This window comes from Protopterus annectens, chromosome 5.part0 (genome assembly GCF_019279795.1).
Source record: "Protopterus annectens isolate FY-2018-M chromosome 5.part0, PAN1.0, whole genome shotgun sequence".
NCBI lineage: Eukaryota > Metazoa > Chordata > Ceratodontiformes > Protopteridae > Protopterus > Protopterus annectens.
In genome coordinates this window covers 850307481-850379569 of record NC_056735.1, presented here as the reverse complement: position 1 = coordinate 850379569, position 72089 = coordinate 850307481, and the positions used below count along the sequence as shown (strand labels likewise).

The 72089-nt window shown below is 38.7% G+C and overlaps 1 protein-coding gene across 1 annotated transcript; it reads right to left on the bottom strand.

Annotated features, from left to right (window-relative positions):
• Window positions 1-15573: 15573 nt before the first annotated feature.
• Window positions 15574-52625, bottom strand: GPR83 (G protein-coupled receptor 83). Its single transcript, XM_044072646.1, has 4 exons — window positions 51980-52625; window positions 50517-50642; window positions 40564-40697; window positions 15574-19232 (listed from the first exon to the last, which is right to left on the bottom strand). Exons 1-4 carry the CDS (start codon window positions 52361-52363, stop codon window positions 18608-18610), a joined length of 1269 nt encoding a protein of 422 aa, XP_043928581.1. The 5' UTR covers window positions 52364-52625; the 3' UTR covers window positions 15574-18607.
• Window positions 52626-72089: the final 19464 nt, after the last annotated feature.

Genomic DNA, 72089 nt, shown 5'->3' with positions numbered 1-72089 from the left:
CAGCAGTCTGCTGGGATAGATATTTTGCATTCTTTGCACTGAACCTGTCAGGTTGTATGTTGGCAATATGTGTGTGTGTTTGGTATGTTGTTTGTAATATCTGTGTGATTCGGAGCATATCTGTGAATTCCCAACATGGTTCCTACCATCAGTTAAGTAAGCCTTGTGAATATCCTTAGTGTCCTGTACAATTTGTATCTTCATAGGTTCATGGGTTCATACTAGGCTATCCACCCTAGGGCATTAGTAAGCCAAGACAGAGTGTGTGTGTCTTTCGCCGCCCCTTGCTATGTGACTATTATGGCCATTTATGATTTTCTTTACTGTGCCTCTATCTGGACCTGACACAGTGAAGACCCCCAGTGTACATGTACGATCATCCATCCACTTGGCAATATTCCTGTTGAGGGGTGTCAGTGAGGGGCTATGCCTAACATGGATTGGGATCCTGTTTATGGGTGTGGGGAGCCTCTGGGTTATGTATCTGTCCCTCCAGCACATCCTATTTCATTATGTGTTGAGGCTGACATCTGTCACTCTCACAGCTCCAATGGCTTTGATTTCCTGTGGTGGAGCATGTCCATTACTCCTGTGTTGGACATGGCCTTGTACAACAGACATACAATGCCTCTGTGTAGGCAGTCTGTGACTGCATTCAGTTGGGGTGTCTACAGCCAGGCAGCATATGACATATATTTGACACCCTTTATCCTCTTGGTGGGGTACCTTTGAGGTCTACCGAACTGCTGCAGGTGTCAGGTACAGTACATCCCATATGAGTCATTGTACTAGATTATGGGTCTGATAAGGGAACAGTACAGGGGCACAGTGACCTCTGTTGATGTAGATGTGAATCCTTTCATGATACAGTGTCCAATATAGACAGTCTTCCTAGCCACATTGGCATTGTGAGTGTCACATGACAGGTTACTGTCGACTTGTGTCCCTAGGTCCCTGATTACTCCTTGCATACATAATGGTTTACCACCTATGTGGTAATTTGTGAGTACCTTGTCTGGTATTTGGTGGGACATTCATACTGTCCAGTGTCTTCAGGATGTCTGGGTGTGGTTCTTGTGTGTGAGAGTGTGGTCTGTCGCATGCTACAGACTGTACAGCAGTTTTGACTACACTTAGATGCACATGGGTGGTCTCCGCTGCTTCATGCATTGTCAGTTACCTGGCCATATGGGTGTCTGTGCTGCATATGGATACTCCCCCTCCTTTGATGTTTTGGTCCAGGTGTTGGGGCCATAACGCATGATATGTGGTATAACCTGGTAGTGCTGGTGTGCTATCAGTAGGCTTGCAGCAGGCTTCTGTCACTGCACAGACATCGATGTTCTCCATACTGGGAAGTGTGTCAGGGGCATGCATATTGCAGTTTACACATCTGGCATTGGTCAGCATTACCCTTATGTTTCTTACCACTTATGTTTTCTAGGGTAGTGGGTTAGTCATTTTGGCCTTTCCTACGAACGGCTCTATGGAGGTGGCAAAGGCCTTATCCAGTATCCAGATGCCCAAGGGTAACAGGTGCAAGCCATCCCTGGAACAGCAGCATGGCTTGTCATGCATGACATCTCAAGCAGACAGACATTAGACCCTCTTGGACTGACAGCTGTAACTGTGCCACCTGTTAAAGCTGATCATTTTGTGTTTGTACTGTGGCATCATTCTTGGTGAGGGTTGGATGCTGCAACCGGCCAGTGTCATACCGGCCTGGGGTACATACTCAGAGAGTTCATCCATGTCTCTTTTCATGTAGTCCAGGGAGGTACATCTCAGGTCATTCACACCAGCATGGACAATGAGAGCATCATATTTCTGCTTGCTTTGGGATGACCTGCGTACTTGTGTTATGTGGCATATTGTGGCAACCTACAGGCAGCATACTGTACCCTTTCCCTTGTTCAGTCTGGTGAGTGGGACAGGAGTGTGTCTGCCTATACAGACACCTATTACAACTGTATCAGGCATGTTGTTTCTCCTTCTGGCCTGTAACTGTTTGGCACACCAGCTTTGTGTACTATGTGTTGCATGTGCTATGTTTGGAGGTTGCGGTTGCTTGGGATCTGCTTTGGAGGCTTCTGTTGGTGTGGTGTGTTTGTAATTAGGGCCTCCGGGAATGTTTCTCTGTGTTTATGTGTTTGGTTTACAGTTGTGATAGGTCTATGTGGGACTGGGTTTGTGGTGTATGTGGTTACCTTCTCCTCCTGACTACTTTTGACAGTACTGAGTTGGGGGAGCTCAGCCTCCAGTTTGGATAAATGGTTGCATCTCTCACATATATTTGTATTTATTGAGGGGAGTTTTGGGTTGTCTGTGTACTTGGGGCAGGTGTCACATTGCCTCTGGATTCACAGATTCTACTGGTTGTGGCTGGCCTTAGTGGATTGTATGTGTGGACATATTTTATTGCCATACTACTGATCAGTGATTACTTCCATTTTTATGTTTGCTATATCATGTAGTAGCTTCCTCATTCTCTTAAATGGTTTGGTAATGGCTGGAGTCCAGCATGCCAGATGCCTGCGTGTATGGCATTGTGTCTTGCTGTTATTTGTGATTGCATACTCCAAGCATTCCTGGATGTGTTCATGGAATGCCTGTATAACATGTTCTGCGGTGTGTCCCATATTCTGCACTTGCACTGGGCCTTTCGTGGATTCCACATCAGTTTGGAGGGGTGCAACCTATGCTTTACACATGTTTTTCACTGTGGTTTTCTGGCCAGGGACTGTGGTCAGGATGCGTATATTCAGTGTGATTACTCTATGGTATGGTCTTACACTTCTCATCTTGCCATCCAGTACACATGTTGCTGATTATCACATCCAGTATGCTTACCCCTCTTGTGGGAGTGGTCCGTTGTTCCTGGGCATTTTGGTTTATGGATTCTAGGAACTTTTCTCCTACTGTGTTGGTGCTAGTATAATGCTCCCAGTATATGTCTGGGTATTTTCAGTCAAGCAATATAATGTGGTTTGGGGGACTTGATATATTCATGTATTCCAACATAGGCCAGGTGCAGTTCCTGGTATTAGGACAGTAGTCTGCAGCAGGCTATATACTGGGAGGTGGTTTTAGCCATTGGTATTTGACCATGGCTAATCCATGCTGCTTCTTGTTGTGGTACCAACATGGGGGTGTGGTTATCCTTGACATTTATTGATAGTCACCCTCCTTTTGTAGCTTGTTCCATGTTTTGCGGCTGTACAGCACAGTATGAGGTGTAACCTGGTAGTGTTAGGGTGCTGATGTGAGCCTTGACCCAGTTTTCTATTACAGGACTGATATCAACATTCTCCATACTGTGTGCGTTTACACTGCATGCATCTTGCTGTTTAGACTTCTGGCATTGGGTAGCACTACATCTAGGTTCCTATCCCTTGTGGTACTTATGAAGGTGGGTTTGTGTTTTGAGACTTACCTATTCAGGGCATGCTGTGGGTACTGACAGCCTTTACCAGTATCCATGGGGCCCGGACTGATAGGTGCATGCCCCCCCTAGCAGGTGGTGCATCATGTCATGCTCCACATGTCTTCCCAGGCTGAAACACATTGGCTCCCCTTTGACTAACTGCATTACTTCAGCCAGTTATTTCAGTTGATCATCCCATCGTCATTTTGTGGCTTCATGCTTGGTGAGGGTGGATGTTAGTCAGGGTCCTCAGGTGTGCATATAGTACAATGCTGTTACATTACATAACACATGGCATTCCTGCCTCAGGTGGTGCTGCAGGGTTGCCTCTGTCGGATGCACATATTACACTTCCTGTACATGTTTGTGAGCAGGTCATGTCATTTTAGGCATCCCTGTTATTATTTGAGTGAGTCGGAGGGGGTATCATTCCCAGGGTTCCTACTGAGCCAGTGTATGTGCTATGTGTTGCCTCTTTGCCAAGGCCAGGGCATACTGGGCATGCCTCCTTCTGCCTACTGGGGCAGGCTCAGGTTGTTCCTCCTCCGAGTCACGCTCTGCCTGTGATGGCCTTGGCAATGGTGGGGGGCTGTTTGGCCCAGCCCTATGCTGGTCCTGCTGCAGCTGTTTTCGCAAGATCATATTATATAGCATAGCACATACCATGGCAATTTGGGTACATGTAGTTGGTGTGTACTGCAAGGCTCCACCAGATGTGTCCAGGCACCGGAACCATGACTTGAGCAGCCCAAACACACGCTCTATTACATTACGTGTTTGTGCGTGTGCCTCATTATGGCGTTCATGTTCAGGTGTGTGTGCGTTTCTGATGGGTGTCATCAGCCATGGCTCCAATGCTGAATCCCCCACTAGGTGTCCGTGTGGGATGTCCCCATTGGCAAATGTCTGGTACAGCTGCGTCAAATGCCAAATGTGGGAATCATGATAGCTCCCAGGGCAGCCAGCACACACTTTCATTATTATGCCCTGGGCATCACACATGACCTGGCAGTTGATGGAGGGGAAGCCCTTGCGGTTAATGTAGGCCCTAGCCCGCTCACCGGCTGGTGCTTTGATGCATATGTGCGTGCAGTCTATTGCACCCACTACCTCAGGGTATACCGCTATTTGCTGGAAGAGACGCATATTGCTGGCCAATACCTCACGGGCATTGGGGAAATATACATGATCACCGACATGTGCTGACATGGTATCCAGGAACTGGTGCAGTACCCTGGAGGCTGATGCTTGTGATATCCTCATCATATCACCAGTTGGTCTTTGGAAGGTACCTGTTGCTAGTATTCTTAGGCCAACACATACCTTGGTTTCCACTGGGATGGGTTCCCCTCTGTTGGTTCTGTGTGTGAGGCGTGGCCTGCACAGCTCAACTATTTGCTGCAGGAGCTCTCTGTCCACTCTATAGTGCTCTACTATCCCCAGCTCATGTAACCCGTGGTAGGTGACCCTGGGCCTGTACACTCTTCTCCGTCTCCTCACTGTGGGTTGTCTGCCACCATCTGCATTGTCACCACCCTCAGCAAGTTGCCTATGTCTCATTATGACAGCTATGGCAGCCCCTAACATTTCTGCTCTGAGTTCAGCTTTTTCAGTTTTCACTTCTAATAGCTTACTCCTGTCTTGCAGTGTTTCTTGAGAGAAACATCCTGCACTGCTGTTTGCAGAGTTTTAAGTGCTGGGCTGGGCTACTATTCTGCCTGTGTAATTGCCTGCTTCTAGTTGTTTTCACCTGCTAGCTCCAGCAGTATTCCCTGCTAGCTTCCTACTAATTCTGTTGCTTCCTTTTTCCTTTCTGTTTCCTTAGGGGGGAGCAGCGTGCATACCAGCAGAAACATGCTCACAGTGGCTTACATGCGTGCACACATGCTTACACGGTTCAGGATCTGCCTATTCGGGTTAACACGTGCGCACACCAGCGCAAACAGTGTTAAAAATCTACCACCACACTCCCACATGCTAAGTCTGCCTTACACGCGCACACACTGCCCTACTCGCACTTCATGGCGCACACACGCGCACATGCACGACCAGCAAGAAACTTTGGTGTAAGTAACAGTGTACACCTTCCATTTCTTGACTTTTCCAGACTTATCTTGTGGCACTCCTCTTTCCCTGATCTGTGTCTGTCATCTGTCATGTTACACTGACCTCCAATGAACTGCATTTCTTTCTACCATTCCCCCTGTGATGTCACCTATCTCCTACTCTATTCCTCCCCCTTATGTATCTCTTACACTACTCAGACTGTGCTCATTAGCTATGTGACTGTGGGATTCAGTATCCTAACCCTCATTTACATGAGATTGCCTACTAATGCTTAGTTACATGTCTTAGACTCAGCTTCCCCCCTTAGCAACCACTACACGGTGGCCATGTTGTTTTTGGTCTGCTGGTCCCTGCATTGTCATTCCATGTATTGCATAAAACCCACATTTATGGGTTTATAACCTTCATTTTCATGTTTTATACAGCGCAGTCCGTTTGCGCGGGGCTGCGCTGCGTTTAAACATCGTCGAAAAAAAAATTATATTTTTTTTAATTTTTTGCATCGGGTTACCTTGCCAATGGCCACATATTTGTCCATTAGCATGCTGCCTGACACATATGCACCCATTATTTGGAGCTGACATGGCTCCGTTGTGATTTTTGCAGAAGCGTACTCAGTTGTCAACTGAGTACATTTCTGCAGCTAAAACATCTGTTACATGGGATGGTTTCTGCTTTGTGGATTGCTAATATACCTCATTTGCATACCTTTCGGCTGCAAGTGAGGTATTTAGCATATCCACGCCCAGTCCGTGTAAGAGACGTTTTAGCTGGTCTCTTACACAGAGTTACGGGCTGTTCCTGGATCGCGAGGCTTGCATGGAGTGTTACACATCTCTTACACTCCGTGCAAGCCTTCGTAAATCCTGCCCATTATATGTAACTTTAGCAAAAATTGGAAGACAAACCACTGTAGATTTAAATTGGAAAGAACGAGTATATAGAACTGTAACATTATATGCTTATACTAATTGTATTTGTTAGATTTTAGACTATGTAGTGATAAATATGAATGTTGTAATAACAGGGGACTTTAATTGTGATTTAAGAGGCAAGCGTAAAAAGAAAGGAAAAGATACAAGAAAAATGTTAGAAGTTATAAGATGTGGGAAGTTAAAACTTTGGGACAACAATTCATGGACTTATAAAAGGGGTATGTGTGGAACTGAGATTATTTTATGTTATCAGAAGGTTTAGTTATAGGAGAAGGGAGTAGTTGAAACTGATCATCTTGCAATATGGATAGACATAAATGAAAGCAAGGCGTGTATAAAACTAGGCAAAAAAGGATAAATGAGAAAGTATGCAATTACAAAGAAGAAAACCAGTCCAGCAATCAAAGGACACACTACAGCCAAAAATATTACAAATCCAAAGTAACTTAGTGTGTCCATCAAAGTTCCAGGCATAAAAATCTCAAACTCAATGTAAAAACAGAATTCTAGTTTAATAGAACAACAGGATAAGAACAGGATAAGTGCTTCTTCAGATCCTAACATAAAAAAATAAATGAACAATCCAGTCATTAAAAAAACATTCAACCAATCAAAGACCTTCCCATTAATGGTGCAATGGTATGCAATGAAGAAGGAAAAATATTACTGACACAGTTATGGAAAGATCATATTACAATGAAAACATTTTAGAAAAATTGTTCTGAATGGTGCATGATATTAAAGGAAAAAATATAAAAAATATTTTTTACAGTGGCAATATGATGTGAGAAAAGTAGAGGAAGAAAAATATAGAACGTATAATGCACTGGAAGATTTAGAACATAATGATAGAAAGTACTTTGACAAAGAAAGAGAATTATATGAAAGAAATCAATAAAAATACAAGAACTATTCTATAAGCAAAGATATTTTCACAAGGAAAAAGAGAAGTAGTGAGTTACTTATGCAGATTAGTAAAGGAAGATGGTAATGTAATGAGAGAAATAAAAATGTAAAAGGTGAAATAGAAAGAACTCATGAAAAGATTATGAATAGTGTAATACAATGGCTACAAGAAATATTTAAACAAAAAAGTATGTAGTGAAAAACATGGAAAGTAAAAAAGTTAACAAAAAAAAAGAGAAAAAAGAGTTGGAAAAAAAGATTTCTTTGAATGAGCTAGCTAATTATTAGGACAAGTAAATATAAATTCAGCTGCAGGCCCAGATGGAATAGGGTATGAAATGTTTACAAAATGTATGTCTTCATAATTCCACATTTAGACTAAGATGTAGGGTGGTAAAAAGACAGAAAAGATGGGATAGTACTGAGGCAATAAGAAGAAGCAGAAAATGGACATAAAACATATTAGAGAAACCAACAACGGTGATTCAAAGCATAGCTAGTTAGCATTACTGTGCATTGCAAAGATGCCTGGAAAGGGAGATATGGAAAATGTAAGTAGTGATGTAAGAGGTGAGAGTGAATATTGCTGGTATCACAGGATTGGGGACGAGGCAGGGCTAGGACATGTAGTTACTACTGTAAATGTTGTTAAGAAATGTTAGCAATGGAGAGATGAGAGGGAAGTGGGAGAGGTGACATCATTAAGGAATGGCAAACAATTCAAAGTCACAGATACAGAGGATCACTGTAACATGTTTAAGCTGAGGGACCAGCAGGGTCCAGACAGTAATGCAAACACCTCAGTAGTTAGAGCAGGAGAAGAGGGGGGAAAATGTTGTTGAATTTTTATAATAAATGTTTTCTGAAAAATCAAAGGCTGATAATGAAACAGTGAGAGACAATAAGTAACTGGGGTACAGGAGGTTTGTATTTATATCCATAATAAATCTGAATGTATCTGGAATAAGCTGGAAGATCCTGAGCAGCAGGACAGAAAGAGTAAAGGGGTGATTCAGTTTCTTGGATGAAGAAATGTTAACTAGCTGATGTTCAACTGTATCAGAAAGTATAGAATTGTAGACATTATAATGACAAACCTGCAGGCACTAACAGCCAACAATTATCAGAAAACAAAGGTAATAGTGTGAAGCTACTAACTGCCCATACTCACCAAAAAGCAAAGGACATTCTATAGCTTTCATGGAAGTAAATTATGTTGTGCTAGAAGAAAGACTCAAAGAAGAGTTGCATGCCTGAAAGCAAAATAACTGATGAATAGAATATGGGGATGGATTGAGAAGACATGCTCTGTTCTAAGAGCAAAGCTTTTAGAAACATTTAACTAGAAAAATAGGAAAAGGACAGTAAGGTTCTGTAGTATGGGAGGCCTTCAACTGGAGCATGCGATAGGGTGCAAAAGACCTGGATGGGAGGAGATGGGGAGGTGGCAACAGGAGACAATGGTATAAGAAGTCAAGGAGAAAGTGTGACAAGGAAGTAGGAAAGTAGGGAAAGATCTAACTAGGCTAAATAGAAATCCAAATGAAATCAGAGAAAACAAGGAATAAGCTGTGGTGCTTACAATTTTATGAAGAAAGTGGAGGTTTGACTGCCATGCAATGATGCAGCTAGGAAGATTTAGAAGAGCAAAAGAGGGACAATGCATAGAATCACAAGAGGTAGACAGGAAACCTGTCTGCCTTAGTGGAGGATAAGCAGAGGAGCCATATAGGCTGCCTCTCTGTGTCCTAAGAAATATGTTCAGCTTTTTAGTGAATCCCCTGACAGAGATATTCAACAGACTATCTGCTAACATCAAATTGTCTGAGGACTGAAAGACTGCAAAAGTAGTATCCTTGTATAAGAGAGAAGCAAGGTATCTGGGGAACTACAATTCTCTCTCTTGGCCTAACAGAAGTTGCAGGGAAACTCTGGAAAACTCTGAGGGGAAAGTTTGTTGTGCCCCAAGAGAAGAGAAATCTATATGGCAATAACCAACATTAGTCTGTGGTCAGAAGACACTGTCAGTGAAACTTGATCTACTTATATGACTGAGTACCAAAGAATATAATAAGAAAATGCAATTAAGTGGATTTGTATCTTGGCTTGTCTTTGATTCGGTCCTATACAGATGGCTACTACAAAAAAGAGCAGGCCTGTGGCTGAGAACCAGGAAATAGAAGTTTGTGGTGAAAAGGACAGTGAAAGGAATAAAAGAAATTATTAGAGAATGCACTTCGGAAGTCAATACTCTTTAGGTTGTTCACTTCAGACATGTCTAAGGGAAAAGAAACAGGATCCATCTCTTCAAGTAAGACACAAGCACAAATGGAAAACTGAAGTGTAGAGGGAGCAGAAACAATGACTTAGAAAGGCTGAACACTTTGGCAAAAAGTGATATCTGAGTTTCAGTATAGGCAAATGCCAAGTGCTGTACTTGAACCATAATAATCTTGATGTCAGTTTTCAGCCAACAGGAGTGAAATCAACAATAACTGAAGCTGACAAAATAGGAAAAGGATATGACATTGTTTGTCACACTACAAATGCAGCACTAGGTGCATGGTAAAAGAGTCAGAGCAGCAGAAAACTGAATGCTGGGTTGTGTCTTCAAGGGGATGGACCCCAGAGGCAAAAAAATAATGTTTCTGTTCAAACCATTCCTTCACTAATCAAGCAGTTGTGGAGGTCATGTAGTGAATGGGTGGAAATGGGGTCTGGGGTTAGCAGGAAAGGGTATGACTAGAGATCAGAGAAGCTGCATCTCTTCTCACTGCACACCAGACAGTACCTACCAGAATGTATGTTAGAAAGGGAATCCAAAGAGGCATGCAAGAGGTAAGAAAAACAGGATTGCATATTTGGTTTACTATGGTAAGGTTGAAGTGGGTTTGGTCGAACCCACTTCAGTTGAAGTCCAGAGGCCAAATGGTGACAATGTCGAACCCAACATTGTTGAAGTACAAATCTTGCCCCTATTTTTACCAATGTTAAAGCCCGTTCCAAGGTCATAGTTGAGTTATATTTTGATAATGTCAGGATTCGACATTGCTTTAGCGGATGTGGGTTGATGATCCCATCATTTGATGGGGTCCGGTTTGACCTTACCATAGTAAACAGCATATTTAATGGACTTAAAGAACAGGCTAGATAGGTATCTTCCTATATCATTAAGCAAATGTAATATATCACATTACTGATCAGAAGGTTTCGAAAATAGTACTATGTAAAACAATTGTTATAAATAAGAAATATAATACAAATATAATAGATCTTTATTACCCAACATAAGTACTCACTGTCCTCTTGAGTAGAAAAAGCAATATTTTCCAGATAATGAAGTCTTAGTTAATTTAGTCAAAAGTCCCACTAAAGTGAAAAACTTCTCTGAGGAGGCACAATGTTTATCGACCCTAATTTATTTGAAACATAAACTTTGATGTCAGGTAAGTTCCACTCAGTATACATTAGCTCACTGTCCTGTCTAATGGATAATCTTCATATCTTACTTAAGGAGCAGCTTATTTTCCCATGTCTCACCAAACTGACTTCGCTATCCATGTGCTTCTTGAATTTTGTCATTCTTTTCATATACAGTACAGAGTTGATTATGCAGACTAGTTGGACCTAGGGTAGTTTGGATAATCAAAGTGTTCAGATAATCAAACATACATTGAAGCAGATAAAAAAAATTAAAATCTTGCTTTTCCTGCATGCAGGGAATACACTTTTCAAACATTCAATGATTCCAGTGGACAATAAAGAATAATTTTCAGACACGTGTGGGCTACAAACTAAAAAAACATGTACAAGTGAATACATATAACGTTTAGATATTCAGACTTTATGATTTTTCCTACCCGAAAACTTTGGATGGCTGCTTTACGTCAATTGACATTTCTGATAATCGAAGGTCGGATAATTGACTCTCTACTGTAGCTTCCTCGACAATACACTACTCCAGTTATCCAACACTCTTCCTCTAAAACACTAGTGCCTGTGCTCCCTTGTACTTACATATCTGAATCAAAATAGTTTACCCACTTGGACTGAGGAGGAAGCCATATAGAACCTTTGTCATCCTTGTTTTGAAATGTGTTTTTATGAGTGTAACCTAGTGCAGATAATATGTAACTTCCTATTGATGTCTCTTTTTATACATCCTAGGATCCAAACCACCTTGTTGTTTTCCTATAACATTTACTTATTTCTACTTCATCTGACATGAGTAACCTTGATGTTCCTCCTCCCTTGTCATTTCTATTGTCTCTAAAACAGTGATGTCTTCTGCCCCTGTATTTTTCTTCCCAGATACATTAGTTTGCATTTGCACATAAGCTAACATGTTTTAGATAGTTGTTCTGATTTTAAACAAGTCCAACTACATCCCTTATGTACTATCTTATGTATCTTTTCTATTGCATGTCTTTATGTCAAAAGCAAGACATTCTACATTATCAGTTCTACAGACTCTAAAACAAACCTGTACAAGCTCTAACTTTGGGGTGCCTCAGTGTTAACTATACTTCATCTAAGAGAACTGCATTTATCGATGACCTCTGTGTCTTTTCTATGGCCAGTTTTACTACCCTACGGCACACCCTAATTCTATATAATGTTTTGGCAATCATCCATTTGGTATCCTGTTAAATTTCTCCAAAGTCCTAAATGATCCAAGTATAGAGAACCTCTCTTCTCTACTGCCTTACTTTGTTAGCTTCCGGACAGACAGCTTTATTTGTTTTGTGTAGTATTATCTTCCCACATTCCCACATTGGTCTAGGACTACACTGTCATTCAAAGATTTTTAAATTCTTTCTCTTGGCAACCATTCCATGATTTCCCCACAACTAAGGTCAACATGACAATTATACCATGACCCCCCCAAAACGTGCACGCTGATTGGCCAGTGTGCCCGTTGTAAATCGAGTTATACTAATGGAAAGGTCCGTCGCCCGGACTTTTCCATTAGTATAACTTTTTAAAACACTGTTCGCTATGTTAAATGGGTTTAACATGGCGAGACAGTTTAAAAAGCAACGGAGATCTCCGCTGCTTATTTTAAACTGCCTCGCCATGTTAAACCCATTTAACATAGCGAGACAGTGTTTTAAAAAACAACGGAGAAAGCAAGATCTCCGTTTTTGAGTCTCGCTATGTTAAATGAGTTTAACATAGCGAGACAGTTTAAAAAAGCAACGGAGATGTCCGCTGCTTATTTTAAAACTGTCTCGCTATGAACTCATTTAACATAGCGAGACTAAAAAGCAACGGAGATCTTGCTTTCTCCGCTGCTTTGCTCACAGCTCTGATGTACTGCGCAGGCGCAGTACATCAGAACTGCCGGATGCCAGACATCTGTGGAAGGGCAGTAAACAGGCATTATATTATGCCATTATTTAAGAAAAGTAATAGTTTCTTTTCTTAAATAATGTCATATAATAGCAATAACATGCCTGGGTGGTAATGCTAATTTACCCACGGTTGGCTGTTTGGTCCTCGGGCTTCACGGACCAAACCACGCCAACCGTGGGTAATTTAGCATTACCCACACCCAGGCGTGGGTTATTGCTATAGTCACCACTTTTCAGTCTCTCTCCTGCTTCATTTATTGCAAAGAGAATCAAACCTGCAAGTCCCTGTTTTCAGAACCATATCCTGCTTTGTTTAGTATAACAAGTTATTTCAGATTATTCATTATGTAATATAGCAATAACCCATGCCTGGGTGTGGGTAATGCTAATTACCGGTTGGCGTGGTTTGGTCCCGAGGCGGCCCGAGGATCAAACAAAGCCAACCGTAAATAGCATTACCCACACCCAGAAGTGGGTTATTGCTATTATCATGACATTATTTAAGAAAAGAAACTATTACTTTTCTTAAATAATGGCATAGTATAATGCCTGTTTACTGCCCTTCCGCAGATGTCTGGCATCCGGCAGTTCTGATGTACTGCGCCTGCGCGGTACATCAGAGTTGAGCAGCAACGGAGAAAGCAAGATCTCCGTTTTTTAGTGTCTCGCTATGTTAAATGAGTTTAACATAGCGAGACAGTTTAAAATAAGCAACGGAGATGTCCGTTGCTTATTTTAAAACTCTCGCTATGTTAAACTCATTTAACATAGCGATAAAAAGCAACGGAGATCTTGCTTTCTCCGTTAAAACACTGTCTCGCTATGTTAAATGGGTTTAACATAGCGAGACAGCTTAAAATAAGCAACGGCTCCGTTGCTTATTTTAAAGCTGTCTCGCCATGTTAAACCCATTTAACATAGTGAGACAGTGTTTTAAACAGTTATACTAATGGAAAAAGTCCGGCGACCGGACCTTTTCCATTAGTATAACTCGATGACAACGGCACGCTGGCCAATCAGCGTGCACGCTTTTGGGGTCATGGTATAATATAATAACACGCCTGGTGTGGGTAATGCTAAATTTACCGGTTGGCGTGGTTTGGTCCCGAGCAAAGCCCGAGGGACCAAACAAAGCCAACCATGGGTAATTTAGCATTATCCACACCCAGGCGTGGTTATTGCTATTATATGACATTATTAAGAAAAGAAACTGTTACTTTTCTTAAATAATGGCATAGTATAATGCCTGTTTACTGCCCTTCCGCAGATGTCTGGCATCGCGGCAGTTCTGATGTACTGCGCCTGCGCAGTACATCAGAGTCAGAGCTGTGGGCAAAGCAACGGAGAAAGCAAGATCTCCGTTGCTTTTTGTCTCGCTATGTTAAATGAGTTTAACATAGCGAGACAGTTTTAAAATAAGCAACGGACATCTCTGTTGCTTATTTTAAAACTGTCTCGCCATGTTAAACTCATTTAACATAACGAGACACTAAAAAAAGAAACGGAGAACTTGCTTTCTCCGTTGTTTAAAACACTGTCTGCTATGTTAAATGGGTTTAACATAGCGAAACAGCTTTAAATAAGCAACGGAGATCTCCGTTGCTTATTTTAAAGCTGTCTCGCTATGTTAAACCCATTTAACATAGCCAGACAGTGTTTTAAAGCAGTTATACTAATGGAAAAAAGTCCGGGCGACCGGACCTTTTTCCATTAGTATAACTCGATTTACAATGGGCAAGCTGGCCAATCAGCGTGCACGTTTTGGGGGGGGTCATGGTATAATACTTGTTTTACCCAGTTCATTTCATAAAGAAGCCACAGTCTATCACAGCACTCAGGAATTACAAGACAGTGAAACTATTCCTGGACAGAGTAGCAGTCCATTGTAGGGTATGTACACATCCATGTATCACTATGAGCAATTTGTTGGATCACAAATTTAAATACAGCATATCTTTGGGATATGGAAGGAAGCTAATCCGGCTTCCTGTTGTAATGCCGGGACTTGCAATGCTCAACCTCGAAATATGTATGAATATTGAACATTGTTTTTTTTTTGTTTGTTTTGTTTTTTTGCTTTGTTTTTGTCTTTAAACTCATCTCTTCAACCTCTTGATGTGGGAGGAAAGCCTCATACACCCACCCACCAAACGTACATGCACCAAATCCATGGCTGCCATACCCCACAAAAAAGGAAATATTTTGAAAAACGGCAATCTTGGACTTGGCACATGCAAGTCCAGATTTTTGGTCATTCACTTTCCACTGTCGGGAATTCAGCATTGCAAATTTTGGAAATTCAGACTGTTACCTCCTGGTAAAAAACACATGGAAGGCATGCAGAGTCCATATAGAACACCTTGGCCAGGAACTGAAGTGCAAAACCAAGACTGTAGGGTAACAATTTCAATTATTGCAAGACTATGCTGCCCTTAGTTGCATTGATGTTCTTCCCTCAGTTCTCTAGCAATGTACATAAAAATAAAGCAAGGTGGAGATTATTGGATATTCCAAGTGAAATAATTATAATGTTTCATTTGGGTTGAATGGAGTGTTGTAGTATTCTTAATCATGACCTTGGTACATGCCACTGTTTACCAAATGACAGCAGAAATACAATTCCAGTAAAATTAGATATAATTTATTTAACGTGAATTCATCTCTAACCACTTTCATTTGCATGATATGTGTGCAAATCACACAAAATGGAATACCCTGATTAATATGTCCATTACCAGTATTTCCAGAAAGTTTTCCAGAAAGCACGTAGCATAATTATCATAATTCCATTTCTTTCTTTCTTTCTTTCTTTCTTTTTTCGCAATCATTTGTACGGATTAGCTTTGACTACTACAGGAAAAATAAACACCACAGACACTCACTGAAATATTGTTAATCCTTTTAATATAAAAATGTATATTGGTTGCATTTTCAGAATTCATTAAAAACTCTGGATGAAACAGTTAACAGAAGAAAAGCAGAAAAAAAGACAGATTATATGGCCTCCATTAGTCCTGAGATTTAGTCCTCTTTTTGCACAGAAATCAAACTGAAATGTTATTTTTCCTAAAAGAAGTATTTTACATAGGGCAGTGATGACATAGCACTTCTTAGTTTCACTTTGTTCTGTTTTCTGCATTATTCCGAAGATCTGAGGTATGCAATACAGCTTTAATACGTGTCACCAGAATATACTTACATCTGGAGACTATGGGGTTTTAATTTTTACTATACCTTGTATCTTTCACCTTGATCAATAATACAGTACCTACCACCGCATGTGAGGTACTGGAAGTCTCAAGCTGCAATGCATTTACACAAGTTTAACAACTTTAGAATTAGACTCAAGTGGCATGCTTACATAAATGATTCAGCGGGGAAGAATTGGGTTGCCCTTTGACAATACCAGTTACCTAAGTGTAGGAAAATATCTCTGTTGCCTGACACTCAGCTTGGAGACTGGGCTGAAATATCAAGGATGCTGCATAATGCAGGGAGGAACTCTGAAGATAAAACAGTACACTTAGCTTATTTTTCCCATAAAGGATATTTAAAGGAACAGCCATGCAGCCTAACATATGATTCTGACATCTGTTAGGTGACACACACAAACATGCAGTGATTTTGTTGCATGCACAAGATAGCATAAAATAAAGGACAAAATAGAATCCTTAAGTAGTAAGAGGACAAACTGCAGAAGAGACTTCAGGACAGGTATCAACAACAGCAGCCCATTAGATGGCAATATTAACATATATTTCACAAGATCACCCATTCACTTATAGGTTCCCTAAACGCCAGAGTATCCTGCATAGAATGAGGAGAGACAACAGTTTGCCATGCTGAACAAGCCTAACTAAAGACACAGATTATATTGTTTACCCTTTTAGGGTAGCCTGGAAACTAGAACAGGGATAACTGACTAGAAAAGTTGAAGGCGTATTAAAAAGGCGCCCTTCTTTAACCACCCAGTGAATCTTTTCTAGTTGTCCATTTCCTCACTTCATGAAATAATAGTAGCTGTTTCTCAAGATAGTTTGACCATTTTCCATCACTTTCAACTTAATTGCATTTTACACAATAAAGATTTTAGTGTTCCTTTTCAGAATGGACAGAATGGTAGATGAGGTAAGAGAAAAGCACAATATATGGATTGCATAGGGCAGTGAATGAGAAGTGTTTATGACTGATGCATTTAAAATAGTGGGCTATGCATCTAAAAATGATGACTTTTCTAATGTAGTAAATATTCCTTGGTCAAGCTACAACAGTTTTATGGTCAGCTACCATTGCAAATCCTGAAGAATATGACTTCTTTCAATAATGTTCTGGCAAACTAAGTGTCACTATGAAATATCTGAACTAAGCTGTTATAGGTTCAGTTGCAGTCTTAATTAAATATAATTAAATCTTACAACATGAATATTAAAGATATTTGAGAAAACATACATATTATATTATCAGGCTATATATAATGCACAAGTCTGTAAGTGAAAGACACAACACGTGGATCAACCAAATACATAACCTTACACAGATTTCCATACTGATTGTCTCATAATTATGGTAGGTGCAAAAAAAGGGAAAGAAAAAAATGCTGCTGGCCGCAAACACGGACAATAACAGTTCATTTCAGCTGTGCCATAATAGACTTTTTCTGTCACATTACAGAATGGCTAGTTAATAATACCCTCTATGATTTCACAAAGTGATAACTAATGAATGTGAAGATTAACAGCTACAAAACATTGCACTCAGATGTATTCTTATCATTGTGGAAGTCTCTGCCAAGAAAGGATCTTCAGTTAGGAAAATTATGAACTCAGCAGTCATGAAGTCCACAGCAGAGTAATTACTTATGCACACTTTTCTGATTGTTTTGATCTGGCAGATTATTGTCATTCTGGGAAGATAGACTCTGCCTTAAGTTGTTATATAGCTTTACCATCTTACTGTGATATGTTCATTCACCATCTCTGTTATGGTACCATTTGTGCTATTTCAGAGTCTGTTCGCTTAGGATACAGGTGATCCTTAAGCTGTACTTTTTGAATATGTCAAAGATGAGAACTGTGATATATACCTGATCACCGCTAGGCAGAAGGCCTAAAACGCCATAGAAGGAAAAGGCTGTGTTATTCTTATCCTTATATTCCTCAAGGAAACAAGAACATATATTTCCAAAATAATAATAAAAAAATACATCTGGGAAACAGCAACCCAGGCAGAAGAAGTCACTAGGACAGCAGCATCCTGAGCCTGACAGATCATTGTGAGAAAAACATATTTTTTCTATTTTTCTTTTTTCTTTCTTTTTTTTAACTTTGGACAGATTTAAAGAGTGTGTTTCTTTCTTTTGAGATTAGGGTTACTGCCTGACATTAGTACTGTCCCAAAGCTTCTTTAATTTTGTCACTTCAAAAGCTAAAAGAGTCACATTTCAGAAGAGTCTGAAAGTCATAAGGTCAAAGTCAGATATCAACTGTCAGAATCCATGAATATGAACAATTATCTACTCTGCATCTTCATTGACCTTGAGCAAATAAAAAGTTAATTATAGTGTCTGTAAAGCCATTCTTACATTCTCCACCTCACCAACACCTCTGTACCACAACTAACTACATACACAGCATTTGCTCCCACATTCAGAATAAGGGGAGTTTTGCTATCATTACAATCAGTAGTCTGATAAAATAAAGTGCTTTTCAAACACTGCAGGATTGACTTGAAAAATAAAAGATGTAGTTAAGTGTACCCCACTTCATTGTAAGGCAATACTAATAAAATATAACATAACCACATTCAATAACCTTCATCCTTTTTTTAGTTTTGCATACATTGATGTTTTCAGTTTCAATTGTTTGACAATACCGGCACAGTTCTACCATGAAAGGCATTAAAATGTTCAGTAGCCCATCAAATTAACTAACAGCTACTATAGGTTCAACTGACGAAATATCTGTCTTTCCTGACTGTATGTTAGTGATTGACTGCAGGTTCTGAGACACATGAGTCCTCTTGTAGTTACTGTTTTCTTGCCATGCAAGTCTGTATGAAGGGCCTGTAGAAGGGTGTCTGTGCTCCTGGATACCCTGCTGTTTTCTGCACATGTTTGGCAAGGACATGAGTTCGGATTTGAAGTTTTCGTTTAACCAGCAATAAATGAAAGGGTTGTAGCAGGTGCTGCTCATAGCAATCCAATGAAAAGCAAAATACAGTGCGTTGTTAGTACGAATAGTCTGACTAGAAAGTAGAACAACATAGCAGTTGAGTGGAAACCAACACACGGCAAACACAACCACAACCAGCATTAGCATCTTGATTGTCTTCTTCTTCTTCCTACGATGTGCAAAGTACTGCTCCGTTGTTATGTCTCCTATTGCATTTCGTAACCACAACTTTTTGGCCACTGTTGTGTAGGCCACAGAGATGATAAAGAGCGGTAATATATAAAGCAAAACAAATGTTGCTAAATCCAGATATTGCCAGAAGATATAGTGAGGCTCAGGGAAATCAGGGACACAGAGGCTTCTTGTCATCTCTTTGCTGCAAATAAGACAGAAATGATTGCATTAGTTGAAGCCTGTCAAACACAATGCATTGCACTGCACACATTTAACTGCAAATCAATATATTAATGATGGTCATTTAGTGCTTTTTTCCATTTTAAGCATTAATGAATGGGATAGTTAAAAAAATATATATGTTTTGCTAGCCTACCATATTATTTTTGAAGCACCGTGATATATTTGTATTATAAACCATAATAAAATGTACAGATGTGCACAAAATAGGTTACACAGATAACTCCTAGAAATGCACCCTTATACAGTCCTGTTTTCTTCACAAACAGATAGCCATCTACCTAACTCAAAACACTTGATAAGACAATAAGCAAAAAAGTTGAAAAGGTGAAACTTGTTGTTGTAGTATTCTATTGTTGTTGATGTTTGCTGTTCAAATGTATGCATTGTATAAATCATTGTCGTTGATGTTTGCTATTTTATAAACCACTGTGGAGCTTTTCTCTCCAGGCATCCACTGAAAATGGGTACTTGGCCCAGCAGACCTCCCCGGTAAACAAATGCAAATAAATAAATAAAAGTGCATTGTCCTAAAAATACTAATAAGCATATTAAACTGCTGGACCTAAGAGCTACTTGTTACTGAATTATTTAACCTAGCATTTTTAATCAAATTATTCTGCAATTTATTGCACCCTTCAATCTCCATAAGATTCATCAAGACACTTTTCATTGAACAAGGATACTGCAAGCCCATTCAAACCAGCACATTTTATAAGTCATCCTGACGTTACTGATGTCATTCCAGCTCAAAACTGATTATATTATATAAGACAGTGCAGGACAGTGAAGTTCCTTGCCTGGAAGCGTTTTGAAAAGTTATTACTATTCACTTTAAGGCATTATGGAGGTTCACGTCTATTCAACAGAATGGCTCTTACTATTTGGTGCACTGAAAAGTGGGCCACTGAAATGTGCCTTATCAAACTAATTGTTGCTTAGCTTAACAATGAAGTAGGACATACCCCTCCGATATCAGCCCATGGAGTCAGGAATATGCACAGGGAGCAGTAAGGCTGAGTAATGCAGTATAGGTGTTGTATACAGAGGGCTGGAGATTCTCTGATACTTGGATGATATCTGAAGGACACACAAATCATTCCATGTTACACTGTGTATGTTACTTATGGGAAAACAACAGGGAAATGAATAAATGTATGTTATGATTTGTCCACATAAAAGCTACAATCATTCAGCAGCATGTGAGAGACACAACTAAGCTGCCTAAACCATGATGGGATTGCTGGGCTCACACATACCGCTCATGTAATGGTTCTCAGTTCTCATGTGAAATGATGCCAAAACATTGTGTTCCTGAGGAAGAAGCTGCCCACTCACTAGGGTGACACAGCAAGATATCTGGATAAGACAGTACAAAAAAGATATGATAGAAGAAAGGCTGTGACACCAGCTGCACATTGGGTACCACAGAGGTAAAAAAGAAAAGAGGGTGGCAAGGAATCGGGGCAGCAAAAAATGGTATTCTTCCAAAATGGCATCCTTAACTGCAGAAAGTCTGACAATGAACACATAGCAACACTCCCTTCACTGATCCTGCTGATTCTACTGTAAGCACATGCAAACTAGGCATGATCCCCATACATGCACACTGCCATTTATGTTACATCCAAATATGGGTCAGTTCACACTTCTCAGTTTTTTCTTTCAATCATTCTCCAAGAAGGAAGGCATATATAACCTGTACTTGCAATTCGTTGTCATGGTAGAAATCCATGCAGTTACTGCTCTGCTTATCCTTCATACATTTTGTTCCATCTACTACATCCATGATTACCACTGTCCGTTTTCCATAAATAGCCTGTTACATGCTTGGCACCTGTTAAAGTGCCCACCAGTACATGTAATTATTGTTGTTTTTTATGCTTCCATGCATGTCAGTCTAAACACCCTCTGGCAGATGCTCCTACCCATTACAACAAAATAATGTATTCATGTTTATTGAGAGTTTTCAGAGTTATTTGTTTATTCCTGTTAATAGGTGTCTGGAGCATTAATGGCATATATTGTTATAAGCAGACCTAAAATGTTCCTGCCTGTACTTACTACTGACACAGAGTTGTGTTTTCTGTTTTGTTCTTCATAGGTTACATATAGTAGGCTAGAAATCAGGTCAGTTGCCACTTCTCCATATTCATAGCATGTCTACTAAGTCCTGCAGCCTTGTGGTTGACCTTCATGTTCTTCAAATGCTGTCTATTAGAGCCACTGTAGGCAACTATGGCAGCATATGACTTTTCTAGTCTTCTTCCAAACACATGTTGTTTCAGTTTCTGTTGTAGAAGCATTTTCAGCATTAAATATTGCATACCTATAAATTAAACTACACTTCTGGTTAAGTAAATATACCAGTAATATCAACTCAGCACTATTCATCCTTAAATGTCTTGATTTTGTACAGCCTTTATAACATTCCTACTTGCTATTTGCACCTTTTCTATATATTGTATAACTTCTATCTTGTTCTTTGTAGCTTATACCTGGTTCATAGTTCAAAAGGCTTTTTGTTCCAGTCCACTTCCATAATAATAAAATTAAAAAATGCCCTCTGCTATCTACTGTATTTCCCACAGACTACCAGGGATACTAATGGGACTGAGTATAACCTGGCTAGCCTACATTTCCCCACAGCATGGAAGGTAAGTTGCGTCACCTTTCAGTTCCTAACTCTCCTGGTTGGCATTCAGAATTGCAAGCCATTATTCATACCTAGTCATTTACAGCACAGACAGATGACATATATCTGTGCCGTTTGTCTGGCCTGCCTGACACCTGTATTAAGACAAGAGTATATTAGTCAGGAAGGCAGAATTCTTGTGTATCCTGTCAGAGTATACTTGTCCTTACACTTCCCTGTATTCCTGAAATGAGTATACTCATCACTGTTTTCAAACTCTAATTCCTGAAGTCTAGGTAAAGGTACAAACATAAAACTGAGGCAGACTTAGTCATCCTGCAGGAAAGTTTTTCTCAAATAAATAACCGGTGTCAAAATCATGGTCTGAACTAAATGCCAAAAATGCATTATTGTATTATTTTTGAAGTCATCTACCCCAGAGATCTACCACATTGACAATACACTCCTAAGACTTGACCCAGTTGTTCAGGATGGGAACTTTTGTCTAGGAATCTACACCTTTTATGCAACATCAACAGAATAGTTTGGAGGGACAAGTAGATTTTGTAAAGGATACTGCTACTGTAGAATGGCTCCCCATCTACATAAAACAAAGTTTATCCCTATACATTTTCAAGCAATACTTATATCTATGAATGGAAAGCAAAAAATTTCCCCAGGACGCCCCTATAGTATTAATTGACAGAGTCAGCTCCTAAATGCTTTATCCCATGTATGGGTCCCCTCAAATTATATATGGAATGATCCCAGTTATTCTCATTGGGGGTAATATATAATTATCAAACATGGGATGGGTAAGGCCAATTTGTAACAAAATGGGAAAGGTTATTTTGAGCACATACAAAAAAGGAAATTGGCTAGGCTTAAAATGGCCTGCAAGGGCAGCTAGCCTTGTTCTTAGCAATGAACCTATGAACCTATAAGGTCACCTACAAACCTGCATGACTTTCCAAGCATGTCAGTCAGACAGTCAGCATGGGATGTGCAGAGAAGGAGTAATTAAGGAATGCTTGAAAAAAAGATATTAAAAACATGATATATTTCTAACCTTATAATAATAATAATAATGCAAAAATAGACCGCGGTTCTGTCTTGTTGGGCTGGGGGTGGTGTATTCAAGCAGTAGCTGTTAGTAAAATTATAATAAAAATTTAGAGTAATGTGAAGACATTCTGAGATATAAATGCTGTTTTAGTAAAGCAGTTATGACTTTTACATTTATTTTCATATCTGCATTAATTTCATAAAAAAATGTGTGCCCTACAGGTGAACAAATGGTGCCATCTTATACAAAATATTAAGGTACACAATGTTGCCACTGATACCTGCCATCATACTTAAAGTGCTTTGAAAAGTAATATTGTTTTGAAATATTGTGAAATTATGATATGCATAATTTGCATAGATTTAGCAAAATCACAAATAGCACTATGCTATCTCCTCTTGCCATACATCATTGGAAAGCTCTTAAATATGTGAACATTTCCCTCACTGTTATCTTGGAGCTATCTTGTACATTTACAGAGATGTAACCCTTTTTGGCAATAACATTAGTATTTTTGGAGAAGAAAATATGAGGCCAGATTCATAAAGGTTACCACAAAGTGTGCACTATGTATACATTTTAGTGTGACCTTTCTGAGTGAATAGACAGCATAAGCATTGGGTAGGATGTTCTTGAATTTAGAAAGTATACTCAAAGTATAGAATTTGTGGTAATCTTTATGAATCCAGCCTATAGTTTTTCTTTCTTAAATCTTCAATATAAAGTCAGCATCTACAGACAGACCTTTCTACTAACACTGGGCTATACCGCATTGTCTACCAAATAGCTATCATATTTCACATTTTTTGTAATTTATATCATTCATCAGACATTATAATTCTAATAAAAGTATGTTTTCAGAATATGATTTTGAAGAAAAGTTCTCAAGAATTAAGTGGTTTACCAAACAGAGGTGTTAATTAGGCTCTTGCTGTTCAGGATTAAATGATTTAATGGCCCTTGGATGTGCAGGGCCAGATCTGTTGCACTCAGGTACAGAACTACTATGGTTTTGGTGCCAATAGCCATTAAATTTCCATCAAATGTACATTAGCTGAAATGAGCAGTACTTCCAAAGAAATCATCTCACATCATAGCTGTTTATATTTCTTTATTTTTTTTTTCGTTATAAGGTAAACAGCAGTTCAGAATGCAGACATTATTTTCTGATGCCCTAGCAAATAAATAAGAATTTTCTAGCCAGAAATGTCAAATGTGGCTATCTATCACTCAGCTCATAAAGTTATTTATGAGACAGTAGACATCCAGTATTCCTGGTGGGATCGTGCATATGTCATTCCCTTATCACAGGCTTATAAGAAGAAAAGCATGAGAAAGGAAGATATTGCCTGAATACAAGGCGTGGATTACTGGAATACCATCATAATCCCTCTGTATCTGAAACTTGATTTTGAAAGTAATTGAAGAAACTAATAAAGAGCAAGCAATTTATCCATGATTACCTCAAATGTATACTTTTACTCCTGTATCACTGTAATGGAGTGCAGTAGCACTGATAGTGCTTTCCAGAGGTTGGTGGCTTTATGGTTAAGGTTTCTACCTTATCTGTTCAGTGCTGAAATGTTGCCTTGGTTACTGTTTGTAATGAGTTTGCATGTTCTCACCAGTCTGTGTACACTTCCTCTTTCACACCATGGTCTCACCCCCAAAGCATTTCAGTTGGATGACTACTCCATACCTCTTGACCTCTTAGCACAATAAATCTGGACAAAGCCATAATACGGGAAAAGGCCTCAAAATAGAGTCAGATTTTAAATATTGCTCTTAATAAATGTAGAAAGTTGCTAGAATAACATCTGTTTTGTTTTGTATGCATTTTCTGAAGAATATAAAGTCTGAAACTCAAATGGATGTCATTAATTATTGGCTTTAATCCCCAATGATTTGCTAAAAAAAAAAACACAAATTTTAGGAGAACAGACCAAAAATTTGAGGGAAAAATCTGGACATTATGTGAAAATCTGGACAGTTGAGAGGTATAGGCTACTCTCATTTGACAAAATAAATTCCATTGTTTATTATCCTTGTGGCACAGTTCTTAATTGAAAATGATCTGAAAAGATTAGTTTATTTATACTAATAATCAAATAAGTAAATAAAATATAATCACTGAGTTTATAGAGTTGCAGAGGTCAAATCTGTATTTGCTGAATTACCATCTTGGTAAATTCAGATACTATATGTGCTCAAAGGTCTTATTCACCCTTTATACTTAGATGTAAAGTTTAGTATAGTAATGAAGATAACTGACAAATCCTTGTATATAGGAAATCAGTTTATGATTCTTTCCTATCAGGACAGCATGGTCATTTAATAAATGCAAACTGACCTATGTTATAAAATATGTGTAGCATTGGAATATGGAGGTACGCCACATTATTTATTGTACCTCCTCCCAAATATATATGCAAGTGTGTGTATCTATATAGACAGATAAATATAGATATATATTCTGATCACACAGCCTGTGTGTTAGTATTTCCAGCATGGACTGTCTATTGGGATTGGAGGCACAGGTTACTAACTAAACCATTGCCCAACAGATCATCAACTACAAGACTGTTAAAAGTAATTCCGGCTTAATAAACAAGGAATTTTATAGTACTGGTCATCTCAGTACTATGCAAGAAAAATGATCATTTTTTTCTGATTTCTGCTAAATGTACCATCTCAAGAAAGCTAGGTGTTGTACAACCCTCATAATGACTCATCTGGAACCTGACATATCTCCTCAGGCACATGTAAATCCTGTTTGCCTTAACTTAGACAGCTTTGGTGGTTTCATTGATACAAAATGCTTACTAACTACCTCATCATCAATATATTACTAGACAGAAGGAAGAAACATCTGGAATATCTGTTCAGTTATCAAGATACTTTTTCCATCTCTGTGTAATTCATGTTTTATAGTTATTCAGTTTTGTGAATCATAGGTTCATAGGTGTTTACTAGGTTAACAGCCACAAGGGTCTTTTTAAGCCTAGCCACACATCCCAAATCCCTGATAAGTTCTGATACCCTTGATAAGTGTAAGCATGGACCTGGGAAATGAACCATTTACAGGTTACCTGTGTCCATTAGAGACATAGATGCCAAACCAGAGATGAATTTCTGGTCTCCCATCCAATTGTCCAAGTTGCACTTGAATTGGGTTAGGGAGGAACTCTGCTTCACATGGATGGGGAGCCTGTTCCATAAACGGGATAGTCTCTGGGATACATATCTATATCTCCAGCGCATCCTATTTATATCACAGGCAAGGTTTACATCTTTAGAATGGAAAATTCTGGTGCTGTTTGCTTTGTGGATATGCAGGAGGTCCATCAGAGTGGGGTCTGATAATGCCCTGTATGCCAGGCATAGATCTCCCCAAAAAAGCCTGTAGGAGACAGAATAGAGGGATAAGGCCTTGAGGCGGTCTGCATAGGACATATTACTCACACCCTGTATTCTTTTAGTGAGGAACCTCTGTGGACATTTGAATTGTTAGATATGCCTGGTTAGGTACATACCAAAGGGGGCATTGTACTCAATGATAGGTCTGATGAATGTTGAATACAGTGGAACAATTACTTCTTTGGACTTAGATGCCATACCTTTGTCTATAATTTACACAACATAAAATGATTTCCTCAGCACTGCAGACACATGATGATCAAAGGCTAGATTACTATCTATGTGTGTCCCTAAGTCCCTGACTACTGGGTCAGCTCTAAGGATGTGTTGTCAATATGACAGTTACGAGAGATGGATGACTTCCCAAAGGATACTATTACCTTATTATCTTACTTCTTCTACTGTTTGAAGCCCAGTGACAGCCTGAGATTAAATATTTATTTTATCTGCCTTTCATCAATCTGTCCTTAATTTGATAATCAGAAAAATCACATACTGCAAATGTCTGCTTATAGAAAAAATGCAGAAGTCATGTGTCTACCTGGTTTCCAAAGGCCCATGCTATAGTTAGAACCCCCTGCCATAATACTAAAATTTGTTGCTAACAAAAATTCCAAGTTGCATACATAATATGTATGCTAGCAGTTATAAAGGTATTCACTTGAGAGACTTGGCTGTTTTATTTAACATGTATCAATCCAAAGAATGGACTGGCTGACCAATAAGTTTTCTGAATAGCAAAACACTGCTATATACCTGCCAAGTACACACCTCCCCAAATAGGAAAGTGTGTGAATAATGAGTACCAGATGGGGTTTTGTACCCAGCTGTATATTAGCTAAACTACAGTAAACTGTCAATTAACCAGAACTCAAGCAACCGGCAAAAATATTGAAGAAATACAGTACAATTTTCATGGGTTGCACTTTCTGCACCCCCCCCCCCACACACACACACACAGAAACATACCTTAGGTTTTTAGAGATTTAGACTTTTAAAAAGGAAGATAGGAATAAATTCCCTCTCTCCCCAACCTGAGAACAAGTAAAAAAAAAAAATAGTATAGAGTACAGTGTTAGTCAGGCCTATTTTTAATACTAATTCTCAAGCAACCAGAAACTACAGTTATCTGGCATCTACCAATCACCATGGGTGCAGGATAACTGAGAGTTTACTGTATAGTTTTTTATAAAGCCAGTAACTATAAATAGTTACTGACATTGGAATGGTCATCTCCTGCTTGAGAAAGCTCTAATTTTACTTAATCTGTTGAAGCCGATTTATGACAGCTTGTCTTGAATCCTCTCATCTTTTCCTGGAGTTGCAGATTTAATCAACTCTTTGAACACCTTATTAATTATTTTGGTTATCTGTGTGCCTGTTTGTTTGTGTTTAAACTCAGCTTTAGATATTGTTAAACTTATTGTCCATTATAAATAGTTCGAGTTCATCCAAGATAAAGTAAATATGCCTTGTGTCTTTTATCTTTTCAATAACATATTTCACATTCATAGGTTCATAGATGTATACTAGGCTAATAACCACTAGGGCCTTTATAAGCTTAGTCAGGCAAACCAACTGTGTCCCTTTATATCTTGAGCATTTATAGTAGGTTGAGGTATGTTAGTTAGGAAGTTGCTAGAAATTATATGGAGGGAGGTACATTAGATTGGACATAGTTTACTATCTCCCTCTGTCCAACAGAGATGTAGGGTACAGACTCGGGGTGAGTTTGCAATTTCCCATCCATTGGTCCAGATTACTCTTGAAAAGAGTTAGGGAGGGACTCTGCTTCACATGGATGGGGAGCTTATTCCAGAGAATGGGGATCCAATGCGACACATATCTATTTCACCAGCATGTCCTATTTATGTCGCAAGCAAAATGAAGATCCTTAGATTGAGTAGCTCTAATGCATTTCATTTGCATAAGTGCAAAGGGTCCATAACAGCTGGATCCAAGAATTCCTTGAATGCCACGAATAGATCACCTCTCAGCAATCTGTACAAGACTGAATACAGAGACAGGGCTTTAAGGTGATTCATACAGGGAAATGTGTTTATGTCCTAGATTCCCTTGATAAGGAATATTTGAGGGTATTCCAACTGATGCATATGTTTGGTCAGGTACATGCCGAACAGGGCATTATGCTCAATTATGAGTCTAAAGACAGCCAAATGAAGTGGCACTATGACATTCTTGGCTCTGGATGCCATGCCCTTACTTATAAGTTGGAAGACACAGAATGATTTTCTTACTAATTTGGCCACATGTTGATCAAAAGGTGAATTACTATCTACATATGTTCCCAGACCCCTGCCTACTGATTGTTAGGGGTGTCTTATCAATGGCATAATTTACCTTTGTGGCTGATTTTGCTAAGGTTACTAGAATGGCTTTCTTTTCATTGAGTTTTAAGCCATGACATTTGTCTATGTTAGATCCTCTTGTAAGATGTTTGTGTCTTGGAAAAAATCTATGATAGCTGCAAATTTGCAGTCATCTGTGAACTTGGTCAGCCAAAGGCCCCTGACATTAGCCTTGACCTTTGAAAAGTATATTTCAAAAAGGAGCAGATCAAGCATGGATCGCTGAGGTGAATTTCTCAACAATACCCAAGAGTGGTATCATATCAAATGCCTTAACCAGGTCCAGGTAGGTTGTATGCAACATTTTACCCTCACCCACTGCTTTTGTGACTTTCTCAAAGAAGTCCACCAGGATTAGTAGGCATGATCTTTCCTTGACAAAGCAAAACTAGGTTGAGTCCAGTGTCTGAAAATTACCTGTGTCTTTGTTGATCATTTCAATGATAACTTGTTCCATGGCTTTGAATATAAGACTTTTCAAACTAATGACTCTGTAGTCTCTGGGGCCAGTTGATGGACCACCCTTGTGGAGAGGAATAACTAACTGTTCTGATACTCTATGCACATAGTACAAAGCCTGTTTTGAGATTATAGTTAAAAAGTGACTCAAGTGGTCCTGATAGGTCATGTTTGAGGCTGTTTAAGAGGCATCCTGGGATTCTATCGAGGCCCACTGAGGCTGTTGTTGGCTTTAACGAGAGCCACCAGTACCTGCAGCCTTCTCATTGCTGTGTGTGTGGGGGGGGTATGCTAGTTGGTATTTTATGGAGGGGGAGGAAGGTGAATGGGGTAGTAAAGCCTGAACTGAATTTGTTGGCCAGCAGGTTCATGACATAATTCTGCTCATTGAAAGTCGCACCGTTGACCACCAGTGTGACAAACTGCTATGTGCTTCCTTTGAGATTTTGACCACAGCTGTAGAAGGTCTTATGGTTCTCTTTTGACTGGGAGACCTCATAATTGGCTTTAATGGACTTAATTAGTCCTCTTAGTTTCCTGTTCAATTAAACGGTAGAGCTCTTATCTTTATGAGAGTTGCTCCTTCTGATTTTAGCCATGACTTTTCCCTTTTGTTTTTTTAACCTGCGAAGGTTAGGATTCCACAGTGTGGCTTATTTTTAGGTTTGTTTTTGGGCTTACATCTGGCAGATACAACAGCCTCTATATAGCCATTTACATGGTTGTATTTGGTCCTGTGAACAATTCCAAATAAGTTACTGTGAGATCAGGGTTAGGAGGGACATTGAATTCTGACAAACTATCACTTAAAAGGTGATAATTTACTTTGGAATAGTTCCTAACTGTTATTTTATTTTTCACTTCAAGGATTACTGAAAAGCTAGATTCATAATTCATTATGTTAGCATTTCAGTGTATACCATGATCATAGGAAGTTCATAGGTTATTACTAGGTTAGCAACCACAGGGGCTGTTTAAGCCTAGCCATGCTTCCCAAAAGCTAAAAGAAGCCGTTGCACCTTACGTCTCTAAGATAAGCAATTTAACTGTTAAATCAATCCCCAACCCTTGATATTAATGCAACTGCATATTCTGTTAATTGTCTCACTCTTTCCATATGACTGGACCGGGTTTTTAGAACAGACCGCCTACCTGATTAGCAAACAATATTGAATAAATAAAATATGTATATTTTCTCACTGTGCTGGTCTAATCTGGTATTGAGGGCAATGGAATAGTAAAACCACATTTCCTTTGGTTTTTTTTTTTTATTATTATTAATTTAATTACTGTTCTCTGGTTCAGAATGAAACAGAAGATGATCAGCTTTAATAATTGGCTTAGTTTCTGGTGTCATTCAAAGGGGTGCAATATTTGTTAGCGTAAGAGGACATGGTCAACAGACCACATTGATTTAACAAGGATGGTCTCCAACTGTCCCCACTAGACTTCCGCATATTGACTAAAACATTGTCCTCTCCCATAGTGCCTTTTTTAGGCAATGCCAAATTGACAAGCCTTCCAACTTAGCAATATCAACCCAAGGGAATCTAAAGGTATTACTGCTCAATGCTAGGAACCTAAACAATAAACTCTACCCCCTCCAAGCTTTTCTCACCTTGGAGAATGCAGACATAGGTGCAGTTATGGAGACATGGCAGTCCAGGGATACAATGCCTTCCACAGATTTAGCCCAGCTACTGCATAGGCAGGGACTATAGGTGGGAATGTCTCAATCTACATCAAATATAAGCATATCTTTAGGTTAGTCAAACAGGATGAGACACTTGAGCTTCTCATGTCCAAATTACCAAGTCCCATATCATATCTTTGCAAACTATAGGTCATCCTCTATGAACCACGAAACCCATATCTCATACTTCAGCCTACTGAAGACACTTACCATTCCACCCAATGCCATATTCATGGGGACTGTAAATACCCCTCTATAAACTGAGAATCCTACATCACCCCAAACTTGCAGGCCCAGAGATTCCATGACTTTGTAAACACAAACACCCTAGAACATTTAGTCCATTTGTCCACTAGGAGTGCAGGCATACTGGTTCTGATATTAACAAATATGGGAGAATGCCCCCGCCCCAGAGTAATGCTCTCTCTGGTAAAGTCAGACCATAAAGCTGTTTCTTTGAGTTAGAAACTGGTCTAAGGCAAACTACCTATTATTATGCAATTAGATAACAGATATTGAAGCCCCTCCATACCTGTAGAGCACAGTTGCCTTTGCAAATTTGTATACAGAAGCCCTGTAAAATCATGTTAATAGATGCATATAGACTGCTAGAAATAAGCCCAAAACAAACTCAAAAAACAAAACAAACCACCTACATATAATCTAAACATTAACAGAATGTACAACATAAAGAAAAATGCCATAGCTAAAATTACACAGTGCAATGCCCAGCAGGCTAAAAACTCTCATCAGGCTGAACAGATAGCTGCCAAGGATATTCACAAGGTTTCCTTTAGCTATGTCCAAAGCCTCAAAGGCAGTATACAATAGTGCACAGAACTGATTGTTAATGGATCCATTTACAAGGCGCTGAAAGATATAGCAAATCTGTTTGCTAACAAATACAGCTCCAATTTTATTCCCACTCCCCTGCCTCCCAACATGTAATACCATAAAACATACCCCCAACTATCACTAGGGAGCAGGTCCTAAATGTACTTTCTGATGCTAAGAACACAGCATCAGTGGTCCCTGATAATATCTCAGAATACTTCCTAAATTGTTTGAAATGTGCCCTATCTGGAACTTCAGCATTGTCCACAAACTCATGGAATGAGGTATTAATCCCTATGTTTCTCACTAGATAGCCAGATGGCTCTCAGAGAAGACCCAGGAAGTTAGGATAGGGGAGACCACCTCCACAAAAATGCCTGTCAATAGTGGAGTCCCTCAAAGCTCTCTGCTGTGCTTGATCCTTTTTGGCATTTACTTCTTGAAATTCAAAGCCAATGTCAAAGGTCTCTGGATGACCAGGTTTGCAGATGTCTACAAACTTGGACCAGTCATAGAATCCCATAAAATAAACTCACATCCTACAAAAAGGACTGACACAGACAAATGACTGGTGCCAAAACGACAACTTAAAACTGAATGACAAGAAATGCATAATAATAACTTTTGGGAAGTCACCCACTCTAGGAAACTACCTCATTGATAGGTTGACCTAATAGTCAGGAACTTGGGGACATTCAACCAACATGTGTCTAGTGTAGTAAGGAAATCATTCTATGTTTCTCAGCTTATAAGCATGGACATGACATCTAGGTCAAAGGAGGTCATCTTTCCTCTGTTTTTGACCCTCATCAGACCCATCACTGAGTACAACGCCCCTTCAGCATGTACCTGACCAGGCAAATGCAGAAATTGGAACATCCACAGAGGCTCCTCATAAAAAGAATACAGGGTGTAAACATGTCCTATGCAGCTTTCCTTCTAGCATCATCTCTGTACTCAGTTTCCTTCAGACTCTTGACAGGCAGTCTGTGCTTCTGGCATACAAGGCATCCTCAGATACTGCTCTGATAGACCGTTTGCACATCCACAAAGCCAATGGCATTAGAACTACGTGATCTAGGGACTAGAACTTTGTTTCTGACATAAACAGGACATGCTGGAGGGGCAGGCATGTGTCTCAGAGAAGAGGATTCCATCCATGTGAAGCAGAATTTTTCCTTAACCCTATTCAAGTATAACCTGGACCAGCTGATGAGAAATCAAAAATTCATCCCTGGTCAAGCACTTATGGCTCTAAAGGACAGAAACATTTGGTAAATTATGCCCTGGCTTACATATCCCCCTTAGAATAACCGCTAAGGCTCAAAACACATGTAGGATGCATTTGAAATGCATGTCTATGCTTGTAAAGGCTCAAATGGTTGTTGGCCTAGTATACACCTATGAAACCCTCTATCTGTGAACATAGAGGCCTACAGATAAAAAATATAATAATTAAGAGTACCCAGCTCTGTGGAATAGAGGAATAAAGCCCTGACTATTAGCCAGCCAGCCTGGGACTGACTAGTGCCCCAGATGATGGATAAGTCAGTGGGTGAGTTGAGGGAAGTGGCCAATGGTGTTTCACCCATCATAGGAGAAATGAGATGAACCAGTCCTCTGCTGCTTTAACTACAAGCAAAGGCTGATGATGGACCATGATGGTGCACTGATTCACCAAAAAGTGCAATACAACTAAAGCCACATTGATTGCACAAGTGGGAGGAACCAAGTGTCACTGGGCTGCCATTAGGGTTGCACTTTACTGATATGCTAATTGGGTACCTAAGAGAATGGAGCTAGGGTAACAACAGAAAGTCCTTGTTAAATGCCTAGGTAACAGCTATTCTATGATCAGAAGCAGAGGAAAACAGAAGATCAGAATTGGAGACAATCTGAAGATTGTGAAGCATGAGAGATAAAAGTACAAAGGAAAAGTATAGTTTAAGTTACAAGATAAGCAAAAAATTGTGCAACAGGATTGTTATTCTGTTTTCCTACTTGGATAAAAACAGATACTTTACATAGCTGCACACTTCTCTTTCATAGTTACCAAAGATCTAACATATTCCAGATAAACTAAACTAAAATAATAATTAATGGGTAACAATGGTGGTACATTTGGACACTCTATTGGCTGTAAGTGAGAAATTGTGTACGAGTAAGTAGTGCAAATGAACTACTGAGGCAGGGCTAGCCACTGGCTGGTGTAAACCTTGGCTCAAGATGATTGTCACTGCTGAAGTGACAACACAACCCCACATGAAAAAATGGGAAAAGGGGTTAAGGATTGATGGAATGGTGGTACATTGCTGCAACTTTGAAGCACTTATATGAGCTAAAACAAAAGGCAGCTCTTTCAGGGTAGAGGTAGCCAACACTCAGATAATTCCTTCTCTGATCAAGGAACCCATAAGGTTACCACTCCTTCATCAATGAGTACACAAAACAATGCTCAGCTATACCAGAGCAAGCTCTAGAAGGGTGAGAATAGTAAAGTACATACTTAATATTTCAAAATGTACCCCTTTACAATCTTTCTGTTGTGATGGCACATTTGGTTAAACTTGAGGTTGCTTTATGTGCTGTCATTAATTCCACCTACAACAGCATTACGTCCTGCCAAAGCTGACATGACCTACAGCAGCATTATATCCTGGCATAGCTGATACCACCAAAGGTGGCATCACTAGTGAAAGCTAAATACAGAACTAAGAAACTTCTCAGAGGAAAAAAAAAACACAAGACAGTAGCAAAAGCATCTTAAACAGGAAAAGGAGGAGGAGGAGGATTTTTTTCTCTTGGGATGTTTAGGGATAAGAATGACAGAATTAAGGGAGCTAAGGACAGTTTCATAGTTAGGAATGACAGAGTTTGAATCCTTAGTATTACAGCAGCAATTGCAGGGCTAGGAAGCTTAATGTCATTACCCATTTACAGACAACTTACCTGTCTAGAAAAGGGAACACAGCAGTGAAGGAATATAAGAAATGGGGACAGTCATTAGGAAGGTAGCACAACAACATTCTCAGAATTATCTGCTCATAGCATGGGGATAATGATATTGCATTTTGCATCATGGGGTTCAACAAATGACTAAATATGTAGTATAATCCTCTAGGCATTGGCATCATTAAGGATTAGGGCTTTACAATTTGCAAATATGTCCTGAAAACAAGATCCCTTATGACAGTTTCTGGAGTAAGCATTTAAAGTAAGCCAGGGAGGAAGCAAAGTAATCACCCATGGATCATGCCTTTCCCCATCAAAACATAACATAGTTAGTTTGGGACAATCACATGAATGGACAGAAGGTTGCAAGAAATAAAAAAGGCAAAGACAATATGCATATGCATAAAAGAAAAGTAATAAGTCATTATAAAGCAACAAAGATATGCCCAGAGTTACAGTGAAAGCATTACTTGAATTGTAGTATGGAAGGAGAACTGATACCTTGAGATTCTAGTACTCACCAAAATATAGTATAGAGGTCTATGATTGTGCTCTAAACATTCCAGGGTATGTAATTGAGATAATGGCTATGGATGGTACCATAAAGTATGCACCCTTCGACATAATGAAAAAGATAAATGTAAAAGAAAGTGAAGCAGTTGCTCTGTGGTTCAGACTGGGAAGACTAAATTCTGGTAAGTCTGTGCATGAATTGTATACAATCTGCCTCTTCTGTGAGAGAAAAAGATAAGAATATAGTAGATGGTACTCTTAGAATAGTAATAAAATTAACACAACTTTGAAAGGGAATTTGAAAATATTGAATGCAAAATGCAACACTCTGACTTTAATCATACCGAGGAACAATATCATGTATGTGCTAAAAGAATATATTAGACATCTAGCAGATACCTTGCATAAGAAAGAGCCATCTTTAAATTGGTGTTCTCAACACGTGTTATTTGGCATCTATAAGGAAGTGTGTGCTTACCAAACAATGTGAGTCATCATCAAATTAAATATATGCCTGATCAAATCAAAATTGTAGAGTAAGAACATCAATAAAAAGGCCAGTGCTTCAGAAAAGCTCTAACAGGCATGAAAGTGGGGTGGGAGAGTAATGGTGATACAGTAAATATGTTATCACAAAGGCAGATGACAGATATGTGAAATGGTATGAAAATCTAAAAGGAAGCTATATATCCCTGTGGTTCTCAAAGAAGTGAAAGGTTTGTAACATTTAGTGGTATAAGGAAACACAGAAGGAGAAAAGCAGATAAAAAAAGAAACTAAAAAGATAAATACACAGGAAGTACAGTGCAGTCAGAAATGCAAAGATCTAAGCAAAAGGTTTGACAGTTGGTTCAATCAAAAAAGAAACAAATCGTGTATTTAAATATATGTGTATGAATGGAATTCATTTATTTATTTATTTTAGAGTTAGGTGAACTGAAACATGGAAGTGGTTTAGTGGGAAAAGATGATGAAAAACAGAGCAAGCAGGAGTTGCTGGAGAAACCCACACACAACTCACAGAGAACTTGCAAACTCCACAAAAATGGCATTCTGAAATCCTAAAATCAAAAATGAAAGCTAGACCTCTCAAGCAGTAGCACTAATCATTCGCTCATTATGCTACCTATGGCCAAAACCACTACAGTTAGCTATTTAAAGAAATTATTAGCTAAAGTCTTTAGCTAACACTGCGGTATATAAAGGCACACTGGAGGACAGTAACACATGAAATGAAAAACAAGTGACAAATATGACAGGAATAGGACTCAGTCATTGTCCATGCTGGTGTGAATGACCTGAGATGTACCTCCCTGGACTACATGAAAAGAGACATAGAGGAGCTCTCTGAGCATGTAGCCCAGGCCGGTATGACCCTGACCTTGAGTAGCATCTTACCCTCACCAAGGATGATGCCACAATATGAAGATAAGATGATCAATTTCAACAATTGGCTTAAGTATTGGTGTCATTCAAAGGGGATCCAATGCCTGTCAGCCTGGGATGACATGCGCGACAAGCCACGATAATTCGCTAGGGACAGCTTGCACCTGTCACCCCTGAGCTTTCGGATATTGGCAAAGGCTCTTGCCACCCCCATAGTGCCTTTTTTAGGCAAGGCTCAAAAGACAAACCCACCTCCATAGGTATCACAAGGGATAAGAAACTAAGAGTAATGCTACTCAATGCCAGAAGTCTAAACCTCAGGATGCACACACTCGAAACTCTTCTTAGCATGGAGAACATTGATATCTGTACAGTAACAGAAACCTGGTTCAAGGCTCCCGAGAGCACCCCAGCACTACCAGGTTATACCTCATACCATGTGTTTCGGCCCCAAAACTTGGACCGAACCACAAAAGGAGGGGGAGTATCAATATTCGTCAAAGATACCCACACCTCCAGGTTGGTGGCACAGCACGAAGCATCAGAGACTATCCATGTGCAACTAACAGTGGGTAAAACTGCCTTCCAGTTTATAGCCTGCTACAGACCACCCTCCCAAACCAAGGAACCTCACTCGGCCTTCCTGAGAACAAAATATGAAGGTGTCTCCAAACACCATTATATTGGGCGACTTCAACTGCCCAAACATAGACTGGGAGCATTACTCTAGCTCCAACACCCTAGCCCAAAGGTTCCTAGAATTTATAAACCCAAATGCTATGGAACAACTTGTTACCACTCCCACAAGAGGGGAAAACATACTGGACCTGATCATCACCAACATGGGGACTCTATGCTCCAGACCAGAAGTGTATCCCTCACTGGTAAGATCAGACCATAAACTAATCTCATTAGATATTCACATCCCGACCCCAGCCCCTGCCCAGAAAACCACAGTGAAAAACTTCTCTAAAGCAAATTTCACACTCCTCAAAACCGAGGTGGAATCCTTCAAAGCCCCCGGGCCTGTGGAAAATACGGCCCAGACCGCAGAATCCTTTATAAATGCATTCTATGAACACCTTCAGGAATGCATGGATCATACAATCCCAAATAAAACCAAGACCCAATCCTCCAAAGGCAGGCGTCCTGTCTGGTGGACCCCAGCCATAAACAAATTATACAATAGAAGGAGGAAGCTACTACATGATAGAGCAAAATCCCAAAAAGGGAAGGCATCTCTGATCAGTATTAGCAAAAAACTATGGGCACTCATAAAATCGTCTAAGGCCAGCGAGAGAAAAATTGCACAGGACACTAAGGATAATCACAAGTCTTTCTTTAGTTATGTTAGGAACCTGGTGGGAATTCCCAGATATGCTCAGAATTAGTCCAAAATGACAAAAAATACACCGAACCCACAGACATTGCCAACATCCTAGCTGACAGGTTCAGCGCAAACTTCTCCCCTCCCCACCAAAAGGGCAAATATCTATCCGAGCAGAGTGCTGCCCCCCTGACATCTCAGATGCTCAGGTAAGAGCCGCCCTCTCCAAAGCAAAAAACACAGCATCAATGGGACCAGACAGTGTCCCAGGCTGTGTCCTACATGAACTCCAAGAAGAACTAAACCCAAACATAAAACTACTGTTCAATCTCAGCCTTACTAACGGATATGTAACCAAAGAGTGGCGTACAGCAACAGTGGTCCCTCTCCACAAAGGTGGTGCCTCCAAGGATCCTGGAAACTATTGCCCCATAAGCCTGACTAGCTTGGTCTGCAAAGCTATGGAAAGGATCATCATGGACCTCATAAATAAAGATATTAGGGACCTACGGACACTGGATCCTACCCAGTTTGGCTTTGTTAAGGGCAGATCCTGCCTCTTAAACCTGGTCGATTTCTTTGAAACAGTCACTAAGGCCATTGACGAGGGGAAGGTGGTCCACACAGCCTACCTGGACCTCGCAAAAGCCTTTGATACAATACCCCACTCAGGCATTATAGATAAGCTCACCAGCTTAAATATAAACCCCTATGTCACTAGATGGGTTGCAAACTGGCTCAAGGACAGGACCCACATGGTTAGAATTGCTGGAGCCATGTCAGACACCAAACCAGTTACAAGTGGCATCCCACAAGGCTCAGTCCTGGGACCTCTCTTGTTTGGTATATATTTCTCGGAGGTACAGGCCAACATGGAAGAACTGTGGCTGACCAAGTTCGCAGATGACTGCAAACTGGGTGCCATAATCGACTCTCCAGCCGACACAAGCATCCTACTAAAGGGCCTCATAGAAACAGGCAACTGGTGCCAGAGCCATGGCCTCAAGCTAAACGCCAAAAAGTGTATAGTCATCCCCTTTGGCAAAAACAAAAGTGCCCACAAATTACCACCTAGGTGGTAATCCATTAAGTACGGAAGAAGTAATTAGGGACCTGGGGACCCAAGTTGATAGCAATCTCTCATTCGACAACCACGTGGCCAAAGTGGTTAGAAAAACATTTTATATAGCCCACCTAATCATGAAGGGATTCACATCTAGATCAGGGGAGGTCATCATGCCTCTTTACTCATCCCTCATCAGGCCCATAATTGAGTACAATGCCCCTTTTGGGATGTACCTTACCAGACACCTGCAGCAACTGAAAAGACCTCAAACGTACCTCACCAAGAGGATCAAAGGGCTCAAACAAATGCCATATGCTGCCCGGTTAAAGAAACTCCAGCTCTATTCAGTGGCATACCGCCTGCTCAGAGGCAATCTGTGCCTGACGTATAAAGCCATGTCCAACCCAGAATTAATGGACATGCTGTACCTCAGAAAATCCAAATCCCATCGAGCTATGCACTCGAGAGACTTGAACCTCAGCACTGAAATAAATAGGACATGCTGGAGGGACAGATTCATAACCCAGAGGCTCCCTTCACTCTGGAATAAAATCCCAGTCCAGGTTAGGCAGAGTCCCTCATTGACTCTCTTCATGAGGAATCTTGATGAGTGGATGGGAGATCGTAGATTTACCCCTGGTATCACTTCTGTGTCACTGTTAGACAGAGGCACAGTACACTAACCTCAAAAAAGGGCATAGCAAAATTAATTTAAAATGGGTGGCAAAAGCCAAACACACTCTGGCTAGGCTTGTAAATGCCCTAGGGAAGATAGCCTAGTACGAACCTATGAACCTAGGAAGTAAAACACACTGTGGCTCAGGGGTAAGACCTCTGCCTCACATGTGCAGGGTACAGGATTTAGTCTTGACTTCTGTTAACTATATGTGTGGAGTTTTCATGTTTTCTCCCTGGGGTTTCTTTGGGTAATTCAGTTTCTTACCATTTCTCAAGATGTACTTACTGGCTATTTAACTACACTAAATGCATATAGTGCAGAGACACGCACACACACACACACACACACACACACACATGCGCACGCTCACTCGCACACAAATGAAAACTAGTAAGCTAAATGAAAATTTGTGTCAGCAGAAGTGCTATTCAGCTTATGAAAAAGTTTCCTACAGTTTGCTCAAACTAAGTGGTTATCTGAACATTTAGAAAACAGATAAGAAAATGCTAAAGAAGCACACATTACCTGTTTAAAAGGAAAAAATAGCAAAAGGGAGTTCTGAACTGGAAAATGACAGTATAAGATAATGGCTAGTGGTTGCATCTGAAAATAGATGATAACTACCACTGTTTTGGTTTCAGTCTCACAAGAAAATGTGTACACAGTGTGTTCTTGTCACATACTTTGTTAATTTCTTGTGTTCACGATTAATACATTCTTGTCTTCCTGACATTATCATCCTCAAAAGGCAATAATATGTTTTGTTCTTCCACTGACTCATCTTGCTGCCCCAATAATTATGTCATGTTGCATAACACTTTTATTTATCAGATAATATAATATGCTCTGAATGTATACCAGCTACTATATGAACAACACAAATAAATGACTGCATACCTGTATTTGAAGGTAAATAACTTCTGGTAGATTGCATGCGGGAGTGAAAAACATGAGGCCATTATCCAGATGATAGTAACATAAATAATGCCCTTTGCTGTTGACATGCGTGGTTTCAAAGGATGCATGATAACCTGTGTGGAATAAAATGTGCATGTTAGTCTTTCAACAAAAAAGTTATATCTTGGTGATGAAGAAATTCAACAACATAATACACCTGAGAACACTAAATTTTCCACAAATCTCCATAACAGGGTGGATTATTTCATGCCAAGTTAATGTGTACTTATTTAAAGATATAAACAGCTCTGCAGCTCAAGTCAGCTACTGCTATGAAGGAATAAGATGTTTATAGATAACCATCCATAAAAGTGCTATAAATACTGTTTTTATTGTTTCTTTCATTCCTGTCTTTTACTTTCATTTATTTTTTGCTCTGTAATGTCTTGTGCCTGACACCCATATGTTGCTATTATCATGTGCTGCTTCTTCAAAATATACAAGCATCAGAACACAGGTGATTCATTTCAAAAAGCAATACAAAACAAAAAAATTGCAAAAGGAAATGAGCAGTCCAATCCACTAATCAAATCCCAGCACACATTCTAATATAATTTGTCTGAATACAGGTAGAGTTACAAAAAGGTATTTTATAAGGTAAGATATAAAGTTAGGGTTGGGGCAGGAGCAGGATGAGGGTCAGAATGCATTAATAACATTGTGCAGAAGGGTTGTACCTTACTAATACATGCTAACCCTAAACTTATTCCTGTTCCTGTCTCTGCCCCAACCCTAACCCTTTACACTACCTTACAAAAATCATTTTTGTAATACTACCTCACTGCACAAGACACTCAGACACATACCACATGCAGTAGTAGTAAAATGCATAACACTAAATCTATCCCCTTATATGACTATACTCTAATCTAACCCACAAACACTCATGCCCCCTATTGTTGAAAGTTTTGGTATACCCAAAAGTGTTGGCATTAAACTCCCAAACCCTCACTTATCTACAAGCAATTAATCTTTCATCTTCCAATGACTGAAACATTTGATGACATAAAAACATACATCTCATGCCATTCACCTTGTCAATGAAGTGCAGTTTCATAAAAATGAATGACACCTTTTAGGCCAAGTGGGACAGTGGTTAAGGTGTTTGTTTTTCCCAACCCCAAGGTGCAAGGTTTGATTCTCACCAATGGAAAGAGATTTACAGAGTGAAGATGTATATTTTGGGGAGGGTTGGCATAATGGTTAAGGTGTTTACCTTACAGATACAAGGTGCAGGGTTTGATTCTCACATGGGGTAATTGGCTAGGCTTAAATGGCCTGAAAGGACAGTTAGCCTAGTACTAACCTGTTAAATAGCAGTATTTAGCTGATCATCAATTAAGGTTAGGTGTTTCAACAACAAACCTCTTGCCTCACTAGGTACTCAAAGTTTTACTTTTTTTCCCTGAAAATATGAAATACATTTTAAAGAAAGGTTCATGTTTAACTATTCTTGCAAACCTTAGCTCCAGCAAAGCCCATCTGTCACTTGTTTGAGCATAATAATTACAACTAGTCTTCTTCATCAGCTTTCGGCTGCTCCATTAGGGGTCACCACAGCAGATCATTGGCCCGCAGAACAATTCGCAGTGGAGATTTTATGGTGTTAAGTTGCCAGCCCAGCACCCAACCTTCACAGAAGGCACACACATGAACACCTAGGGACAATTTGAGAAAGTCAATTCACCTACCGCATCTCTTTGGAATGTAGGAGGAAACCAGAGCACCCAAAGGAAACCCACATGACCACAGGGAGGACATACAGACTCTGCACAGAAGGCCATAATAATGACAACTAACAGACACTGTGAAATGGTGCATTTATGGCCAAGATAATAGGAAGGAGAATGATGTGCCAACATTGTAATTTATATTTATTATTATTTTATATTTATTCTGTTATTTGCTATCAACAAATCAGAATGGAATGTTTTAAATAAAAGAGTATCAAACACTTTGATGGAGCAAATGGTAATACAAAGCAACAATAAATTATTCTAGTTTTCATACATTTAAACGTCATGCAGCATTACATCAAAATCCACTACTGCTACTAGACTCTTTCACACCTTCTCCACTGTTGGTGGAACTAAATGCATTACTCGGTAAACCAGTTTTAAAAACTATGAATTTTAGAACAAGTGCCTGTATTTTTTAAGAACTCCATCCAAAAACCTGTCTCTAAGTCATGTCTGAATTCCTTAACATGAATTAGGCTTTTATCATAACATGTCATAATATTGTTAATGCTTCATTATATATACTGTTGAACACCACAGTTTCTGTAGTACAGCCTCTTTCAGTAAGAATCAGGATGATGTTTCTTGCCTGCCATCTTACATTTATCTCATCAGTTTGATTTCAGTTGTAAAGCACTAAGATGGTTTGAAATGCTAGTCGAAGACTGTGTGGGCAGCTTTTCTCTTTTGTTTCATTTTATTTTTAATGTCACCATAAAATTACTTATTATTTCTGATTGCCATGCTATATGCATTTATTTGTCAAGACCCTGTGTGATTTTCCATTGCATCATGCTCAGAAACATGTTTTACAGCACATTCTTTGGACAGGATTTGTCAAGGCTTGATACAGTACTTTTTTATTGACATCTTTAACCAGCAAGTCAAAGTTACTACAAATGTATGTTTTCTTTTTGGAAAACTTGACTAGGCTTAGAAAGGCTACCAGGTTGATAGCCTAGTAACAATCTGTGAATCTATGTGTTAATGAGCTAACAATAAATAAATAAATATTTGAAATTAGCTGTCATTTCTCACTACTGTAGTTAATGGGTCTATATTAAATCATCAAACGCTTAGAAAAGTGAACGATGATTTATCGACCCCATGTAAGCGAAAGCTTACAAACTTGAACACTTAGAACAGCAATTTTTTTCCAAGGGAAAAAAAATTGCAGTTCCAAAAAAAAAACACTTAAAAGATAACATAAAGTGGGGGGGGTTGTGCCCCCCCCACTTAAATATACCAACTCCAAGATCGCACTGCAGTGACGAAAATGGCAAAGTAATGGACGCAGCCAAGCGATTTCTTTCCCAGGGAAAGAATTTGCTTGTATGCCGCTTCATCATTTTGCCTTTTCGTCTTTTCAAGTTCGACCAAGACACATTTGAAAGAATGCATCTCCAGTCATCTAATAGGAACCCGTAGTTAATAAGTCTTATCACTTGAAGCCATTACAAGAAATCTACAAAGAACAGGGTTTGAAACTGCATTCAACTTCTGCAATATTGAAAAGTTGATTTTTTTAAATGTAAAATATATTATTACTAATATAGTAAGATATGCTCACCTTACAGTCTTAGAACTAGAAATTATAATTCCTAAACCAGAAAATACTATAGAAGTGCTGGGAACAGAAATGTACCCTTTGACATATCCAGGTCCTCTACCTTCTTTTGTGACAATGTTGATTTCTCGCTGAATACTTGTAACGTATAGTATTTAGTTCTGAAATGCTTAAGACATGCATGGTTTTAAAGGATGCATAATAACATTAGTGACAGTTAAAGCAAATAATACTTAATATATGGCAGGGTCTTTGTCCTTAGACAGTTGAGCAGTGCTTAGAATGGTATTATTGAAAGATCACCAACATCAAATGTTGATGGCTAGATTCAAAGAAGAACAACAAAGGTGATTTTTTTTTTCTCTTTCTCCCTCTTGTCACAGAGTGTATGTATATATATATATGTATATATATATATATATGTGTGTGTGTGTGTGTGTGTGTGTGTATATATATACGTGTGTTTGTGTGTGTGTGTGTGTGTGTGTGTGTGTGTATGTGTGTGTGTACGTGTGTGTGGTTGCTTCTATGTGAGTGAACATTCTTAATTTTATGATTAAAAACTTTCATTAAAAAGTTTGAAAATACAGAAGACCAAACACCCTAAACACTGAACACACAAAAGATCAAGAAAGAAAAAAAAGATTTCCTCTGCTGATCTTCAAAGGAAAACCACAGTAACACCAGCTTTACATTTGTCTGAATAATGGCAGTGTTACAGGAAGGTTTTGTATTAAGTTAAGGTGCAGGGTTAGGGTTGGGGAAAGGGTAGCATTAGGATTAGGGCTAATGTCCATTACTAAGGTGCTATTTACTGAACAATAAAACCATCATTTTTGCAAGGTGAAAGCCCCGGCCCCCCCCCCCCCCAGCATCCTCTCACAACCCCTGATAATTATACAGACCAAATCTGAGACTGCACAATCCCTGGGGAAGGGGCATGTTACCCAACTCTAGATATTGTCGATCTTACATATCTGTTTTCTTGATCAAAATGTGTTGATAAAACCAGAGGGCACCATTTGGAAGTTTTGATCACCTTGCCAACTCCCATATATATTTATATATGTGTGTACATATATATGTGTGTATGTGTGTATGTATATATATATATATATATATATATATATATATATATATATATATATATATAGATAGATATATATATAGGAACACTTTATAAGATCAAAATACTGAAATGTCAAAATTCACTATCTTGAGTTCATAAAGTGGAAGGATCGGAAGATTGCAACCCCAGAAGCGCGAAATTCAAAATCTTGAATGCGTGAGATTTTGAATTAGCGGTTCTGGTGTTGCACTGTGTTTGTGGATTCAGGTATGTGTTTATGTTTAAGGTTGTTGGGTAGGGGCTGTAGTGTGCATTAGTGTCTGTTGTTACTGTGATGTGTGCATACAAGAGGAATGTAGTTTGTGTGGTGGTGTTTTGTGTCTGTGTGTATGCAGTGCGACCTTGGAGTTAGAATATTTACGTAGGGGGGTTGGGGGGTGCAGCCCCCCCATATGGGGGGGTGCAGGGGGGTTTGTCCCTCTGCATATCATAAGGGTAGATGTGTGTGCTTATTTAGTTGTGTGCGTGTGTGTTGCAATGGTGTTTGAAAGTGTTGGGAGTTTGAATTTCATGGTTTTGCTGTTTCGGGATTTAGAGTTTTGTGATTGTGTAGATTCGGGTATTTAGATTTTCTACTTTATAGGCTTGAGCTTTTGTAATTCGACGTTTCAGACGTTCGAGCTTATAAAGTGAATCCATATATATTGATATATATATATATATATATATATATATATATATATATATATATGTATATATATATATATATATATATATATATATATATATATATATATATGTGTGTGTGTGTGTGTATGTGTGTAAATAATGTATACTGTATGGGTCTACCTGAAAATATCAAAACCCCAGAAGACTGAAGATGACATCGTCAAGATGAAATCAGCAAAAACATATTTCAGTGAAGGACTGGATCGGCGAATGTATTCCCAGGGTAAGTAACCTGTTGGCCAACATGGTGAACTTTTCCCTTTTCCCAACTGTACTGTGATCTTGGAGTTGGCATATTTAGTTATGTGGGATGTGGGGGTGCAGCCCCCCACATTGGGGGATGTGGGGGAATAGCTCCCCACCTGGGGAAATTGGGAATTGTGCAGTTTTGTTTTCATTATGTTTGGTGTTAGTGGTTACTTACTCTGGGAAAATATTCATCAATCCGATCTTACGTTGATGTGAGTTTTTGCTGATTTTCTCTCAATGGTGTCCACTTCGATTAGATAGATATATACAGACAATTGTGGGGTATGTGAGCTTGCCCCCATGCAAAACTTTTTGTGTGTGTATGTGTGTGTTTTATGACTTTAGGACTTTTGCTACTTTGAACAGTGACCTGATTAAAAGAGATATGATTATAGTGGGCCCATTTTAATGAACTGCATAGAGGCTGAAATTTTAAGGTGAACCTCCTTTATTACTCAGTTAACCTTGCTGAGTCACAAAAATGTAATAGTTTAATAAGCAACACATGAAATAAACATAATGCAAAACAATGTGTTCAGAATATGCTTAACAGCTAAGGTAAATGAGCCATGAATATACCTGCTATGGTTGGTGAATGCCTAACTAAAAAAAAAAAGTTTTTAAGTGAACTCTTTCTAGATGCCTTCAGCTTGGTGCTAGCCTGAAAACTGAAGCTGGTGAGGATCATGCTTGTACAAGATTACATGTGGTCGTGGAGCAATTATTACAAAGTTGCCAAAGTTTTTTAAGTTAGATGTCCTGTTCTGACCATAATTAAGAGTAAAAAAACATCCAGTTTAGGTTTTAACTTCACTTGCTGATATAACAAGTAAACAGCAAAAGATAAATCACTAGTCTAGTACTGCTATAAACTGATATCAGTTCTTGAAAATAACTAAATATTGTTATCAAGTGTGCTGACATACAACTATTGGGATCATTCTAAAGTGCACATTGTTCAATAATCCTATCATAAACTTGTTTTAAATTGTAGATTCTTGGGTTTATAGGTCCTTTTAAAGCTTGTAGCCAAGGAGACCCTTGAGAAGCTCAGACATTGCCCAGTGCTTGTAAGAGATGAACGATGTCACCCATTAAATATATTTCTCCATATATTTCAGGAGAAAATTTGTGAGCACCCAGACAGTAATCTAAACTGGTAAGATGTAAATGCCACATACAAATAAAAAAGAAGCTCCTTGCATGGGTTCCTAGGGTCATAGGTTTGGTGCACAAGCTCAAGGCCTACTGGCCACTGAGGAATTGTATCCTTTTAATTCCATGTTGGCACTTGCAGATGCCAATGCCTGCTAATCATCAAATCTCCCCTTGATCAGACATTCAGTTTTCCAAGGGAGGCCATCAACCAGACAGACATGATAGTGGTCTATGCTCCCATCAGAATCTTGCCATTGAAAGAATTACTTCATTGTACAGCCTAACACCACCCCTTGTGGTGATATGAGTACCTGTGTCACTGCAAGGGCTGCCCCCCCCCCCCCCCCATTGTGCATACATACATATGCCAAAATCATCCACTGTGACTGGCTTGGGTGGCCATACATATAGCTACATGACACCAGCTTCTTACATCCAAACAGAACTCCTCTCTCTAGCTGAGACCCTGTTATCAGAGAAGCAGTGTAAGCTGAGTAGAAGCCACCCCCGCCCTAGAATAACACATCCACTATCTGTATCTGCACCATTAAGCACCCATGCTACTAACTAAACTTGGGTCTCCTGATCTTTAATCAGGGCTTTATCCCCATGACACCTATATAGACTAGCAAATTTCTTTTTTAAGGTATGATGGATGGGCAAAATTTAATTTATTGGGGGAAGTCTTTGAGGTATAAGGTTGTCATGATTCGTGGTATGACTGATATTAAATTGAGAATGATTTGTGTGTGTGTGTGTGTGTGTGTGTGTGTGTGTGTGTGTGTGAGAGTGTTCATGTCATTGGGGTATTCTCAGCAAAGGGTTTTGAATAGTAATGAGACCTTTAATGCTCTGTATGACAGACATAGATATCCTCTATGAAGACAATAAAATATAGAGACAGGAGGGAGAATGTCGCTGTATCAGAAGCAATCCTGATGTTGTTCTTTGGGACTGCCTTTCAACTATAAAGTATAATGTAAACTGGAAGGGTCGAATGACCATGATATCAAACATGGAAACAGGGATTCTTTCTAATGGTAGGTATGATGGACTCAAGACATCATGCAATAAAGCTTCCACGCTGTCCTTGTGATTAAAGTGCTATTAAACTGCAAAAGGCTCACTTAGAGTAGGACAGTACCTTTACTCTGTGTAGCATTCTGAAAGCCTTCCAAACTAGGAAACCATCAGCAGGTAAGCTAACAAACTAACCACTGTGTAATCCCCGATGCAAAACTAGGCACTAAATGGGAAAGCACAGGCTCATACATATTGAGTATCGGAACACTCTAGAAGACTGTGGATAGGATTGTCCTAAGTAAAGTAATGACAGTGTGTACGAAGATGAGACGATGCAGAGCTAACGTGCCCTTCCTTCTAAGAAATAGCTGCTCTGCCTCCGCGGCAATCCCCACCCCGAGCATGCGTGTGTGCGCCTACCTACCCCGCCCCCCTCCCCACGCACACAGCATATCTCTCAACATTCCGTTTCCAAGATGAGGAACAATACCTTTCATAACGTGGAACAGATGGGTGAATGTGAGACACTTACTAACCACTGACTAACAGCTTCAAATAGGTAGCCCAGATGGCTGAACTTTGTTAGTTTATACTTACAATAAGTTCGTTTGATGAAGTAATATGATTCAGTCGTTAACAGTCACTCTCTGCTACTAAATGCACTCGAACACTCATTTAACTGAGCCGGCCACTAGACTCGGATGATGCGTTTTCTGCTCTATTCAATCCCACTGACTGGGCACGTTTCAGTTGTGTTATCTTATATGGTGGTTTTCAGATTGAACGCACTCAGTCCTCTGTACGATAATGTTGTTGTTCTCTAACCGGAAATAACTAAATTTACTTGACCGCATCTTTCGGAACATTCGTCGGGTAAAATGTGTGAATCATTGTATGAATGCCCTTCATGTTATAACCTTTTTTAGTACTGCTATTAGCTGCCACGAGTATAAGCGTTTTGCAAGCGTAATCCAGTTTTTCAGCACTTTACTCTGGACAGCTCCCGCGTAAGAAGCGTAGGTTTTACAAGACGGCGTAGAGCCCCTCCCCGAACCATGATTACTGCACTGGCGCAGCAAATAGGAAAATATATTCCAGCTACAACCGTAAACAACACAAGCGTGGTCAGTTAGATAAACAGTAAACACACTGCCATCGCTCTAGGCTAGCTTGGACAATGGTAAACACAACTGTGTTAAGCAATGCATTTAATAAAACGAAGTATTTATAAAAGAAAACCAGACCCCTAACATACAAGAAGATGATTTTGCAAAGAATATATTTATCTATATTTGGTTGACCAGACTGCATTAAACTGCTGCAGCTTAGTTAGACATATTGGGAATATTTCTCAACTTCTTTGCTCAAGACTTCTGGACAAAGCCGAAAATAATGTGTACGTGCGTGTTTTTTTTTTTTTTTTTTTTTGGGGGGGGGGGGGCAAGGGACCAAAATCGGAGAAAGTTGCTTCAATAACGAGCTTTAAATATATAACGATGTAAAATTTGCCAGTCTAACAACTTTCTAAGTTTATAGGAGAAATATTTAAAATCTGTCCCTAATTTTTGGCCTTCGTCTCCACACTTTTACTGACATTGTCCAGATTTCTTGCGCTGAGAGGTTGAGCGGTATAAGTATACCTTTCTGACAAATCACTAATGATTGACGTCACTAAATAACTGAATACATTTAATTTCACACTTCATATTTTACAGATACATGATAACGCAGATAGAATAATTTTCACAATCTTCTAAGTTTATAAGACCAATGTCTAAAATGTGCCCCTATTTGGTGGGCTTTGCCCCCCCCCCCCACATTTTGGGTTTTGTCCAGGTTTCTTTCATTGACAGGTTGAGATATAATAATAATAATAATAATATGAAATCATATATCAGCTGTCCCTAATTTTGACTCCAAAATGTAGCTGTCCCCCTCTTTAGCTGTCCCCCTCTTAATCCCTCCTAAAACTAGTGACTCTTGGAAGAAAGGTGGTGAATTATACTCAATAAATAATGGCAGTAAGTAAGAGTTATAGATTTATTTTATTTCACAAAAGGTATAGTAATTAACATTCATTTATTCTGCCAATGTCTCGAGTTAATAGCATTAATATTTTACAAATGTCCTTGATTGTCTCAGATTTTTCTGGGTTTGTCCCTGATTCTGTTGAAATAAGCCCCTAATTATTTGAAAGCTATGTATGAAATGACTGCTAAAATGCGTGACTTGTATCCAGTACAACTATGGCATGGCTCCTGTTAACTTGGCATTAACAATTGCTTAAAATATAATCTTCAGTAGTTTTAAAATAAGAAAGGAAGAAAAAATATGGAATATTTAGCGGGAATTAGCTTACTTGATGTCTGTCCACTGCGATTGCGGTGAGGGTCAAGGTGGACACGTGTAGAGAGCAGTATTGGGCAAATCTACTGACATGACACATAACTTTTCCAAACACCCAAGTGCTGTTCACAAAACGAACCTAGAAGAAAAAAAAACATGTCAAAGTTAGTGAAATCATAGACAGGAGAGATTCGAGCAGAGTTTCCACTACAATTTCTACAGTTACTGATTCATTTTATAGTAATGCACTGAAGTATAGCTCTCAACATTTTGCTTCCAGAATTAAGGGCAAAGCAAATAATAATTATTAGGGAAAATGCTCCAAGCTTTTGACAGTTTTTAAATATTGGTAATATTAACATGAACGTAAGCTGACACAACGTGTTTTTTCTGGTGAAAAAAGAAATATCTGTTATCTGCAACAATCTTAGTTATCAGGAGTTTCAGATGAAATTTCAATTTTAGAATGCTCTTAGCAAAATTTTGAGACAAGTGACGTTCCCAAACATTAGAGACAGTTAACAGGTATATACTGAAAATGACTTTCAAGGTGCTTACTCAGCTGCTCTAAATGAAGGGAACACATTACTTCATCTATTGCCAATATCACAAACAATGAGTTTCAAGCAACTCCCCAGTTAGCAGACAAGTAGAAAACGGAGTGAAATCCCACAGCATAAGTCTTAATTCCAATACTTGCTGCACTCTGTGCCTCTCTCGCTTATTAGCTAAATTGAAGCCTAGAAAAACTTTCAGTCAGCGCACGTATAAAGTGCCAGTAGTGTTTACTTTCCGCTAGCATTTCCGCCCCAACTCCTCCCACCTTTCAAAGTTATATACAAGATGAAAATGACTCAAAGTCACCTCAGTAAAGAAAGCATCCAGTGTCACTACGGTTTACTCTGAGCTTGTGGCGGCATTCTAAGTTCTAACCCCTCACCAAGACTTTCATTTCAAGGCTGTGATACTTTTTGCTTTATTGCTATTAGGTGTCCACTACTAGGCTATTACCAATATTACTAAATCCCACAAATTCATCCATCCATTTGCAGTTCCAGTTATATCTACTTCATGGTTGTCGAGATCTAGACCTTATCCTAGTCTTCTGAACCTTCATCTTACAATGTAAACCCATTATAGGGAAGCGTTTAATAAACTGTGATGGTTCCTGATAACTCTACTTGAAATACAAAACGCATACGCAATGAGTCTAATAAATTATCCTTCTGTTTCTATAATTTGAGCCCTTGAGATAAAATTCTAATTTCTACTGGAAACACGTGTCAATTTTGAGATTTGGGGTAAAGGAAGCAATTGGACTCAATGAACTTTCTTTAACTACACGTTAAAACAAGAAAGAAAGAAAGAAATGCACTTTTACTGAATCATGATACAGTTCTGCGCATTTATGAAAGTAAATTATCTACAGCATTTTCGGGGTCTAGCCTTATCTGTTTTTATCCTCTATTTACTTACCAAAGTAAAAGGCGTGTTCAAAAGAGTTATCATAATGTCGGCTACAGCAAGATTTACAATAAACAGGCTTGTTGCTGAATGCATTCTTTTGTTCTTGAAAATGACTTGACATACTAAAACGTTTCCAAAAAGGGATATCACAATGATAAAAGAATAAGCCACTATCAGAAGCGCTTTCGTTGTAGGATTCTGAGACTCCCCACCATATCGTCTTTGACCAATTAAGTTCTGCCATCCAGCTAAAGTAGAGTTGTCCCAAAAGAAGCTAGAAGAGTTGGGCATCTCAAACGATTCGGTTAAGCTTGTGTAGTTATTATACTGTGTGCCTCTTCTTTCAAAAGCATTGGCCAAATAAGGCAGAGACAACCACATATACGTAGTCATTATTTCTGAAGCTCTCTTTTTAGTTTACTTTAAGAAACACTGTCCCATTCAGAACACGTACTTTTCCAGTCCTAGTAGACACAGAGTGCTTCACTACAGTACAAGCAATACTGGTTGAATTAGTGCAGCTACAAATCCAAATGCCGTGTAATAGTCCAGTTATCCAAAACCGGTGGGATAATCTATCTGCACAAGCTGATACACGAAACATAGCTTATACTAAATTCAAAGGCAGGTTCAGTCAACGTTTATATGTTGTACAGTTACATTCCCATAAACCATTTGGTTCCTAGTTCAGCCTACCAAGTCATGTATGCATATTCCGTGTGACGTCTACAGTTAGTAATACGTCAGAGCAAACAAATATTGCTGTATCATTAAAATTACTTCGCCGGCTCTAACCGCAGATGTTGTTTCATTGCAATAGCCCAAGTGGTAATCTCCTGTATAGCTTATACGTCCCCACCTGCAGTCTTACCTTGTGGGCAACCTGTGCTTGTGAATTGCAATGCATTCTGATTTATGAACAATGCCACAAGTAAAAGAACAAGAGTGTGGTTAAGAAACTTTTGTCCATTCAGATTCTGAATAGTTAGACATGACAACATTACCTTCTTTATGATTACAGATACTGACTGCCCTTCTTTTTTAAAGACGGACCCTAACTGTGTCATTGTATCCCGGAAGGCATTGTGCTTGGAAATGGCAAATGATCCGCAATTTTAAACCAAGGAACGTTTTCTTCCTTATTTTCCAAAGTAAATGGTAAACTGTTATTCTATGTGTCAAACACTTTAATATTGCACGAAATAACCAAAATGGAAAAATCTCCACAGGTAAACCTGTATTTCAGCTAGACTCTGAAACATGGGTATATACAGTTTCCTATAACATCCTACACCGCAACCTACTATTTCCAAGAAGTAGCGAACCAAATTTAAATAAGTGTCTAAACTTATGATTTTATCAGGAAGCTGTAGACCTAAACTGAGTACATGTTTAATGTGTAGAATGACAGTTAAGAGATATATTGTTATTTCCAAATATCCCGCCACACTAAACTGAATGCATTTTTAATGTGCAGAATGACAGTTAAGAGATATATTATTTCCAAATATCCCGCCACAAGTCGAGCAATTCCTTTTTCCATTACGTGTTGAAACCAAAAGTGAAAACGTCCACCAAATACAATTTCGCTGCTATGAGCATGGCACGTAATGGAAAAAGGAATTGCTCGACTTGTGGCGGGATATTTGGAAATCATAATATATCTCTTAACTGTCATTCTGCACATTAAAAATACATTTAGTTTAGGTCTACAGTTTCCTGATAAAATCATAAGTTTAGACACTTATTTAAACCTCTCAAGCATACCTGTCCTTTACTTATTGTTAAGAAACGCAGTGATCAAAGGTGCACTTAGGCATAGCTCACAACCTTCCATCTCCAAAATGAGGAACACTAGCCCTCATAATGTGGAACAAATGGGCAAAATGTGGAACACATACTAATGGCTTACTAACAACTTCAACTAGGAAGGTAATAGGATGGTTAAAATATGTTGGTTTTAATTATAAAGAAGATCATTTAATGAATTGATATGATTAATTTCTATTTACCATGGATTTCACTTAAAAAATTCCTAACACTGAATGTGTGACAGACTCTTTCACTGTGGAACTTTGAGGAACTTCGAGGAACATGAACTTTTTAAGACCCCAATGAGGTACGCTCCTCGTAATGAGGTACACTTGAGAGGTACTAGGATTTGAATACACATTTCATAAAGACTGCAAATTTGGGAGTAAATGCGCACACGCTTTTTACTCGTACTAAGTGAAACCTTACTTACACAGAAAGAAGGACTTGGAAGGGATGCCCAGCATACCAGTCACCGAATACAAAGAATGTCAAGCAGTTGCCCTGGTCTTAAAATAACTTAATTTGCGCATTGTGACGCATATTTCAAACTGTCTATGTACCTAGTTGTATATGTGAAGTTTTCTCCATGGGCCTCCCTGAAAAATGGGCTTTTGCTCAGTTGGACCATCCGGTAAACAAATGGAATAAATAGAAAGACAGACGGAGTTTCCATACCTAGTTAGCCAAAGACGTTTGGGATCCTTCCATGCGTATTTGAGGTGGCCCCATGGCTTGCAACCTATAATTTACTCCTGCAATTGCAAAGGTGTATCCCCCCTACCTTGAACCCACTGCACGACTAACGTCAGTAGATGTCAAACACATGGACTGTCTGATCCCAGGTCCCTTTTCTGTAAGACCTCCCAAACATTACCCTCCCAGGCATGACCTTTCACCAGAGGGGATGGCTCTTCGTTCTTTCTCAAGCGCAGCCAACAAAGCATTTCTATTAACCCAAGAGTGTCGGAGACGAGCTGAAACAAAATCCACTGAACACTCACCCATCAGACAGATAGCATGCATTACTGTGTTTCGCAATGCTGACCAAACCTAATAAGTAGAACAAACTGAATCGTTTATCTTTGTTTAAACATCTTCTGGAAGTGTATGCGTGAGGTTATGTAAGAAAAGCCAGAAATACACATACTCAGAACCTTATATAATAATAAAATAATAATAATAATAAACCGCCATCGCATTAAATGCATTAACAATGCTGAACAAGACAAAACAGCAAAGCCTAACAACCAACAATAATTTATTTTTAAATGGAGGCAAGCCCCACTGCACTGTCCCCCATATTGGGAACAAGCATCCCCTGCGCCTCCAAACGTGCATACCAACGCCGTGGTCGCTCAAACAGAAAGAAAGAAGAGCTACACTTCGGAAAGTAGAAAGCAGCAGTAGCACACATTGACTGCAATGAAGCTTCATTCCGCGAACTACAGACAAGAACAAATAAGGCGCATGGTATATTAATATACCATTCTAAATACCCACTCCCAATAATAAAATAGTCGCTCGAATCAGTCTTAGTACAATGTGATGTCAACATTACAGTCAATGGATGTTTCCTTATCTTACAAAACATTAAATATGCCATTGCAGTCCTGCAAAGAGAGAGAGAGAGAAACAAAAATGCATATGACCTGACCTGCACAGTTAGAAAACGTGTCTTTATTGCTATCTCAGATAGCATGACCTTACTTACCTCTTTTTGTTAAACTTCCCACACGGTGTACTTTTTTAGATACGTTTTTCTTCATCATATTCTAAGGAACAGGGCCTTCACCACTAGTACGTCTATTACGTCATCAGCTTCCTCAAGCACAAATTTTAAGTTATCACTATAGGAGACTTTCTGAGGCTGCAGTGGTTAGTGCTGTTGTCTTATAACAAGAGGGTTTCCGGTGCGATTCTGGGCTGGAACACCTTTTGTGTGGAGTCTGCATCCCCTCCCTGCGGTCGACTGAACTTTGAAGACACGCAGGTAGGTGTGTGAGTGCCTTCCGTGAAGGTTGGGCGCTGGGCTGGCAACTTGACACCGTAAAAATCCACTGCCAATCAATAGTGGCGACCCTTAACCCAGAAAAGCTGAAAGACTTTTTACTATAGGAGACTTTCTCTTGAGTATTATTATAATCAAGTATGTTTTTCAGGCACAAGTTTCTCCTCCAATCTTCCATCCAAACCTTCATCTTCCATGATTGCTCACAATTAATTGCCTCTATCAACGAGAACATTCAACACATATTTCTTTTCTTTTGCTACTCTTCTTTGTCAGTGGATAACTGTTATTGCCACTTAATATCTTCTTTAAAACTGCTGTGTAGTCCCTAGTTTATGATATAGGGTGTAACTGTGCAAATTATCTGGATAATTCAACTCATATTTGTGTATTATGAGAGATTCTATTCCTTATGTCTCCCCTGCTAATGAGCTCTGTTTAATTGCCTAACATGGTAAACTAAACCAATCACTCTGCATTCCTCAGTATTATACATCCCTATTGGTATCTTACAGAGTCTAAATTTCATTTCACATGCTTCACATTTGTTGATCAGCTTAGCTCTTCCTCATATGTTCTTAGGGGTGCCAGAAGATGTGGAAGGCAGGGAGAAGGGACGGCAGAAGGCAAAAGAAGCCTTTGTGATCTAAAAGGCACTTTTTATAGCTGTCTACTGCCCTAAAAGAGTCATGCCTGTGACATAAGAAGCTGTTGTTGTGTCTTTTGGCTTTTCCCGGTTAGGGGTCGCCACAGCGGAACTCCGGTCTGCTAATGATTGGCAGTTGATTTTTACGTGTCGAGTTGCCAGCCCTGCCACACAACCTTCGACGAAGGTACACCCATTTATGCATGTCTCCATGCAGAAGACGCTCTCTAGCTGAGAGTCGAACCAGTCAGCGTCTTATGGGGAGGCGACAACGCTACCGCAGCACCACCACCGTGGTTTAAGATATATACAGTGTAAATATGTTATGTTTGAAATTACTGCACAGAAATTTCATAGAAATGTAGTGATTAAGTTATTGTTGCACATGCATTTTATGTGATCTAGAAGCCATATGTTCAAAAGTAAGAAAATTGCAGTAGTTCTGTTAACACACTTACAGCTACCATGCAGAGAGAAACCACCACAGAAGAGTGGTGGGAAGATGTTAAGACACTTCATTCATACTGTTAGACACTTCAGTCGGACTTTACAAAAAAGTCCAAAATAAGTGTTTAACAGCTTTCCACAGCTCTTTTGTGGTGACTGTTGATTACTGTTAGTGATCAAGTGTGTAACTAGAGCTTAGTGGTAGTAACAGATACTTAATAAAAGCTTATTAAGAACTTATCTAATGTCATAAAGGTGCTTAACAAGCATACATGTTCCTCAAATTCAGAGCATAATTATAGTGATCCATACATTATAAATCATTATCTTACAAAAATAAGACATAAAATGCATCACAAAACATCAAGAACCTGGTAGCTTCCACAACTCAGTTTTTAGAAGTAGAGTTTGACACAGACATATTGAGGGCTTCTGCCCTGGACCCACCTGTTCTACAGCTCATCTTGCTCAGAAGTGTGCACTAAAGGTTGCTGTAGCTTGCGTGTGTGTGTGTGTGTGTGTGTGTGTGTGTGTGTGTGGATGGTGGGGGCTGGGAGCAATGGGATTATTATTTCTTAAGCAATCAAACCTCAGAGGTATGCACTGAAGTCGCTATAACTTGTTTGGGACTGGGGAAAGTGTGGTCATTATTTCTCTAATATTCCTCAAAATTTAATCAGAGGTATTATCCACAGAAGGTCACTGTGGTTTTTGTGGGGCAGTGACAGAGTAGTCACTATTTCTTTAAATTTTCATTCAATCATACTTCACAAGTATGCACACAACATCTATAGCTTCTGTAGGGGCAGTGTACTGTCTAGGAGCAACAAGCTGGAATACATAACTGTGATCAGTTTTCTTCTCTTTTCTCACAGTCACATAGAAATGTATAAAGGTGAGGTAGGATTAAAGAGGTGTATTGTGAATAGATATATTTGTGATCAACAAGTTAAAATATGTTACTATATTCTGCTTTATCAGTTGGATACACAGATGGTTGTAGCTATCTTTTAGGGGTGGAATAAATAGGTAAGCTGTATAAAGTGTGACACCAGCAACTTGAAATATTAATAACTACTGCTTTGTCAGCTTTGATCATTAAACCTGTATTTGTTCCTTGAAAAAAAAAACTGGATTGCTTTAGTTAGTCATGATTTTTGGCAAGGCCATAATTTTAACAAAAGGCTGTGTACAAAGTTTTGAAATAAAGATCACATCATCTAGAATCTCGTGGCTTCAGAGTTCCAAGCAACCTCCAGACTATCAGCATAATTCCAATATTTCTTCCACAGTTATTGCACTAAAATCTTGGTCATTTTGGGAGTGATAAAAGCATGCAGGCTGAACATAAGGAGCAAGAATGAATTTCTTTCTTTAGCCACAATTTTTGTTCAGGCCATCTTTGGCTCACCATATTTGAAAAAAAGCAAGTGTTCTAAAATGCAACCCAGAGCATCTAGAACCCAAGGGCTTGGGGGGGTGGGGGTGCTGACACCACTGACTTCATTTGATTCTTCCTTATTTATTATGATGTAATCTTAGCCATTTAGGATATATTGAAACAATGCAGGAAGACATCTGAAGAGTTCAACAAAGTATGGAAAAACAAGAAAAAATCTTAGTGGTGTTGCAAGACCAAGATGAGGGAATGTAGGGGGCAGAATAGGGTTATGCAGGGGGCATTGGACAACGGAGGGCTCATGGAGTCCTTTTCCTAGGGTTCATTTCACCTAAGGCCAGAGCCAAAATATTCAGTACTGCCAGGGACTACTCCATTTAAGTACATGACATAGCTTATCAACAAGATTTGTTACTCTCCATGAAATATTTTCTAACACCAAAGCACCTAGATAAAAAAAGGATGCAATATGCTTGGTTTTGTCAGATTTCTGGTATACAGAGTATGCATATAGGGTTGGGAGGGTGGCCTAATGGTTAAGGTGTTTGCCTTGCACGTGCAAAGTTGAGGGTTTGAGTTTCACAAGGGATAATTGGTTAGGCTTAAAAATTGCTCGCAAGGGCAGTTAGCTTAGTACTAGCATATGAACAACAATCCTTTTGACTGCATCTTTATTTATTGCTGCATATCATATACCTGGTTGCATGATGGTGTTATACATGCCCTTGCACACACAATGCTCAAACTATTTAACCTATGTTTAGCTATGGTTTTGTCCTTGATGAGTGACACACCGCAGTGGTAATACCCCCCCATAAGAGTGGCCTTACAACTGACCAAGGCAGTTGTTGTCCTGACAGCCTTACAAGCCTTGCAAGTAAAACCATGGAGTGTATTATAACTAACTTCTTAAACTATAATTGTTTAAATTGACCCCAAACAATGTGGCTTTGTGAAGGGTAGGTCTTGCCTACTTAAACTGATAAACTTCTTCAAAAGCTTTACTCTGTCGCATATCGCCTACTCAGAAGCGATCTCTGCCTAACATACAAAGCTATGTCAAACCCAGAGCTGTTGGACATGCTCCACTTAAAGAAATCCTAATCCCTCCAAGCTACTAACATACAAAGCTATGTCAAACCCAGAGCTGTTGGACATGCACCACTTAAAGAAATCCCAATCCCTCCGAGCTACACGCTCTAGGGCAGGAGCGGTCTTAGGTCAACTGGTGCCCAAGGCAAACTGGCTCAACAGCGCCCCCCACCACACCACCAGGTGCCCCCATCCTGGTCTACCTACACCAAATAAATACTGGAAAAATGCCCCTGCTAGAGCGGCGCCCTAGGCGGCCACCTAGTTGGCCTATGCCTAAGGCCGGCTATACTCTAGGGACCTAAACCTTGTCACCACAATAAACAGAACATGCTGGAGGGATAGATTCCTGTCCCAGAGACTTCCCATACTCTGGAACAGACTACCTATCTATGTCAAACAGAGCTCCTCATTAGCACTCTTCAAGAAAAATCTTGATGATTGGATGGGAAATAGGAAATTCACCCCAAGGAACACTTCTGTGGCTCTGCTCGACAGGGGCACAGGAAAATAATTTTCTTGGGTGGCGAAAGCCAGGTTACCTTTTTGGCTGGGCTTATATAGGCCCTAGGGCTAATAGCCTAGTACCTACCTATGAACCTATTTTCAAAGAATGTCAAATTTATACTTTAATAGTTCCAAATCAAAACATCTCTTTATTAATAGAAACAGTTCATTAAGTGCAACTGTTTCATTATTAGGTGAAGAATCTAAATGTATATTATACTTAGATATTCATATTTGTAACACTACAAAAGAAACCATAAATTATAATTATGAAAACATAATAATTTCTTTAACAAATCTTATATATATATATATATATATATATATATATATATATATATATATATATATATAGCGGTTAGCTTTGCCGCCTCACAGCAAGAGGTTCTCTGGATCAATTCTCGGCTGGGGTGCCTTCTGTGCAGAATCTGCATGTCGTCACGTGGGTGTGCTCCAGTTTTCTCCCAAAGACATGCAATAGGTGGATTGGACACTCTAAATTGGCCCTAGGTGTGAGTGTGTGCATATGTATGCCTTCTGTGGAAGGTTGGGCGCTGGGCTGGCAGCTCAACACTGTAAAACTCCACTGCTAATCATGAGCAGACAGATGATCTGCTGTGGTGACCCCTAACCAGGATAAGCCAGAAGAAGAAGATATATATAACACAATCTCCAGTATTACCACGAAACAAATCAAAACAATAAATTGATTATTTATAAACTTTTTGTGGTATCCAAATAAATCTAGAATGAATATAAGTCACCATTTCAGACACTGGAAAAAAATGGGTGTTTAAATTTTCCCAATATAGAGATATGTGCAAAAGCGGCAATAATAAAAATGATTTTTAATTGATTAGACATAACCTATAGATCAAACTGGAAAATTCTATATCTACAATTGTTGAATATTAATAAATTAAATTCTTTAGACTCAATGGATTCTACATTATATAATCCTTTCTTTAATTTTATCTGTAAATATATTCAAATATCTGCAATTTCCCCCATCTAACTCAATATACTTAAACTCAATCTTAAAAAAAATTAAAAGAACATTATTAACAAATTTAAATTACAAATTCTGGTTTGAATCTTTAATTCCCTTTTCAATAATTTTTTTATGAATAAATTACCTCCTAATATTATAAACTCTTGGAATAATAAATATCTTTATTACAGGTACCAGTTGTTTTGTAGGGCTTATATGTAAATCTGCTGAAACCATTTGCTTATAATTTAATATAAAAAATAATGATTTAATGTATTTACAAATAGTTTTACCAATAATCCAGATAAAGTTTTCAATTTTTTCAAATTCAGATAAAGTCAAAGTTCCTGAATGGATAGTGGTGCTATTTGAAATTACATATAAACATCAATAATTTAATAATTTAATTTCAAAAATATGCCAAATCTCAGCCAATGATTTCTTGAATTTAGATACAAATTTCTGGAACTTTTTACTAAAGAATTTCCTATTACCTTCACTGATCAAAATAAAAAAAATCAACTTCTTTCCTCTATATCTATAAACACATATTGGACTCCTTATTGGAGTATATTTACCTGGAAATATTTATTTATTTGGATGATTTGCTGGGTTAACAATGACTGCCATCAGTACTGTTAGCCAACAGGGTGCTGGCAGAAATTGGGCTACTGTTGGCCGAAAGAGAAGAAGGTGTGACAGAGCAAGACGCAGAGGACAGGAAGAAATGGAAATAGATGATCTGCTGTGGCAACCCTTAATGGGAACAGCCTAAAGAAAAAGAAGAAGAGGATAACTCCAGCTAGAATTGTTAAAATTACAAAATATAATATTGCAGGCTATTGGAGATGCAATAAACAAATTAAAGCAAATTGGTTACACATGTTTCTTGATTGCCATATGGTTCAGAATTTCTGGATAAAAATTCAAGATTTTTTCAAAGCATTATGGAATAATACATTTATTTTACCAAAATAAATGATTCTTTAAATGTTATAGGAATAGACACACAAAAGAAAAACTTCTCTTACTTAACCTGTTCAATACTGGCAGTAGCTAGGAAAACTATTACTAGAAACTGGAAATGTTCTTCTGAGACAAAATTTGAAGACTTCCTCACTCTTCCAAATGTTGCAGTTAAAGAAATCAGAGTATATGAAGGAAGATTATCCAAATAAACTAAGGAATAATCCTTGAATGAAAGTTTTAGCCCTTATTGATTCATCATTTTCATCTACTTAATTATTCAGACTATTGTTATGATTTTTTTCTCTTCAATTAATACCTTGTTGGTCTCAGGCTTCTGTATATATTGTAAATGGGTCTACTTCTGATCGAAATTACGCTTTTTTGAATGACATGCAACTCCACTTTAATGAAAGTGCAGTTAAATGAAAATGCATTTTCGCGAACAACACTTTCATAAACAAATGGTCGCTAGTTCTGGGATTATTTTGCAGTTCAGGTGCAGTGAGTTGTACTTGCTGCTGAAGTTTGTAATGGGAGGGGTACCTTTACTGTTGAGAAAACTTGCTGTTCTAGATCATGGTACAGTGAAGATAAGGATAAAATGCATGCTAGTGCAAAATGTATAATGGTAACAGCTTTCTAAGTTTGCAAGAGCAATACTTAAAGTCTATTCCTGATTTTGGCCATTTATCCCCTCATCATTTTTGGCTTTAACTATATGTCTTAACCGAAAGTTGAGAGGTATACAAAGGAGTACAGTCAGTCACTAATGCCAGATATTAAGTTTCATACTTCTATTAGTCATTATATGCATGTTGATTCAAAACCTGTTCTACTACAATTCTAAATTAATAAGTAATGTTTAAAAATTGTCCAATGTTTTATGTGTTCATTCCTGTTATTTTTGTCTTTGTCCAAAATTCTTGATGAAAGTTGATTGGTATGCCTCAGAAACACTCACATAGGCTTTTCCATGGTAACTGTGAGTTTGTGCAGCCAGGAAAAGATAATTTATCACTTATATTGTCTTTTTTTGTCTGCTTGACCTCGTGGTTAACTCAGAAACACAAATGTGATAGTTTCCATTGTAATTGCTATTGTGGCAGAATTTCACAGTATACTTGGCCGCTGTTGAAAGTCCCCCCCTACCCTATGGTTTCAGCACCCATGTATGTTCTTATCCCATAGCACTATCCCTCCTAATAGCCTTTGCTATCAGTAACCAATCCAGAGTGCCCTACTAGATGAAGTAGTTATGCAGTCAGGAACCACCTTATAAAAATAATAAATTTGCCACACTCAGAAAATATGCTGATAAATCAGATAGTTTGGCAAAAGCTTAAAAACCCTTGGTCCCAACGACAAATTTATTCATTCACTTTTTTGTTTTCTAGTTGGGTCCATGCTAAGCAGGTTTTTCTTGATCACAAATGCCTGAGAATTGTTATGAGACCCATATGCATACTTCCTTCTGCAAAGTATGTCCCCACCCAGCCCTTAGACATACTACCTTCTTTTAAAGTCTGGCTGAGTCATAAGAATTTCTGTACTGGCACCCTGCTGTTTGCTGCTCTTGGGTTAATGAATTTTATCACTCAGTACCCTTTCAAAGACTTAATATTGGGATGCTTTGACTTTACAATTAGTGATGAAATTATTACTTACTTTAACATTGGGACATAAAGATGTTCACATGGTCTTGAATTTGTTCCCAATGCAATCCTTCTTGAATTTATCCCAGCTGAAACAATACTCAGTACAAACAATGAAACTATCTTCCATGGATGTATGGTTCTCTAAAACTAAAAGTGTAGCCTACTCCATTGAGTAAAGTATACAAATTATGCCTTTTTTGTAGTTGTCTTTTTCCCTGTACTATGTGTATTTTACATAAGTAAACCCATCGCAAAAGCGTGGTTCAAAAATGTCTGAAAACTTGGGATTTAAACTGCAGCTTTTAAGACTCCCTTATGCTATTTTATCAGTACTGTAAGCATTGCTCAGACTACAACTGGGGTTTCATTAAAATGTAATCCCTACTCTGACTGCAACATCACCTTTCACATGGTACTAGAGTACAGTTACAGGACTTCAGCTTCCTCTCAATATTTTCCAGTAATGAAAATTTCATGCAGTAATGACTTCACTGCATTTTTATATTGTTCCACTAATGGCCACTGTCTCTTGTTATGTCTGGCTTCCATATTCATAAACATATGCAAGTTTTCTCATCAAACCAATTTCTGATTACCCACTAACTTCACGAATTTATATTTTTTCATCCTTTATCAACCCTATAAATATCTCCACTCAGGTTCTTACAACATTTTCTAACTGAATGTTTTCATCAAAGTAACTCTACTGTAGTTTAAATTGTGTAACAAATTTCCTTTCATCTTTCCCAGTAAAAACTCTAACTGGACACATTGTGAACACTACAACTATTATTTACCTTTACTGTTTCACTGTTTTTGGTCTGACTTGCTTCCATTGTTATCCCATAATGTCCTTATTTGCTTATGTGTAATTATCTGAGCCTGTAGTTTCTTCCATTGATAATATTAGTACCTATGAATAATAAATATTGCTGTTCATAGACCCTTTCTCATTGGCTGTTCACTGAAAAGGAATCTTACCTAGTTGGACATTATTTAATAACTAAGCAAATAACTAAATAATAAACCAGCTTTGCTGAATTTATTTAAAAATGTAGTACTTCACTCTTGCATTGAAACAGGAATTCTTGACTAAGCACAGCATCCAGCCAGTTGTCTCAAGCCTAAAAGAAATAGAAATACCAAATGCTAAACCCAAAACATCAGCATAACTTTTTATTTAAAGAGAAGTGGGAAAAATGCAAGATTGCTCAAAATTATCTGTAAAATTACAAATAGTGGAAAGGTATACTCCTATTCATATTTAGAAGGGGGTGAGAGTGTTGGCCAGTTTCTGATGTTAACTAAGCCATTCATGTGGTGTAGAACAAATGGATTACACTAGTAAAGGGTCACTTAAGTGTTTTTGAATCATTTGTGTTGTTGGAGGCATTTTTTGTTCTCCTTCTCATGATTTTACCTATCTATCCTGCTGGCTTGCCATCCATCTGTCTGGATATTTTCTAACCTCATACCCTACTGATGGTCATGGTAGTAGAAAACTGATCAGTGGAAACAAGAGTTTCCTGAGCTAACAATGAGATCTCAATTTATCCCATAGGTTCTCTGGGTACTGCAAGGTAATCCAAGTGATACTGTCTTTCCAATGTGTCCTATTTCTGCTCTGAATCTTCCTTTCAGTAGGCATTGTTTGATGTATTTCCTCTGAAACACCTGTGTTGCACACTGATTCGCTACTCAAAGCACCTCAGCTGACTGTTCTCATCCTGGAGAAGCAAAGATGCTAACTAAAAGAACCTCCTAAATTGCCAAACTTCTCACTCTGTCATGGAAATGAAGCCTAACCACCCTGAACGGGCAGTGCAGCTCTGCTGCTTGCATCCATTGTCTTGTCCTTTTGGTCACTATTTAAACCTCATAACCACAAATGAGAATGGGGATATAGTCTGACCTGTAAAATAAGGGCTTTGTCTAAGACTGCTCTTGATTCACCTTCACAATCCAGTACATTTAAAATACTGTCACTACTGCATCCTCTGCTAGTCAGTGTCATAGTCTCCTCTGTCCTCATTCAAGATGAAAACCCCAAGGCACGTGAACTCCTCCATTTGGGGTAGCATGTCCTTCTCATATATAGAGTGAAAGCCGCTCTTTTTATGAAAAGAACCATCACTTGATTTGAAGGTACTGATTTCCCATCCCATTTACTTCATACTTCTCAGCAAACTGCTCAGCCGAATTCCAGATATTTCATTCACTTGAGGACAAGAGGATAATACTGTTTGCAAATAAAAATGATATAACCTTTACACACTCAGAATGAATGTCATCAAACCTCAGCTCTCCCATCATTTCATATATCTAAAAGTCAACATGTACACAATTTAATGCCAAGAATGTTAAAACAACTTTTGCTTTATTAGTACAAGAATTAAATAATACACAATAGCAACAGCCATGGGACCTTGTAATGTTATAACACATTACATAAGACATGTATACTTGGCAGCTGTTGAAAGTCCCCCCCCCTACCCTGTGGTTTCAGCACCCATGTATGTTCTTATCCCATAGCACTATCCCTCCTAATAGCCTTTGCAATCAGTAACCAATCCAGAGTGCCCTACTAGATGACGTAGTTATGCAGTCAGGAACCACCTTATAAAAATAATAAATTTGCCACACTCAGAAAATATGCTGATAAATCAGATATTTTGGCAAAAGCTTAAAAACCCTTGGTCCCAACGACAAATTTATTCATTCACTTTTTTGTTTTCCAGTTGGGTCCATGCTAAGCAGGTTTTTCTTGATCACAAATGCCTGAGAATTGTTATGAGACCCATATGCATACTTCCTTCTGCAAAGTATGTCCCCACTCAGCCCTTAGACATACTACCTTCTTTTAAAGTCTGTCTGAGTCATAAGAATTTCTGCACTGGCACCCTGCTGTTTGCTGCTCTTGGGTTAATGAATTTTATCACTCAGTACCCTTTCAAAGACTTAATATTGGGATGCTTTGACTTTACAATTAGTGATGAAATTATTACTTACTTTAACATTGGGGCATAAAGATGTTCACATGGTCTTGAATTTGTTCCCAATGCAATCCTTCTTGAATTTATCCCAGCTGAAACGATACTCAGTACAAACAATGAAACTATCTTCCATGGATGTATGGTTCTCTAAAACTAAAAGTGTAGCCTACTCCGTTGAGTAAAGTATACAAATTATGCCTTTTTTGTAGTTGTCTTTTTCCCTGTACTATGTGTATTTTACATAAGTAAACCCATCGCAAAAGCGTGGTTCAAAAATGTCTGAAAACTTGGGATTTAAACTGCAGCTTTTAAGACTCCCTTATGCTATTTTATCAGTACTGTAAGCATTGCTCAGACTACAACTGGGGTTTCATTAAAATGTAATCCCTACTCTGACTGCAACATCACCTTTTACATGGTACTAGAGTACAGTTACAGGACTTCAGCTTCCTCTCAATATTTTCCAGTAATGAAAATTTCATGCAGTAATGACTTCACTGCATTTTTATATTGTTCCACTAATGGCTACTGTCTCTTGTTACGTCTGGCTTCCATATTCATAAACATAAGCAAATTTTCTCATCAAACCAATTTCTGATTACCCACTAACTTCACTAATTTATATTTTTTCATCCTTTATCAACCCTATAAATATCTCCACTCAGGTTCTTACAACATTTTCTAACTGAATGTTTTCATCAAAGTAACTCTACTGTAGTTTAAATTGTGTAACAAATTTCCTTTCATCTTTCCCAGTAAAAACTCTAACTGGACACATTGTGAACACTACAATTATTATTTACCTTTACTGTTTCATTGTTTTTGGTCTGATTTGCTTCCATTGTTATCCTATAATGTCCTTATTTGCTTATGTGTAATTATCTGAGCCTGTAGTTTCTTCCATTGATAATATTAGTACCTATGAATAATAAATATTGCTGTTCATAGACCCTTTCTCATTGGCTGTTCACTGAAACGGAATCTTACCTAGTTGGACATTATTTAATAACTAAGCAAATAACTAAATAATAAACGAGCTTTGCTGAATTTATTTCAAAATGTAGTATTTCACTCTTGCATTGAAACAGGAATTCTTGACTAAGCACAGCATCCAGCCAGTTGTCCCAAGCCTAAAAGAAATAGAAATACCAAATGCTAAACCCAAAACATCAGCATAACTTTTTATTTAAAGAGAAGTGGGAAAAATGCAAGATTGCTCAAAATTATCTGTAAAATCACAAATAGTGGAAAGGTATACTCCTATTCATATTTAGAAGGGGGAGGGAGTGTTGGCCAGTTTCTGATTTTAACTAAGCCATTCACGTGGTGTAGAACAAATGGATTACACTAGTAAAGGGTCACTTAAGTGTTTTTGAATCATTTGTGTTGTTGGAGGCATTTTTTGTTCTCCTTCTCATGATTTTACCTATCTATCCTGCTGGCTTGCCTTTCATCTGTCTGGATATTTTCTAACCTCATACCCTACTGATGGTCATGGTAGTAGAAAACTGATCAGTGGAGACAAGAGTTTCCTGAGCTAACAATGAGATCTCAATTTATCCCATAAGTTCTCTGGGTACTGCAAGGTAATCCAAGTGATACAGTCTTTCCAATGTGTCCTATTTCTGCTCTGAATCTTCCTTTCAGTAGACATTGCTTGATGTATTTCCTCTGAAACACCTGTGTTGCACACTGATTTGCTACTCAAAGCACCTCAGCTGACTGTTCTCATCCTGGAGAAGCAAAGATGCTAACTAAAAGAACCTCCTAAATTGCCAAACTTCTCACTCTGTCATGGAAATGAAGCCTAACCACCCTGAACGGGCAGTGCAGCTCTGCTGCTTGCATCCATTGTCTTGTCCTTTTGGTCACTATTTAAACCTCATAACCACAAATGAGAACGGGGATATAGTCTGACCTGTAAAATAAGGGCTTTGTCTAAGACTGCTCTTGATTCACCTTCACAATCCAGTAGAACATTTAAAATACTGTCACTACTGCATCCTCTGCTAGTCAGTGTCACAGTCTCCTCTGTCCTCATTCAAGATGCAAACCCCAAGGCACGTGAACTCCTCCATTTGGGGTAACATGTCCTTCTCATATATAGAGTGAAAGCCACTCTTTTTATGAAAAGAACCATCACTTGATTTGAAGGTACTGATTTCCCATCCCATTTACTTCATACTTCTCAGCAAACTGCTCAGCCGAATTCCAGGTATTTCATCCACTTGAGGACAAGAGGATAATACTGTTTGCAAATAAAAATGATATAACCTTTACACACTCAGAATGAATGTCTTCAAACCTCAGCTCTCCCATCATTTCATATATCTAAAAGTCAACATGTACACAATTTAATGCCAAGAATGTTAAAACAACTTTTGCTTTATTAGTACAAGAATTAAATAATACACAATAGCAACAGCCATGGGACCTTGTAATGTTATAACACATTACATAAGACATTCCAGGGCACACAGTTATGTCTTTTACAAAACATGTAGACATTACTGGGAAAGTTCAGCAACCCCCTCCATTACTTGTGCAAATACAAAGAGTTGGTCTACCCTTGTGCATCCAGGGCAGAATCTGCATTCATCCACCCATCCACAGCCCCTTTTCCCATTTTGTACATGGGGTCAAGGTGTCACTTCAACAGTGACAATCAGCTAGAGTTAAGGCTTACACAGCTGGGTGGCTAGCCCTGCCATGGCACATCTACACTGCTCCTCCTTAATTCAAAGTATTTGATGCTCATCTGAGTCTTCTTTCTAACCCCTTATTGTAGGCTTTTTCTAGGGAAGCAGATGACTGTGATCCCCCTATAACTGGAACATGCTCTCCTGTCCCATTTTTGAAAATAAAAAACACCAACTCAATTTGGCAACCCAGAGATACTGACTCCATCTCCCTAGCATCAGTGAAAAGGAATATAATTATGGCACCCCTAAATATTTATTTGATGAGTCCAATTTCTATAGTTGCAAGCTGACACCATTGATATGGTCATTTAACTTATTCTTATATCCTTACATTTTCTTTTTACTTCTTTACATTTAAAATCATGATAGCAAATAATACATTTGGTATTACATGAAGAACATTTTATTTTCTCCTAAACTTTATCCTTTATTTCGTATTCTGAGGTACATTTTTTCTACTACTCTTATCGTTGCTCATTTCTATTTCAGTATTCTTTATCAAAGCCCCTCCACTACCAGTTTCCTCTTTTCCATTAAAGTTCCAGTCCATGTGCATTTCACCTATTGTCATCCTTCAGCACATTCTATTGCTGACAAAAACGTCTTATTTATCTTCTCTCCATTGTATTTTTGCCCCTTTAATTTGTAACTTACCAATTCATACATCTTGTAAACATAAAAAAATGATTAGCAATCTCCTATGTCACAGTACTACCAATTTACTGCATTTTTCAATATATTATTCTCTTTTAAATACACTTTTTTATCATTAATGTTTTTTTATGTTCTCATCTGCTTTTCCATTGGAGAGACCAGTAAATAAACAGCCTCCTTTTGATTTACTTTCTTCTACTTCCCTCTCCATCTTTTCTTATCTAATAAATGTTCTTCTGGTATGTTTTAACTATTTTTGCTTATGATGCAGAAAAATGTATTTTTTATTTCTTTGGCTACAGAATTTGTGTAGTCTGTCTTTCATTTGGGTTGCTGCAGTTTTCATTTAAGGAAGTAATACATTTTATATTCTGCTTACTATTCAGTCTATTCTGCAGGCCATGTCACAGCCACTTCTGTTAGTTTTTGTTCCAAATTTATTTCTAAAATATTGAGTTGTGATCTAGAGGTGTGACTGCAGGTGTCATGATAGAGGATGTGGTGTGTAGTGCATTTCAAATATGCTTTGGGCACATTATAAACATAATTACTATGGCTAAGGGACCGTACACCATTCAGCATGTCAGGGTAGATATATGTATGTTTACAAGATGGTGACACAAGTACAATACTTGCAGTGGGATTGGCTTTTGTATCCTGCTAATTAAATGCAAAGTGCAGTGGAAAATTGTACTGTTCAGTGCAGCAGGTATACAAGACTGCCGTACTCTGTGGCTGTCACTGACTGTATTGCATGAGGTGTGCTAAAAGCACTGGAATTGTGTTCAGTGTTTTAGGGTGAACAGCATAATGGCATGTGTATGCACCACACACACACACACACACACACACACACACACACACACACACACACACGCAAACAAACACATGCTACATTAGAATATGTAACACATAGTAATGGGCCTTGCAGGTCATAAATGTTTGACTCTGCATGCAGCTCAATGTCTGTTCATACATACTAAGCAAAGAGTGCATATCATTAGGATCTGGTTATGTGTGTGTGAAGTTTTATATTTATGTGTGTGTGTGTGTTTGTGTGTGTATGTATGTATATATATATATATATATATATATATATATATATATATATATATATACATATATACATATATATATATATATATATATATATATATATATATATATATATATATATATATCAACTGGCTGACCTCTCCTCCAACTCCTCAACCTCCAGCATACACCTTTATGGATATACCCAACTCATTTCCTCTCCCATTTTTCTCCACAAACCCACAAACACCACTTCCATCTTTGACTGGATTCTTGTCTCCCATCCCAACCTCTACCACCACCCCAAATCCCTGCCAGACTCAATTAGTGATGATTCCCCTAAACACATCCACAGATTCTCCCCCATCTCCATCATCCTCATAAATTCATGGAGTGCCGTAAACTAACCAACTTCAACCTTGAAACTTTCAACAACTACCTCTCAGCCATTGACTGGTCCTTCCTTTATTACCTCTCTCTTGATGTTGCCATTCTACAATTCAGCTCTATCTTCCTAAACACTCTAAACTCCCCAGCCCCTCCCAGAATTGTTAGAGTTAGATCACATTCTTCCCCTTGGCTCACCAAATCAACCCTATCCGTCAGCAAAAACAGAGACTCAACATGGAAACTATGGATTAAGGTAAAATCAAACACACATCTCCAAAAATATAGGGGACTCCATAACCTATCCAAAAAAACACATAAACACTGACAAAAAAAAAAAAAAACTTCTACCACACACCCCAGACTACACAACCTAAAGATCCCAAAAAGTTATGGAACACTGTCAGCCAAATTCTCCATCCCAGAAACCCCTCAACACCACCCCCCAAACAATTCACCCCAAGAAACTGCCTCCCTCTTCAATACCTACTTCATAGATGCCATCAGCAAAGTTATACCAACCTCCAACCCAGCCAATCTGCCACCTTCCACCACCCCTCAACAACAGAACTGCCCACTCTCCCTAAATCCTATCCCCACTAGTTACATCAAAAATCATCTTCTCAAACTGAAACCATGTTCCCCATCAGCTGACAGTTTGCCAACTGTCTTTCTAAAAGTTGCTGCCAACTCCATAGCATACCCACTGTCCCAACTCTCTGGGAGAAATTCCACACCATACTATCCATAAAGGAGGAAACTCTGGTAAATTATCTAATTGCCCAGTTGCCATACTCTCTCCCCTCTCCAAATTTCTTG

Excerpts from the sequence above, each read along its gene's own strand:
- GPR83 (XM_044072646.1), bottom strand. The coding sequence starts at position 52,363 with ATGACTACGTATATGTGGTTGTCTCTGCCTTATTTGGCCAATGCTTTT. Across the intron at positions 50,643-51,979 it reads TGAACACGCCTTTTACTTTG|GTTCGTTTTGTGAACAGCAC; the intron begins GTAAGTAAATAG and ends TTTTTCTTCTAG. Across the intron at positions 19,233-40,563 it reads TTATTTACCTTCAAATACAG|CAAAGAGATGACAAGAAGCC; the intron begins GTATGCAGTCAT and ends TCTTATTTGCAG.